The sequence below is a fragment of the Dreissena polymorpha genome, chromosome 14, assembly GCF_020536995.1.
Source record: "Dreissena polymorpha isolate Duluth1 chromosome 14, UMN_Dpol_1.0, whole genome shotgun sequence".
Taxonomy (NCBI): Eukaryota; Metazoa; Mollusca; class Bivalvia; order Myida; family Dreissenidae; genus Dreissena; species Dreissena polymorpha.
Window position 1 is genome coordinate 14,435,628 of NC_068368.1, and position 72,089 is coordinate 14,507,716.

The 72,089-nt window shown below is 35.6% G+C and overlaps 2 protein-coding genes and 2 non-coding genes across 4 annotated transcripts in view; 3 read left to right on the forward strand and 1 right to left on the reverse strand.

Moving 5' to 3' along the window:
- The window catches only part of LOC127859097 (U1 spliceosomal RNA), a 163-nt gene extending 72 nt beyond the window's left edge, over nucleotides 1-91 (forward strand). Inside the window, exon 1 of the small nuclear RNA XR_008039285.1 lies at nucleotides 1-91. This exon is cut by the window's left edge and continues 72 nt beyond it. This is a non-coding gene — a small nuclear RNA (U1 spliceosomal RNA).
- Nucleotides 92-10,982: 10,891 nt separating this feature from the next.
- LOC127859085 (U1 spliceosomal RNA) lies at nucleotides 10,983-11,145 on the forward strand. The gene has a single exon (XR_008039276.1). It is a non-coding gene; the product is annotated as a U1 spliceosomal RNA (small nuclear RNA).
- Nucleotides 11,146-21,279: 10,134 nt separating this feature from the next.
- LOC127858155 (neurotactin-like) lies at nucleotides 21,280-25,917 on the forward strand. Its single transcript, XM_052395122.1, has 4 exons — nucleotides 21,280-21,988; nucleotides 22,735-23,053; nucleotides 23,675-23,746; nucleotides 25,077-25,917. Exons 1-4 carry the CDS (start codon nucleotides 21,311-21,313, stop codon nucleotides 25,679-25,681), a joined length of 1,674 nt encoding a protein of 557 aa, XP_052251082.1. The 5' UTR covers nucleotides 21,280-21,310; the 3' UTR covers nucleotides 25,682-25,917.
- Nucleotides 25,918-53,687: 27,770 nt separating this feature from the next.
- LOC127858157 (uncharacterized) lies at nucleotides 53,688-56,635 on the reverse strand. Its single transcript, XM_052395124.1, has 2 exons — nucleotides 56,303-56,635; nucleotides 53,688-54,131 (listed from the first exon to the last, which is right to left on the reverse strand). Exons 1-2 carry the CDS (start codon nucleotides 56,368-56,370, stop codon nucleotides 53,861-53,863), a joined length of 339 nt encoding a protein of 112 aa, XP_052251084.1. The 5' UTR covers nucleotides 56,371-56,635; the 3' UTR covers nucleotides 53,688-53,860.
- Nucleotides 56,636-72,089: the final 15,454 nt, after the last annotated feature.

The window sequence follows — 72,089 nt, forward strand, 5'->3', positions numbered from 1 at the left end:
TCGGTTGGGCTGACGCCTGCGATAGCCCCAAATGTGGGTTACTCGGGTACGCAATTTATTTGTGTGGGGTCTGCGTTCGCGCTAACCCTGAAAATTATCAGAAATGAGTTATTAAATTGTGAAATGTCACAAAAACAATATATAAATGTTATTAAGTAGTGCAAGGGCATGATTTTTTTTCAGACGCCAAATATAGTCTAAATTGTATATACATAGCGCTTCTACGTTTTTTATAACGGCAGTTGGTCATTATGAACACTTAATTGCGGATCTGTGGCTGCAGAGACTAAATGATTTCAACAATAACATTGTGTTAAAGGTTTGAAAGTTTTGTCACCGAAATGTTTGTAACGTTTTTCTGTGAAATGATATTTTAGAAGCATTTTTTGGTTCTCATAAGTATAACTTTGATAACAAGATGATGTTTTTGTCAACAAGCAAATATGTATTTACGCTCTAGAAGTGATATTGTAGTAAAATCTTCATTAAACTTGATCTGAACATTTTTTCGAATACTGTTTCAGTTGAGTTCAACAATCGTTGTGATTCCTCGAAAACCATTGTCACCAAGGAGCGGGGCAATTAAATTGGAAAGGCTATTGTGATACCTTGTACACTCCTTAGAAGTCACATTTTTAGTCGTTTTTATATAATTAATAATTGTTAGAATATATTATTTCCATTATTATTTAACCATTTTAATAAAATGTCTGCAATGAGTACATCACCACCAACAACAAAGGTTTATTGTGATATACAGGCAACCGGTCCCTGACACAAGTTCTGGAACAAAATTGCATATATACACAAGCATTGGCGCACAAAACATCATCAAACATGAACTGGTTTAGAATTAGCATATTGGGCAAGGTAGTTAAAGATAAGTAGCTACCCTACAACGTAAGTAACTCATTCTGTCTAACTAAAGCAAGGTGCATATACGACGTTAGGTCCTTAATATAAGTTTCATTTTGACTTGACATTAATGTATGAAATTTCATTACATTGTGATTTATACGAAATTTACTCGGAATTAATCGTGCCTTTAAATATTTAAAAATTGGACAGATAAGAACAAAGTGATATTCCGTTTCAACTTGTTTTGGATTACAAATTTTACAAATTGTTTCTTGTTTTGGAACATTAGAATACCGACCCCTTTCTATTTCAAGTTAATGGGAACCTAATCTAAATTGCGAATAACAATGCCTGTATTTTCGCATGCATAGGATGCCAAGGTACGATGACTTTATATTTTTATACATACTCAGTTTTGGTGAATTGTTAATAGTTTCTCTTCATGATGTATTGGTCTCTAAGACGTATCGTAAATTCGTTTAAGAAAGTGCTTGAATGTGGAACATAAACTTAGTTCCAAACGCATCCAATTCAAGCCTTCTGGGGTACAATTTGTGAATTAGTGCCCTTACACGTCTTACGACATTCTGCAGCAAGACTCGATCAAGTCACATTTCAATGGTGCTTAACAAAATGAGAAAGGATGTGTGATTCGCACTGCTTTTCCGTTACTTTATGAATGCAAGTATACACGTTTGTCTTAGTTATACAGTTTTTACAAGTCAGTGCGACCTTAAATGTGCACAAAACAAGTTGTTCTCCAATACTTTACATGTAAGAAAACAGCACAACATCTTTGGACCAAAACTTTTAATAGTAAACCCATTCTTATCCAGAGTACAGTGGAATCCCGATATGTCAAAGAACAAAACAAGATACCGGTAGATACTTCGAGATAACAGATATTCGAGTCATCCGATTTAGTACATGAGCATTTCTTCAATGAAAGCTCCTTTAGAAGCATTTAGCAATGGTATCAGCCCGTATTAAGCAGTTGTTAAACTTTGAAATTATACTCATGGCTTTATATTTAGAAATAGTATGGATTTCAAATGTTAGAAGGGGCTTAATCTGTATTTCGAGATATTCAATAGTTCGACGAATCCGACTTTGAAATAACGGGAGTCAAATGTATGCTTTACATGATATATTTGCTTTCGTTACATTTGCACAGACACACTTGTTGATTCCAGGAAGTAGCACAGAATGGTGGACATCCTGACCCGGCCCCTTGTGGACATTTACTGGCAGCATCGCAGTGGCTGAAAATAAAACGAGGTAACTTTATCATGAAGGTTCTACACAAAGAGATCACTTAAAGAGGTGTCATGGGTACCGTCTGATGCAGGACGGCATTTCGTCCGTCTAGCCAGGAAAGGAAGTAAACCCAGCTTGTGGTAATTTTGAGTACTGTTTGAACAAAAGGACAATATGTCACTTAGATTATTTTCAGTTTCTGTAAGATAGAATCTCGTAACCACCCACCAAGAAGAATAATACCACAATAAATTTCAGAATACTTTATAATCTCAAACAAAACAGTAGAGCGATAACGCACGTTAACGATAACCTATTCAGAGCTTTTTTTTTAAATAAAGGTTTCCGTCTGCTAAGGTTTATAAAGGGAAGTAACGTAACCTTGTGCCAAACGACACCATTTGGACTGTCCTAAATTGAAAGATTTCGCAGACGACAGATAATTAACAGAATATGGTAACACATATGGTAGGGTAGAAATCATTGTGATAAAAAGAGAACGTGCTCATCTTGACTCATCCATTTTAGAAACGCATCATCTGACTGTATTTCAAAGTCATCTACTTTATGCCGTGTTTTGGATTCATTAAACCATGATGTCTTTAGGAACAGTAACTTCATTTGTTGATTCACTGAATTCCTATTACAATAAATATCCTTATCCGGTACGAAACAAGTCCTGGCTTTTACATATCATCAAAAAGAACACTCGAAAAGGAAATTGCTCTTAATGAGCGATTTCTCCTTCTTCCTACAATTGATATTGGCCTACATGAGAAATCCGTTTTCAATTTAACCAAAATGTTATGTTTTCGCAATTCGTAAGCAAATTCGTATTCAATCTAACGATCATTGTTTAAGTTTCAAGGTTCTAGTGATAATAGTGAAGGAGGAGATAGTGGCCAGGACGACAAAAAGGCAATTTTGGGTGGGTGCGGCCTATGTGGACGTGGCTCTGGGGTGGGTAATGTGGCTTGGATTTCAAATATGCTGAAATAGCTCGGGATCTTGACCACCAAACTGGCTTAGATTTTAATTAGGCTGAAATAGCTCAGAATCTTGACCACCAAACTGGCTTGGATTTTAATAAGGCTGAACCACTTGGGGTGTTGACCACAAAACTGGCTTAGATTTTAATTATGCTGAAAAAGCTCGGTATCTTGAACACCATACTGGCTTGGGTTTTAATGATGCTGAAATAGCTTGGGATCTTGATCACCAAACTGGCATGTATTTTGAAAATGCTGAAATAGCCCGGGGTCTTGACCGCCGAAATGGCTTGGATTTTAATTATACCGAAATAGCTCGGGGTCTTGACCACCAAACTGGTTTAGATTTGCTGAAAAACTCTGGATCGTGACCACTAAACTGGCTTTGACTCTAATTATGCTGAAATAGCTCGGGGACTTGACCGCCAATCTGGCTTGGATTCAATTATGCTAAAATAGCTCATGATCTTGACTTCCAATCTGGTTTGGATTTGCTGAAAAAGCTCTGGATCTTGGCCACTGAACTGGCTTGGATTTTAATAAGCCTGAAATAGCTTGGGGTCTTTACCACAAAAATGGCTTAGATTTTAATTATGCTGAAATAGCCTGGGGTCTTGACTGCCAAAATGACTTGGGTTTTAATACTACTGAAATAGCTTGGGATCTTGACCACCAAACTGGCTTGGATTTAAATTATGCTGAAATAGCTTGGGGTCTTGGCCGCCAATCTGGTTTGGATTTTAATTATGCTGAAATGCATGTAGCTCGGGGTCTTGACCGCCAATCTGGCTTGGATTTTAATTATGCCGGAAAATCTCGGTGTCTTGACATCCAAAATGGCTTGGGTTTTAATAATGCTGAAATAGATTGGGATCTTGACCACCAAACTGGCTTGGATTTTAATTATGTTGAAAAAGCTTGGGGTCTTGTCTGCCAATCTGGCTTGTATTTTAATTATGAATTAGCTCTGGGTCTTGACCGCCAATCTGGATGTGAAGATAATTATGCCGGAATAGCTCGGGATCTTGACCATGAGATGTTCAGTATTAATTTGAAGTGAATAAATGAAGAATTTATGTTAAAACACAATCTTGGGTGGGCGTGGTCTATGTGGGCGGGGCGCCCCAGCGTTGGTAATGGGGCTAAGCATAGTTGAGATTGACCGTATTGTCCTAAGAGATGTTCAGTATCAATTTGAAGTAAATCGGTGTAGAAATGAAGAAGTTATTGTAAAATAACCTAAACAAGATTGTTAACAAGGTTTTACTATAGCCATGCAAGGAAAACTGCCCCTATAGCCATATAAGAAAAACTGCCCCGCCCCCATAACTTTTGATCCAGGGGTCAGATCAAAATTCCAAATGCAGGGTCGCACATATGCTCATAGCTACCATGTGTGTAAGTTTCAAGGGTCTAGTGCTTATAGTGTAGGAGGAGATAGTGGCCAGGACGGACGGACAGACGCCAGAGATAACCACAATATCTTTTTTGAAAAGCGTGGGGATAATTATACGAACGTTTTGAAATCGTTTGTGTCTTGTTCCCTGCCGCTCCATTAAGTCAGCCAATAAACAGGTTTTATGAGAACAAAAGCGCGAACAGATTAAACATATAAATAATTTACAGGTAGATGATGCATAAGACTTTCTGCAAACAAACACATTCAGATAGTGTCGGCTTCATTAAAAAAGGATATAACTTCAGATTGGAACAAATAACAGACAGTTACTTCCTTTTTAATGAAATCGACGACATACGCATACGGCCTATTGTTTTGTTTTTCCATTTGTAACTCACGTGTATGACAGGAGCAGGCGGAGTTTATGCACTGTTCATGGTATCCGTCCGTACATTTGTCCGAACATTCTGAGGTATCTGCACAACCCTGACACACCGTAAAATAAGTAACATATCGTACGTATCGATCGAAAAGGACGTACCTCCAACTTGGTAAAGCTGGATGTACGTCCTTTTCGATCGAGGTGGACGATACGTTCCTCTACTTCATGTGGTTATTTAAGAGTTTTTAAAATGGAAAGCAGATGATGAAAAATGACAATTATCTAGTAGAAAACATTGAAACAAAGAGAGCAATTGCTTATTACAGGCAATAACATCCTTTACGATTTCTTAAGTCGTTTACTACTGATATTCTAAACCATGTTCACAAGTAGTATTGGGCAAAAGGGCAGGTTTATTTGATGCAATTTGGTTCATTTTAACGTCATTTTTAATATAATTCAGCTACAGTGGAGTCTCGATATGTCTCGATATGTCGGAGTTCATAAACCATACACAACACTAACAGGCGTAAAGTGTAACACACCAACATGAAATTAAAACTAGTAGAACACAATCAATTTTCAATTCTTCCATGGCGTTGGTAAGTCGGTCACAGACTTGTCTGTGTCAGAAAATCTCATGATATCTTGCAGTGTTCTGTGTATGGTACACATGATATCTTGTAGTGTTCTGTGTATGGTACACGTGATATCTTGTACTGTGTATGGTACAAGTGATATCTTGTAGTGTTCTGTGTATGGTACACGTGATATCTTGTAGTGTTCTGTGTATGGTACACATGATATATTGTAGCGATCTGTGTATGGTATACGTAATATCATGTAGTGTTCTGTGTATGATACACATGATATCGTGTAGTGTTCTGTGTTTGATACACATGATATCTTGTAGTGTTCTGTGTTTGGTACACATGATATCTTGTAGTGGTCTGTGTTTGGTACACATGATATCTTGTAGTGTTCTGTGTATGATACACATGGTATATTGTAGTGTTCTGTGTATGATACACATGATATCTTGTAGTGTTCTGTGTATGATACACATAATATCTTGTAGTGTTCTGTGTATGGTACACATGATATCTTGTAGTGTTCTGTGTAAAGTACACATGACATCTTGTAGTGTTCTGTGTATGGTACACATGATATCTTGTAGTGTTCTGTGTATGGTACACGTCATAGCTTGTAGTGTTCTGTGTATGGTACACATGATATCTTGTAGTGTTCTGTGTATGGTACACATGACATCTTGTAGCGTTCTGTGTATGGTACACATGATATCTTGTAGTGTTCTGTGTATGGTACACGTGATATCTTGCTGTGTTCTGTATATGGTACACACCATATCTTGTAGTGTTCTGTGTATGGTACACATCATATCTTGTTGTGTTCTGTGTATGGTACACGTGATATCTTGTCGTATTCTGTGTATGGTACACATGATATATTGTAGTGTTCTGTGTATGGTAAACATGATATCTTGTAGTGCTCTGTGTATGGTACACATCATATCTTGTTGTGTTCTGTGTATGATACACATCATATCTTGTAGTGTTCTTTGTATGATACACATGATATCGTGTAGTGTTCTGTGTATGGTACACATAATATCTTGTAGTGTTCTGTGTATGGTACACTTCATATCTTGTAGTGTTCAGTGTATGATACACGTCATATCTTGTAGTATTCTGTGTATGGTATACGTCATATCTTGTAGTGTTCTGTGTATGGTACACATGATATCTTGTAGTGTTCTGTGTATGGTACACATGATATCTTGTAGTGTTCTGTGTATGGTACACGTCATATCTTGTAGTGTTCTGTGTATGGTACACGTCATATCTTGTAGTGTTCTGTGTATTGTACACGTGATATCTTGTAGTGTTCTGTGCATGGTACACATCATATCTTGTAGTGTTCTGTGTATGATACACATCATATCTTGTAGTGTTTTGTGTATGATACACATGATATCGTGTAGTGTTCTGTGTATGGTACACATGATATCTTGTAGTGTTCTGTGTATGGTACACTTCATATCTTGTAGTGTTCTGTGTATGGTACACGTCATATCTTGTAGTGTTCTGTGTATGGTACACGTCATATCTTGTAGTGTTCTGTGTATGGTACACATCATATCTTGTAGTGTTCTGTGTATGGTACACATGATATCTTGTAGTGTTCTGTATATGGTACATGTCATATCTTGTAGTGTTCTGTGTATGGTACACGTGATATTTTGTAGTGTTCTGTGTTTGGTACACGTCATATTTTGTAGTGTTCTGTGTATGGTACACATGATATATTGTAGTGTTCTGTGTATGGTACACATGATATCTTGTAATGTTATGTGTATGGTACACGTGATATCTTGTAGTGGTCTGTGTATGGTACACGTCATATCTTGTAGTGTTCTGTGTATGGTACACATCATATCTTGTAGTGTTCTGTGTATGGTACACATGATATCTTGTAGTGTTCTGTGTATGGTACACGTGATATCTTGTAGTGTTCTGTGTATGGTACACGTGATATCTTGTAGTGTTCTGTGTATGGTACACATCATATATTGTAGTGTTCTGTGTATGGTACACATGATATCTTGTAGTGTTCTGTGTATGATACACGTCATATCTTGAAGTGTTTTGTGTATGGTACACGTGATATCTTGTAGTGTTCTGTGTATGGTACACGTGATATCTTGTAGTGTTCTGTGTATGGTACACATAATATTTTGTAGTGTTCTGTGTATGGTATACATGATATCTTGTAGTGTTCTGTGTATGGTACACATGCTATATTGTAGTGTTTTGTGTATGGTACACATGATATATTGTAGTGTTCTGTGTATGGTACACAGAGATAAGTTGCTATTTCGTCTGGTTCGTTAAGTGCTGTCCATGATCGGCCTTTGCATGTCGACGTCATGGAGACAATGTCGTATCGCTCGATTCCTGAAAGTATGTTATGACCGAATTACTCTATTCCACAATAAGTGGGTTATGGAGGGACATTGTTAACTCCCGTGAAAAGCATTAATGTCATACCACGCTTGTTAAAAAAGACAATGCAACATAAGTCAATCTTGTGTTATATGACCGTCTTCAATACATTTAAATGTGTTCTATAAGACAAATGACAGCTTAATACAGGGTGCTAGTCATGTGGAACGCTCCGGTTAAACCTTCACCTGGTTTCAGAGGTATTCATGTTTTGCTTCCGAGTGGTCGTTTTATACAAGATCGACTGTACTGTGTACTATTAGTTGCTAAAGATCTACAGATGAAGCTTTGATTTCGATATCCCCTATTTGTGGATAACGAAATCAGATCTCTTTGTGCAGATGAATAATTGTACGCCCTTTCCCTCCATCCATGAACCGCACATGTTCTTCGTGTGGCATTTGATCCATTTACTGCTCGAACGAACACAATTTGCTGCAGACAGCACACAATTGTTTAAATAGCTTATACCAAGGTATTACAATTTGTGTGATTGGTTCATCAAAGTTAATGCAACAACATTTAAGCTAGAATTACGATAGTATCAGACTGGTTACTGCATGATAGGTAGTTTTCACGAAAGAAACTTAGCCGCGGTTGTACAAGGTCATGTGAGCAAAGGATAAATTCAACAAAAAGTTATACACAGGTGCAATAAGAAGCCACTAAACTTGAAGTCAAACCACAGGAACTTTAAATCCCATAAATACAGAACGTTTGTTTATTCATGTATAAAAATAGTTCCCCTCTCTAAACCCACCCCCATCCAAACACACAAAACAGGAATGCACCGCATAATCGAGATCTACGGCTACCCAATACAGACATTTGACTGGTACTACAGATGTTCATCGCAATTTCGTGCGTTCTAGAAGCCATTGCATGGCGTCACAGCTTGCTTTCCGGCAGTGAAGATTGAGTTTATGATACAACACGAGTAAAGGTCTATGTGACTTTAATTTCAGAAGTTTTCGGAAATCTTTACTCCATGTATAGAGCCACTCCCAAAGCAATTTATATTTCAAAATTAAATGTTCAAATTAAGCGCTAATGTTCTACATAAAAACGTCAACATACTGTTTGCGTTTTCGACAGACACGTCAACAATATTACGTCACGCAGAGCTGCATCACATAATGGGATTTCCCACCACATTTTTCTTCTTTGTTTTAAAAAGACAAAACCAACCGTCAAGCATTTTTTATTATTATCTTCAGAAAAATACTTTCTGGTGGTAATCTCATATCAGCCAATGGACTAAATGAAGTGTATTCATTCGTGGGTAGCCGCGGGCATTTTTATGAATGTAACCTTAAGGTCACCTAAGGTCAAAAGTGACGTTAAACAGCTTCGCCGAAAAATGCTGCTCGGGCAGGAATTTTGCTGGTCGAGCAGCATCTAGATACTGCTCGAGCAGCAAATATGCCTTTCGATCAGTAATTTAATGCTCGAGCAGCATTTAAAGCGGCATTTTAACGTTTGGGGAAATTGACAAAATTGAAAAATGTTGTTTCAGATTCGCAAATTTTCGTTTTAGTTGTGATATTTGTGAGGAAACAGTAATACTGAACATTTACCATGCTCTAAAATAGCCATTATATGCATCTTTTGACGATATAAAAACCTGAAAATTATAAAGCGTTGCAACGCGAAACGAATTAATAATTTGGAGAGTTCTGTTGTTGTCGTTATATTTTGTGAAATTACGAAGATTGCTTATATAAAGTATAAAATACTTTCGTCATTGTATCCGGAAGGATGGCCGAGTGGTCTAAGCAGGAAACTTTTTACTCCTGGACTCCAGGGGTCAGTGGTTCGAACCCTGCTGAGGGTTACCTTTTTTCTATTTGTAATTGTATTCTTGATTTTTTACTGGAGCTTTTTATATCCAACGTTTACAATTATCAGTATAAAGCATTTAATGACAAACTTCAAAACATGCCAAAATCTGTGAAAAGGCCCCTTTCAATGCTGCTCGAGCAGTACTTTTTTTCTGCTGCAGCAGAAGTTAAAATTCGACCCCTTTGGTGCGCCATAGTTTCGAGTAATGAGCCTGATTTCGCCGTCCGAATAGGTCTAGGGGACGAAACAAATAGCATTTTTGAACTTTAAACGGATACCTAAAAATGCCGTAGTCACAGCCTTAAATAAATATTCGATAAAATATTCAAACCTGGTTTGACTGCTCGATAAAATACGAAAGTCTTTAATGAAGGATCGATGCAATAATCAAACCTTGATTGAGCTTCTATAAAATACGCAATCATTGATTGAAGCCTCGATAAAATAAAACAAACAAACATTGACTGAAACCCCGATAAAGTAAGAAAACCTTGATTAAAGCCTCGATAGAATTCGCAAAACTTGATTGACGACTTGATAAAATACGCCAACATCGATTGCCCCTTCGATAGAATACGCCAATCTTTATTGGAGACTCGATACAATAAATACGCAAACATGTATCGAAGGTTCAATAAAATACACAAACCTTGTTTGACGCCCGATAAAATACGCAACTATTGATTGATAATCGTCGATGTCGATGAAATTAATAAAAATTACAAGACAGTTCTAAGTGTTTATATGTTTGTTTTTGCATATGGTTCAAATCTGGCTAGAGTGAGTATTCTCTTTAAACAACGATGAATTATTACATTGGTTTTAATTGGTTTTCTTGGAGTTGTTAAGGGGCGAGATAGCGTACAATTGAAATGCCTTACGTTCTCAACTATAAATAGAACTACATGGTTGACTCAATCTCTTAAGCTATTTTTGGATTGCCTTATAAGGCTTTGTTAGTAGCATATGCTATTTATAAAATAATGTTCACTTCCGCTATGTATAAATTCAATATTCTGTAATCAAACATGTTAAAACAAATAAGTAAGTTATATTAAAATATAAATTATAGTTCAGGAATATTTTTCTACCTCACAAAAATTGATTTAAATGTAACATTTTATGAATAATTATATTTCAGACAAGCTTAGATAATTTCATTACTTTTGTCAATTTAACATGATTGCGAATATAGTGAACGACAATAAATAATAATTTGACTTTAACAAATCATACTTACCTGGTACAGGGAACACCTTGATCAAAAAGGAGGTTTCCCCAGGAAGAGGCCCTTCCATTGCACTTCGGTTGGGCTGACGCCTGCGATAGCCCCAAATGTGGGTTACTCGGGTACGCAATTTATTTGTGTGGGGTCTGCGTTCGCGCTAACCCTGAAAATTATCAAAGAAATGAGTTAATAAATTGTGAAATGTCACATTAACAATATATAAATGTTATTATGTAGTGCAAGGGCATGATTTTTTTTCAGAAGCCAAATATAGTCTTAATTGTATATACATAGCGCTTTTACGTTTTTTATAACGGCAGTTGGTCATTATAAACACTTAATTGCGGATCTGTGGCTGCAGAGACTAAATGATTTCAACAATTACATTGTGTTAAAGGTTTGAAAGTTTTGTCACCGAAATGTTTGTAACGTTTTTCTGTGAAATGATATTTTAGAAGCATTTTTTGGTTCTCATTAGTATAACTTTGATAACAAGATGATGTTTTTGTCAACAAGCAAATATGTATTTACGCTCTAGAAGTGATATTGTAGTAAAATCTTCATTAAACTTGATCTGAACATTTTTTCGAATAATGTTTCAGTTGAGTTCAACAATCGTTGTGATTCCACGAAAACCATTGTCACCAAGGAGCGGGGCAATTAAATTGGAAAGGCTATTGTGATACCTTGTACACTCCTTAGAAGTCACATTTTTAGTCGTTTTTATATAATTAATAATTGTTAGAATATATTATTTCCATTATTATTTAACCATTTTAATAAAATGTCTGCAATGAGTACATCACCACCAACAACAAAGGTTTATTGTGATATACAGGCAACCGGTCCCTGACACAAGTTCTGGAACAAAATTGCATATATACACAAGCATTGGCGCACAAAACATCATCAAACATGAACTGGTTTAGAATTAGCATATTGGGCAAGGTAGTTAAAGATAAGTAGCTACCCTACAACGTAAGTAACTCATTCTGTCTAACTAAAGCAAGGTGCATATACGACGCTAGGTCCTTAATATAAGTTTCATTTTGAGTTGACATTAATGTATGAAATTTCATTACATTGTGATTTATACGAAATTTACTCGGAATTAATCGTGCCTTTAAATATTTAAAAATTGGACAGATAAGAACAAAGTGATATTCCGTTTCAACTTGTTTTGGATTACAAACTTTACAAATTGTTTCTTGTTTTGGAATATTAGAATACCGGCCCCTTTCTATTTCAAGTTCATGGTAACCTAATCTAAATTGCGAATAACAATGCCTGTATTTTCGCATGCATAGGATGCCAAGGTACGTACCTTTTATGACTGTACGATGACTTTATATTTTTATACATACTCAGTTTTGGTGAATTGTTAATAGTTTCTCTTCATGATTGGATGTATTGGTCTCTAAGACGTATCGTAAATTCGTTTAAGAAAGTGCTTGAATGTGGAACATAAACGTTGTTCCAATCGTATCCAATTCAAGCCTTCTGAGGTACAATTTGTGAATTAGTGCCCTTACACGTCTAACGACATTTTGCAGCAAGACTCGATCAAGTCACATTTCAACGGTGCTTTACAAAATGAGAAAGGATGTGTGATTCGCACTGCTTTTCCGTTACTTTATGAATGCAAGTATACACGTTTGTCTTAGTAATACAGTTTTTACAAGTCAGTGCGACCTTAAATGTGCACAAAACAAGTTGTTCTCCAATACTTTACATGTAAGAAAACAACACAACATCTTTGGACCAAACTTTTAATAGTAAACCCATTCTTATCCAGAGTACAGTGGAATCTCGATGTGTCGAAGAACAAAACAAGATACCGGTAAATACTTCGAGATAACAGATATTCGAGTCATCCAATTTAGTACATGAGCATTTCTTCAATGAAAGCTCCTTTAGAAGCATTGAGCATGGGTTTCAGCCCGTATTAAGCAGTTGTTAAACTTTGAAATTATACTCATGGCTTTATATTTAGAAATAGTATGGATTTCAAATGTTAGAAGGGGCTTAATCTGTATTTCGAGATATTCAATAGTTCGACGAATCTGACTTTGAAATCCCGGGAGTCAAATGTATGCTTTACATGATATATTTGCTTTCGTTACATTTGCACAGACACACTTGTTGATTCCAGGAAGTAGCACAGAATGGTGGACATCCTGACCCGGCCCCTTGTGGACATTTACTGGCAGCATCGCAGTGGCTGAAAATAAAACGAGGTAACTTTATCATGAAGGTTCTACACAAAGAGATCACTTAAAGAGGTGTCATGGGTACCGTCTGATGCAGGACGGCATTTCGTCCGTCTAGCCAGGAAAGGAAGTAAACCCAGCTTGTGGTAAATTTGAGTACTGTTTGAACAAGAGGAAAATATGTCACTTAGATTATTTTCAGTTTCTGTCAGATAGAATCTCGTAACCACCAAGAAGAATAATACCACAATAAATTTCAGAATACTTTATAAACTCAAACAAAACAGTAGAGCGATAACGCACGTTTCACGATAACCCATTCAGAGCTTATCTATTTTGAATAAAGGTTTCCGTCTGCTTAGGTTTATAAAGGGGAGTAACGTAACCTTGTGCCAAACGACACAATTTGGACTGTCCTAAATTGAAAGAGGTCGCAGACGACAGATAATTAACAGAATATGGTAACACATATGGTAGGGTAGAAATCATTGTGATAAAAAGAAAACGTGCTCATCTTGACTCATCCATTTTAGAAACGCATCATCTCACTGTATTTCAAAGTCATCTACTTTATGCCGTGTTTTGGATTCATTAAACCATGATGTCTTTAGGAACAGTAACTTCATTTGTTGATTCACTGAATTCCTATTACAATAAATATCCTTATCCGGTACGAAACAAGTCCTGGCTTTTACATATCTTCGAAAAGAACACTCTAAAAGAAAATTACTCTTAATGAGCGATTTTTCCTTCTTCCTACAATTGATATTGGCCTACATGAGAAATCCGTTTTCAATTTAACCAAAATGTTATGTTTTCGCAATTCGTAAGCAAATTCGTATTCAATCTAACGATCATTGTTGCCCAGCCCTACCTTCAACTAGAAATGGCGCGGCAGAGGCCGACGCGTATCCCCACGCCGCAAGCTACCATGTGTTTAAGTTTCAAGGTTCTAGTGATAATAGTGAAGGAGAAGATAGTGGCCAGGACGACAAAAAGGCAATTTTGGGTGGGTGCGGCCTATGTGGGCGTGGCTCTGGGGTGGGTAATGTGGCTTGGATTTCAAGTATGCTGAAATTGCTCGGGATCTTGACCACCAAACTGGCTTAGATTTTAATTAGGCTGAAATAGCTCAGAATCTTGACCACTAAACTGGCTTGGATTTTAATAAGGCTGAACCACTTGGGGTGTTGACCAAAAAACTGGCTTAGATTTTAATTATGCTGAAAAAGCTCGGTATCTTGAACACCATACTGGCTTGGGTTTTAATGATGCTGAAATAGCTTGGGATCTTGATCATCAAACTGGCATGTATTTTGAAAATGCTGAAATAGCCCGGGGTCTTGACCGCCGCAATGGCTTGGATTTTAATTATACCGAAAAAGCTCGGGGTCTTGACCACTAAACTGGTTTAGATTTGCTGAAAAGCTCTGGATCGTGACCACTAAACTGGCTTTGATTCTAATTATGCTGAAATAGCTCGGGGACTTGACCGCCAATCTGGCTTGGATTTAATTATGCTAAAATAGCTCATGATCTTGACTTCCAATCTGGTTTGGATTTGCTGAAAAAGCTCTGAATCTTGACCACTGAACTGGCTTGGATTTTAATAAGCCTGAAATAGCTTGGGGTCTTTACCACAAAAATGGCTTAGATTTTAATTATGCTGAAATAGCCTGGGGTCTTGACTGCCAAAATGGCTTGGGTTTTAATACTACTGAAATAGCTTGGGATCTTGACTACCCAACTGGCTTGGATTTAAATTATGCTGAAATAGTTGGGGTCTTGGCCGCCAATCTGGTTTGGATTTTAATTATGCTGAAATGCATGTAGCTCGTGGTCTTGACCGCCAATCTGGCTTGGATTTTAATTATGCCGGAATAACTCGGTGTTTTGACATCCAAAATGGCTTGGGTTTTAATAATGCTGAAATAGATTGGGATCTTGACCACCAAACTGGCTTGGATTTTAATTATGCTGAAATAGCTTGGGGTCTTGTCTGCCAATCTGGCTTGTATTTTTAATTATGAATTAGCTCTGGGTTTTGACCGCCAATCTGGATGTGAAGATAATTATGCCGAAATAGCTCGGGATCTTGACCATGAGATGTACAGTATTAATTTGAAGTGAATAAATGAAGAATTTATGTTAAAACACAATTTTGGGTGGGCGTGTTCTATGTGGGCGGGGCGCCCCAGGGTTGGTAATGGGGCTAAGCATAGTTGAGATTGACCGTATTGTCATAAGAGATGTTCAGTATCAATTTGAAGTAAATCGGTGTAGAAATGAAGAAGTTATTGTAAAATAACCTAAACTGGATTGTTAACAAGGTTTTTCTAAAGCCATACAAGGAAAACTGCCCCTATAGCCATATAAGAAAAACTGCCCCGCCCCCATAACTTTTGATCCAGGGGTCAGATCAAAAATCCAAATGTAGGGTCGCACATATGCTCATAGCTACCATGTGTGTAAGTTTCAAGGGTCTAGTGCTTATAGTGTAGGAGGAGATAGTGGCCAGGACGGACGGACAGACGCCGGAGATAACCACAATATCTTTTTTGAAAAGCGTGGGGATAATTATACGAACGTTTTGAAATCGTTTGTGTCTTGTTCCCTGCCGCTCCATTAAGTCAGCCAATAAACAGGTTTCGTGAGAACAAAAGCGCGAACAGATTAAACATATAAATAATTTACAGGTAGATGATGGATAAGACTTTCTGCAAACACAACAAACACACTCAGATATTGTCGGCTTCATTTAAAAAGGATATAACTTCAGATTGGAACAAATAACAGACAGTTACCTCCTTTTTAATGAAATCGACGACATACGCATACGGCCTATTGTTTTTTTTTCCATTTGTAACTCACGTGTATGACAGGAGCAGGCGGAGTTTATGCACTGTTCATGGTATCGGTCCGTACATTTGTCCGAACATTATGAGGTATCTGCACAACCCTGACACACTGAAAAACAAGTAACATATCGTTCGTATCGATCGAAAAGGACGTACCTCCAACTTGGTAAAGCTGGATGTACGTCCTTTTCGATCGAGGTGGACGATACGTTCCTCTACTTCAAGTGGTTATTTAAGAGTTTTTAAAATGGAAAGCAGATGATGAAAAATGACAATTATCTAGTAGAAAACATTGAAACAAAGAGAGCCATTGCTTATTACAGGCAATAACATCCTTTACGATTTCTTAAGTCGTTTACTACTGATATTATAAACCATGTTCACAAGTAGTCATGGGCAAAAGGGCAGGTTTATTTGATGCTATTTGGTTCATTTTAACGTCATTTTTAACATAATTCAGCTAAATTGGAGTCTCGATATGTCTCGATATGTCGGAGTTCATAAACCATACACAAAACTTTTTAATAACAGGCGTAAAGTGTAACACACCAACATGAAATTAGAACTAGTAGAACACAGACAATTTTCAATTCCTCCATGCTGTTGGTAAGTAAGCCACATACTTGTCTGTGTCAGAAAATCTCATGATATCTTGTAGTGTTCTGTGTATGGTATACGTGATATCTTGTAGTGTTCTGTGTATGGTACACGTGCTATCTTGTAGTGTTCTGTGTATGGTACACGTGATATCTTGTAGTGTTCTGTGTATGGTACACGTGATATCTTGTAGTGTTCTGTGTTTGGTACACATGATATCTTGTAGTGTTCTGTGTATGGTACACATGATATCTTGTAGTGTTCTGTGTATGGTACACATGATATCTTGTAGTGATCTGTGTATGGTACACATGATATCTTGTAGTGTTCTGTGCATGATACACATGATATCTTGTAGTGTTCTGTGCATGATACACATGATATCGTGTAGTGTTCTGTGTATGGTACACATGATATCTTGTTGTGTTCTGTGTTTGATACACATGATATCTTGTAGTGTTCTGTGTATGGTACACAAGATATCTTGTAGTGTTCTGTGTATGGTACACATGATATCTTGTAGTGTTCTGTGTATGATACACATGATATCTTGTAGTGTTCTGTGTATGATACACATGATATCCTGTAGTGTTCTGTGTATGATACACATGATATCATGTAGTGTTATGTGTATGGTACACATGATATCTTGTAGTGTTCTGTGTATGGTACACATGACATCTTGTAGTGTTCTGTGTATGGTACACATCATATCTTGTAGTGTTCTGTGTATGGTACACGTCATATCTTGTAGTGTTCTGTGTATGGTACACGTGATATCTTGTAGTGATCTGTGTATGGTACACATCATATCTTGCAGTGTTCTGTGTATGGTACACATCATATCTTGTAGTGTTCTGTGTATGGTACACATCATAGCTTGTAGTGTTCTGTGTATGGAACACATCATATATTGTAGTGTTCTGTGTATGGTTACATCATATCTTGTAGTGTTCTGTGTATGGTACACATCATATCTTGTAGTGTTCTGTGTATGGTACACGTCATATCTTGTAGTGTTCTGTGTATGGTACACGTCATATCTTGTAGTGTTCTGTGTATGGTACACGTCATATCTTGTAGTGTTCTGTGTATGGTACACGTCATATCTTGTAGTGTTCTGTGTATGGTACACATCATATCTTGTAGTGTTCTGTGTATGGTACACATGATATCTTGTAGTGTTCTTTGTATGGTACACATGACATCTTGTAGTGTTCTGTGTATGGTACACGTGATATCTTGTAGTGTTCAGTGTATGGTACACGTGGTATCTTGTAGTGTTCTGTGTATGGTACACATCATATCTTGTAGTGTTCTGTGTATGGTACACATGATATATTGTAGTGTTCTGTGTATGGTACACATGATATATTGTAGTGTTTTGTGTATGGTACTCATGATATATTGTAGTGTTCTGTGTATGATACACACAGATAAGTTGCTATTTCGTCTGGTTCGTTAAGTGCTGTCCATGATCGGCATTTGCATGTCGACGTCATGGAGACAATGTCGTATCGCTCGATTCCCGAAAGTATGTTATGACCGAATTACTCTTTTCCACAATAATTGGGTTATGGAGGGACATTGTTAACTCCCGTGAAAAGCATTGATGTCATACCACGCTCGTTAAAAAAGACAATGCAACATAAGTCAATTTTGTATTATATGACCATCTTCAATACATTTAAATGTGTTATAAAAGACAAATGACAGCTTAATACAGGGTGCTAGTCATGTGGAACGCTCCGGTTAAACCTTCACCTGGTTTCAGAGTTATTCATGTTTTGCTTCGGAATGGTCGTTTAATACAAGATCGACTGTACTGTGTACTATTAGTTGCTAAAGATCTACAGATGAAGCTTTGATTTCGATATCTCCTATTTGTGGATAACGAAATCAGATCTCTTTGTGCAGATGTATAATTGTACGCCCTTTCCCTCCATCCATGAACCGCACATGTTCTTCGTGTGGCATTTGATCCATTTACTGCTCGAACGAACACAATTTGCTGCAGACAGCACACAATTGTTTAAATAGCTTATACCAAGGTATTACAGTTTGTGTGATTGGTTCATCAAAGTTAATGCAACAACATTTAAGCTAGAATTACGATAGTATGAGACTGGTTACTGCATGATAGGTAGTTTTCACGAAAGAAACTTAGCCGCGGTTGTACAAGGTCATGTGAGAAAAGGATAAATTCAACAAAAAGTTATACACAGGTGCAATAAGAAGCCACTCAACTTGAAGTCAAACCACACGAACTTTAAATCACATAAATACAGAACGTTTGTTTATTAATGTATAAAAGTAGTTCCCCTCTCTAAACCCACCCCCATCCAAACACACAAAACAGAAATGCACCGCATATTCGAGATCTACGGCTACCCAATACAGACATTTGACTGGTACTACAGATGTTCATCGCAATTTCGTGCGTTCTAGAAGCCATTGCATGGCGTCACAGCTTGCTTTCTGGCAGTGAAGATTGAGTTTATGATACAACACGAGCAAAGGTCTATGTGACTTTAATTTCAGAAGTTTTCGGAAATCTTTACTCCATGTATAGAACCACTCCCAAAGCAAATTATATTTCAAAATTAAATGTTCAAATTAAGCGCTAATGTTCTACATAAAACGTCAACATACTGATTGCGTTTTCGACAGACACGTCAACAATATTACGTCACGCAGAGCTGCATCCCAAAATGGGATTTCCTACCACATTTTTCTTCTTTGTTTTAAAAAGACAAAACCAACCGTCAAGCATTTTTTATTATTATCTTCAGAAAAATACTTAGCATCAAGTTAAGAAAGGTCATACTTATAGTTGTATTCACTGTTAAATGGAGGTTGTTACGTCATGCGATGGCTTCTCGAACTCGCGAAATTCCGACGAAAGTCGGTTGTTAAAATCAAGTATCTGCCACGAATGGGTGCATATTTACTATATTTACAATGTGTCGATGGTTGTCCAACATATGCTGCAAAGGCATCCGAAGACTTTGATATTAAGGCAACGTTACAATGTCAGTGTCAGGAATCCTAAGAAATCCTTGTCTTTTGACGTCAGCAAGACTATGAAACATTCAATGTAAACCGATCTAATGGTATCAAAACGTGTATGAGTGGCATTAAAGGGAGGTTCTCAAGCTTTTTTTCAACAATTGGCCGAAACAAATAAATGTCATTTATTTCTTTATATTTTGATGTCTCTTTGTTATCAAGAATGAATACTTATCAAACAAATACACAAAAACCACTGATGTAGATTATTTTCGAGTATTTTTTCTTACCTGGTGTATATATGTTTAGTGCAACCTATGTCATAGGGTAGAAAACAACCTTTTAAGCAGATTTTTGGCATGTTTTATTTGGTGAATTAAGTTCACATGTGACCAATGACTTTATATAGGCTAGATATCTTGGAAAAATCTTGAGAGAGCCTCCCTATAAACCTTTCTCTATTGACACCTTCAAAATAATTTAAAGAAAATGAAAACTTATCCGTCTAGAGCACATTTTCCGTTTTTCCTTCATGCCTTTATTACTAGTATATCGTCGGCCTCGATTGAAAAGGACGTAAGTGCAGCTTGTGACAAGCTGAACGTACGTCCTTTTCGATCGAGGTCGATGATATTGTCTTTTTGGTGGGTTTGTTTTAAAAGCATCATCTGTATACACTATAAAACAGGAAATGATGTCCAGATTACCCACAATTATGTGTCCTTTCAAACTAGACTCCGTGCATATTAATCCGACTACCAGTCATTCTTGTAGAGTGCTTCAATATATTCTCTTATTTAAATGAGGCGATCAGGAGTATTCTGATTGAGAGCTAAATAAATTACACACATTGATCCGTAATAGGAGACATTTTGAACTCTCGATTGTATCCGTGGGGCCTCCTTGGCAGAGAGAAAGTGACACGAAACCATATGACTTCTTTAAAGTTGAATTCAAATCCCGGCTTGTCCTGTTTGATTTTCATCAGGTGAAGAGTCTGAGCTTCTTAGGTAAGGTCGATTTTGTATGTTTCGCAAGTGTTAGGTCTGGGAAGAGGACAATTACAACGAGCGAGGCATGGTAAAGGGGAGATAACCCTGTGTTATGGTTAGATAAGGGTTAGGGGTCGGGTTAGAGTTAAGGTATGGGTTAAGGCTAACCCTAACCCAAACCCGACCCCTAACCCTAACCTTAACCCTCTAACCCCCCATGCGCAATACAATACCATGCCTCGCTCGTTGTCGTTGTCCGCTTCCCGTTTGGTCTTGACCTGAATGCCAGTTAAGTACCTGCGGGTTTCCTTTTACACCATTGATTGAGCCGATACTTGCAAAATAAATGGACATCTGTTGACGCGATGTGAGAAACTATATATCAAGATGAGGAAATCTTAATGTAATCACGGAAGCTCGAATCAGTGTCTGGAATGAATGTTCATAACGATCATACTGAACAATTTGCTTAAACATTGCAGTCTGATTCCTTCATAAAGCGCGCAATATCGTTGGTGCGCTTCTAAAACGGTCGGCTAGCTTCGAGTCTCATACACACTAACACCGACAGAAAGATCAGGGGCTATCTTTCTCTTATATTGACCTTGTATCTTATCACTTGTAGACCACAAACCTGGAACAGAGTTGAACCAAACCGTCTGCACAATGGTTGGAATTTCGACGATTACATGTTTCTTTGTCTTCCTTTTAAAAGATATTGGCGAATGTTTTATTCTCTTTGACGGTTCCGGGAACGGAAACGCAAATGCGTCTGTATCCGTAGACGTTTCTTGTGGCCGAATTACCGGACAATGGAGTTATAAGGACCACGGATATTCTTTCCTTGGAATTCCGTACGCGGAGCCACCAGTTGGTCGGTTGAGATGGAGACCACCCGTGGCCTTGGATGTCTCTAATGGTAACTGTTGGAGTGGCGAAATTGACGCCAGGGTACCAGGAAACGTCTGCTTCCAACCGGATAATAGAAATATTTCCAAACTTGTGGGTGACGAGGACTGTCTCTATTTGAACGTTTGGACGCCAAGTCTTGATGTCAATGCATCACTTCCGGTAATGGTCTGGATCCATGGCGGTTATCTTTTGTACGGAAGCGGAAACGACGCGGATATTGGGTATGCCCCTTCCGCCAGACTCGCACATGATCTGAACGTGGTGTTTGTCAGTATGAATTACAGGCTGAATGCCTTCGGGTTTATGGCATTGGAGCTGCTAGTGACTGGCTCACCGACTGGCACTTCCGGGAATTATGGTCTGATGGACCAAATTGAAGTTCTAAAGTGGGTCAAAATGAACGTGAGAAAGTTTGGGGGTGATCCGAATCAGGTTAGTTTCATTTTCTCGTGGACCAGGTTTTGCATACTAACGCAAAGCACATAATAGCACGTCCAAAATAATTTCTATCGTCAGTCTCAATCGAAAATAACGTAACTTAAACTGATAACAAGCAGCAGTTACGTCATTTTCAATAGAGCTGACAGGAATGGTGAATCTCAATATATAAACTTATATCTTGAAAAGGTAAAATATTTACTGTTGAATAGTTTGTTGTAACCTTAAATATCGAATGTTGGCTACGCTTAAATGTGATTTCTGATTGTACTTGTGGGTCCAAAATATTATATTATACTAAGTCATATATCGTCAGTCTCGATCAAAAAGGACGCTACGTAATCTGGCGACAAACTGACAAATTCTGTTTCTTTTGGAAAGAATCCAACAATGATGGTTCCATGATGAAACCAAAAGACCTACACAGTAATCGGCATAATATTATGGACATTGACCATCGTATAATTAACCATGAGCATCATATAATGGATATTGAGCATCTTATAATGGGCATTGAGCACCATATAATGTACAGTGAGCATCATATAATGAACAGTGAATATCATATAATGGTAAATTATCATTATATAATGCCAACGTAACATCATATAATGTAAAATCAAGATCATATAATGGTAAATAAAGTCACGTAATTCACATTGCCATGTTAAGGCAGCTATGGCGTTCCATATTTTAGGCTTAGTTTGTGTTAAATATTGCGTATCTGTTCGTATTCTCAGGTTACAGTGTTTGGCCAGAGTTCTGGAGGCACTTCCATCTTCGCTTTGCAAGCGTCTCCACTTACCGAGAACCTGTTCCATAAAGCATGGCTACAAAGCGCTTCACCGGTCATGAACAAAACCGCGGCACAAGCATTCAAAGACAATGAGCCGTTTTTGAAGAACACCGGATGTTCCGATGTCGACTGCCTCTACAACTTGACCCAAGTTGACGTGCTGAGAAGCATACCATGGAACGAGTACCCCTATTGGTTGATGGATGACCTATTGTCTTTGCCGACAGCCGGACTGTTTGACGGGGCCTTGCCCATAGTCGATGGTTAGTAGCGCTAAACTAAAAAGAGTTTCTCAGAGATAAGGCAGAGTTGCTGAGTCTATACAAGTCAGTTACACGTACTCCCTCTTTTTTCAAATCCTTGGTTGTTGGTACTCCATGGAATCGTTTCATCGAGACGATTTTAATGTATGCATTCAACATACTGAATTGATCAAAATGAAGAAAGCTAGCATTTGAAATACCGTTCTTTATTCCATTAAATCAAATAACGCGGGAATCTTTGTGACAGAATTTGTTATCGAAATCTCTCTTATTGTTCAATAAAAAGTGAAGCAATGTGTCAAAATGAGTATTTTCAAGTAGTAAGCAAACTCAATGTGTGTTCAATTGTTTTCAAATGTTAGCTGCAGATTACCGTTTGCACCCCAAACAAACACAAATATATTTTGTTCACTGAAATAACCAATTTTGTAATTTTACTGTTTAAAGTACATGTATCCAACAACAATCAATCTTGAAAGGGTTATTTTTAATACGCCCTGTCAAAATATTACACACTATTTCGTCACTATCGATGCATGATGTATAATTAGTATAATAAGCTGAAGGTCCGATCGCCATTCTATGATAAAACATTCAACTCTATATCTTCATTAATTTTAGGCTATGTACTTAAAGAGGCGCCATTTGAAGCCTGGGTACACGGACACGGTCGGGATGTGCCGACGATCATAGGTAGGTTCATCTGGCCAATGAACTCTTCATCAAGCGACTCATTTTGGAATGTCCCAGATAAAATTTTAAACGGGCATTGGTAGCGCAGAAATAATTGTGGAAAAAGAAATATTGCTCATTTTGACAGTTTATAGAGTAGTCTGCAACACACTCGTTTAATCTCGTTCTTTCTGGTAATGGGTTTATGAATCAAATTTGTATCATTTGCTTCATTTGATTCTCTTTACAAGGATTCCCTTATTTTTTACCTTCATACTTAGCCAATTGCAGACTGGGACACAAGATGGCCGCCTAGAAATGTCCGATTGCATAAACTTAAAAAAAAGTCAATTTTGACATCAGTTTAAAAAAAAATAAAGTGCTGGAGACAAACCTGCTGGAGCAAAGATCAGGTCCCGCATATGTTGGACCTGATATTGGCTCCAGTCTGTTTGCAAATTTTTAAAAGTACTGATATATCAGTATACCGTCTTTAATGGATTTGTTAAGTATTTGAATGAAGTTTTGAATTTTGCACAGCTTGCGTTCTTATCCGTTTCACCAATTTATAATTGCAGTCATAACATTTATCTGTAAAATCAATGGATTTGATTGGTTTAAACAGATCACATGATCAGAAACGTAGTTCCTTCATATCACAATTAAGAAAATTCCTTTGTATGCCATTCTAAATATCTCATTTTCTCTGAATTTGAGGCAATTTTATTGGATAAATGTATGTTATGTTGAATGTATTGTTCCAATGAATGCAAAAGAACATACATTAATCCCTTTAATGTATGTTATTTTTTCTATGTATTTGGCCATTATTGATGAACACATATGTTTAATCTAACTCATATGATGCTTATACATCAGAATTGCTGTTTGTTCTAGTGAAATGATTAATCAAATTTTCTTCCATTTCATATTGTCTACTACAGACTCTTAAACACTAGGGTTTGCTCAGTAAAAGGCAAATTATCAAAAGTTTTTTGTCTGTTAATGGTAAAATGTTAAAACAGTGATGGAATTCTCTACTGAACCCATTACTCCATATACAAGCCTTAAACACCTCTAAGAACTATTTAGTCAACCCTTTCCATAATATATACGCATCATAACGCCCTTTTCAGCAGCATATATTTGAACACACCGAGACAAAGAAAGATTTGCTCAAGATGAGCTAATTTTCAATTTCGATTTGAAAAACAAAACAATTTTTCATAAACATGTTGCGTTTTTGTTGAGATGTTTTTAAAGTTGCCTGCTGCATATTTCTTAACTCAGAGAAAATTTATACCCAATCACGTGATCATGCTTATATTACATACTGTGTTGATTTTCACAGGTTCTACGGCGCAGGAAGCAAACGAAGAACAACATATACCCGAAAACCGAGCACTTACACCGTCCGACAACTACGAAAAATATGTCCGCCAAACTCTCGGCACATTTGATGACGTCATTTCCGAGACTGCTCTAAACTTGTATCCCTCCACTGTGATTTCCCCCGACTATCAGATAAATACAATGATATCGGACTTACGGACGATCTGCCCAACTGACTACATGACGTTAATAGCGTCGAGCGCGTTCACGTCAAACGTCTACCGTTACGTAGCCACGTTTGCGACGTCACAACCATCGAGTCCGTTCGGAAGCTCGTTCAAATCTCATTATGCCTTCCACGGTGTGGACAGCTTTGCATTCTTTGGGACTTTCGATAAACTAGTCAATCCGCCATCGAAGACAGAAATCCGGTTCCAGAATACTTTTCGAGAAGAGATCATGTCGTTCGTGAAAAATGGACGTCCGAAAAGCAGCGATTGGAAGCCGTATCCAGCATCAACCGCCCTGGTATCAGAGGTCACGAACGTAACCAGTGGTTACCATACAGCAGAATGTAACTTTTGGTTAAGGAACGGGTTTTTCTCATATGCGTGGATAAACTAATTAATAAATCGTCGATCTCGGAGGAGACGAAAGTAACTCCAGCCTCCGAGAAGCTGGACCTAAGTTCTTTTCGAAAGAGACCGACGACGTATGTAAATCCTGATCAGAGCAAACCATTGTGCTTTTGTTAAAATAAATAACCTTCATTTAGTCTGACATACCTTGAATTTTCACCTGCCTTGGACTGAAGCCGGCGATAGTGCTTATAGCAAGAAAGATAACTTGTGTTAAGTCGATTCCGCTTTATTTAATCCAGTTACTGTTCTTTGTCTATTTACTACATCATCTTTTTTTCGGCTTGCAAAAGGCCATGTATCAAACATTTTCCTTTAATCAAAAGCTTTTTAATGCCTTTGCAGCAAACGATATTTCAAATTAAGAGAGACATTGATAATTTGCTCAAGATAAGCAAATTATTGTGCCCCCTTTGATTATTCAAAATTCACGAAAATAGAAAGTTTTGCAAAACCAGTTTTTCACTTTGAACATCTTGTCATCTGCTGCAGATTTTGTGAAACTATGGAAGGATTACACGCTCTTGTGATCACAAGGAAAATGAATGTATATAAGATGGGTACGATAAATAAAAAACTTAAGTGTACCAAAATTTGACGTAACGTACATTACAACCTCATACAAAATCTTACACATTTAAAGCTTACCCAAAAGGCAAAAAAACACAACACTTTTGACATCAGCATTTAGAAGAAACCACTTATTATAGAAAATACTCCGTTCATGTTCAAAGTTATCTTTTTAAATGTATTTTTGTTTCAATTCAATACCATGCTAAGTCAGTGTGCCTTGCCCAAGGATTCACTACCATTATCAACGAAGCCGGGACAAGATCCTTTGTACCCTTTTTAATTTATATTTTCCGTAGGGTAATAACTATGTCATACATTATTAAAATATCGTACAAATTCGTCAACATTATTTTATATATTTGCACGAAGTGAGTAAGTCGACATCGTCTCCATGACGTAGTCATGGAGACGATGTCGTATTACTCGATTCGTGGATTACCGACTACCGAACATTTTCGTATAACGCCATTCCCAAATGGACGAATTGCGTTAAACACTAGGCTACGGCTACTCTTCGGATTCTAAAATGAATACACACCGAGGGTCTAGACTGAATTTCTTTCGTCGATAACAAGTAGTACTTGACTCTTTCCCCAAAAGAAACGCATTATGACAGATTTGGAATAGAAAATATGGAGACGAAAGAAGATTTTGCTTTTCTTACTTTTTACACGCACGCTTTCGTCAACGTTAAAAATGCAATCGTTATCACCCAATGCTAAAAATACATTTTAATCCGCCATCCGAGGCAGATATCCGATTCAAGAATTCAATCCGAGAAGAAGTCATGTCGTTTGTGAAGACCGGATGTCCAAAAAGCAGCAATTGGAAGCAGTATCTAGCATCAACCCTGTAATCAGAGATCTCGAACGTAAACAGTGGTTACCATACAACAGACTGTAACGTTTGGTTAAGGAATTGACATGACGCCGCATGTCAATCAAGTTCTTATCTAAGAACAGATCTACCAATCAGCGATCGATTAATCGGGCGCGTTAGTTAGCAACGAACTGTCCGCCATTTTCTAGACAAGCTATGTATAGGTTCACTTTTACTTTAGCGAGTTTCTTTTGTTTTCCTCTTAAAAAAAGTAGATTAAAAATGGTTAAACGGTGTCGATGGGGACTATGTAACTCGGAAAATCGATATCCTGAAAGATTAGTTGGTAACATTTAATTTATATCGTTTCCAAAGCCGAAAAGAGATCTTGAGAAGTGTAAGAGATGTATAAATGCATGCGGTCGTCACCACGAACAACTGAACGTCAATACTGCCAAAGACAATTATAATATATTTTATCGGATATACTAGCAGATTTAAATAGTTTATGTTATCGATCTGATTATCACATAATATTTCACGTTTAAAAAGAATAGTTTTATCAGTTACTAGGTCATTAATATACAGAAGCGAGGTTCATCTGCATTACTTAAAGAGAAATTAAACCCAGCATGAAGCCTTATTTGTGCTGTGTTTTATTACTTTGATAGTAATGCACTTTATTGCCATTATACATGTTATTAGAAGGTGACACGTGATATATTATATTAATAACGGTATCTACACATGTGCAGACATGTGATGTCACCAATGAACGCATTTAATCCACCTTTGAGATCGAATGCCTAGATCTCATTTTTTTCAACGAGTTTCGTTTGATTTGTTCGAAAAAAAAGCGGTAATGATATAAGGCAAAAACGTTGTGAATAGGTTTTATGTAACTCTGACATTCGGTATCCATAAGTAAGATTAATTTAATATATACCATTTCAAACGCGGAAATGCGGTCTTCACAAGAGCAAGTGGAAGCTTCAATGTATAGAATTACCGAGATCACCCTTATGGAGCATTTATTTATTTAAAAAACTGGAAATGTTATGTTAGAAATAACTACGCATTATTAAGTATGAATTATATCACGTGTGCTTGTAGAATAATAGAGAAGATTGGTACCAACTTTGCGTAACTTAACGAAATCCCCGTTATAAATCGAGTTTTGTGTGTGTCAGAAACAAGTTAAAACGATTATATGTTTCTATTTTAATAGAAACGAATCGATAAATGCCACATAATAAGCTTTATTATTACTGATATAACCAATAAATGCCGAACTTGGGAGAAGTCGGTACCTGCGCCAGCGTCTGATACAGGTAGCTTTACTGAATTCCCCTTCATACAGTGCTACTTTATATATGACAATGACCAAACTTATCGTGCTGTCTTGCACTTTCAATTATAGTGATTGATAAATGTCCCATAAGCAATGTTTAATATTATTAATATCACTTTTATACGTAATAACATGTGGGATTTTGGTACACTCGGTGTCAGAAAGCGTGTAAAACTTCACCGAAATCCCAGTTTAAAGCGTTAATTTCGTGTCAAATACACGATTGGAAATGTTTCGTAAGTAACATGGGCAAATGCCGTTGAAGAAGTCTTAATTTATTGCTAATACCAACATCACACGTAATAACAGGTTCGATTTCGGTCAGCGCGCAAGCGTTTGAGAGCGTTATTCATGTACCGAAAAACCCGTTATAATTCGCTGATGTTCTCTATAAACGTATATTTTTTGCATTCGCAGAATAATTAAATGACACAAACCCCTTATACAAGTGGCATATGTTGTCAAAAAATCCATAAAAATAATCCGGAATATCGCGTTAATCTACATGCAGTATATAGGCAATGAAGCCATTTTGGCGTTAGCTTGTCTAGGTTTGCTACCCGCTGAGCGACGTGATTAAGTGGGCGAAGCGATCATAGATAAGGCGTCATATCAATTGGACAAGGTGGACTTACGTTCTTTTCTAAAGAGACCGACGATATATCTATGTTAATCCCTATCAGAGCAAAATATTGTCGGTTTTGTGAAAAATGAACGCAAATTTGGTCTGGTCAATTGCCCCCTCCTTTGGTTAAAACCGGCGATATTGCTTTATAGCTATGGAAGGGAAAGACCGCCAATATTATTTATCAACAGAAATGTTGCACTAGTTGATTATTCAGCTGATATTTTCCATGTTGCAATTATAGATTATACATACATGTCAAATAATATATGTTCAAATAAACAAGGTTTGATATTTTATGTTCATCTTTTTCATGGTCCAATTAAAACTGTTCAATGACTACAAAGTTAAATGTTAAACATGTAAAATATACATTTACTTTTATTTTTAAATCGCATAAACAACGCACAAAACTTTGCCACAACTCTCACGCTTCTTTACAAAGGTGAATGCTAAAGTATACAAATTTGCAACAGTAACTTTAACGAACTGCCGATTTCCACTCTGAGCATGTAAACACGTCTAAATTAGTCATCGCATATCTTTACATCTTGCAATGTTACAAGTTGACATTTGCACAGTTGTAAAGTCTGTAATCTGTAAATGTAAACAATGATTCTTCTGGTACACAGGTGTTGAACGTGTGGCAAAGTCATTTTAACACTATCAATATGTTATAAAAAACATTTTTCATCATATTGACAAAACAAGTTTTATCTAATATAATATATATAACGTTCATCGCCAATTTTCACAAGAGTAAAAGTATAGGAGTTTATCAACTAACAACACAGATTTGTCTTTTTGTCCACACCAAACACTAATATAATCATTATGTTTGAATATTTATTTAAATCGTATACGATAAACCGTCCTTGACCTTACGCTATTTATCCAACTATTGGTTCTGCGCCTCAAAGTTACCGAATTCCTGAAACCGAGAACCGTATTTACCTTGAGCGTCTGATCGACTTGGAGCTGGACTCGAAATTGCCGATTAATTCCCGATTTACAACGCAAACAAAAGGACAAATCTGTGTTTTAAGTTGATAAACGCGTATTTGTTTATTGTACTAATGTGGATTATGTTAGGTAGCTGGGATATTTCGATAGTTTTACTCTTGTAAAAATCGGCACTGAAGGTTTGGTCAGACGAGAGCCGACCTAGCATTTCTATGAGTTCGAGAAGTGTTTTCTTGTAGTTTATGTTAACAAGTAGCCGTTCGTGGTCATTTTTCGTCACGAGGCAACCTTTCCCAACAAAATGGTTCATAGTTTACGAAAATCGATTGTCATTTAGTCACCTAATGGCTTAAAATGTTGATATAGGTGATTTTCCTGTGTCAAGAGATACCTACCTTGTATATATATATATTATATCAGATTTGTGTTTTGTCAAAATGATGATTAATGTTGTTTTATGACATATTGATAGAGTTTAAGTGACTTGGCCACGGGCCCAATACCTGTGGCTACTACTAATGACAATTTGTACCCTAACACCGATTGACTTGAAAATGCGTTGAAAAATGTTGAATTGTGATTCGTCAACTTGTATTCTGTACAATTGAACAGTGTACACTTGTTAGATGCTGATTTGTAGCAGATTACTCAAACCGATCGTACAACTTAGAAAATATTCAACATGCTAATGTAGTTTGTCATCAACTTACTTTCAGATGGATCCATTATCTTTTAGTTATTATTATGACTACACTATAAGGTATATGAAGATGGAGACTTAATATATGCATTCTTCATTTTCAGATCTGTAGTTTAAGAAGTTACATGTTATTACATGTCATTATTAATGACACCTGCACAAAGCAATTAATATTGATGCAAATGTGTTAAGTTGCACAAATATTCAAAATTCTTTTAAACAAAGTTTTCACTGATGTTAACAAAACACAACAAAATGTATGTAGCTGAAAGCATGATTTGAATACTTAAATCAACCAACATTCACACATTCGAATATGACCTCCAATATTAACAATTTTCAATAACAAATAACTCATATATTGATTTCTTGCCATGAAACAAACATACAATAAAATGTAGAAAAGTCAAATTTGGGATTGATAACATCTCAAAAGGTACATAAACACACTGAAAAAATACAAAACTTCACAACACCCTTAACCAATGCACACATTAAGGAATGATCATCACCATTGTAAATTTAAAACAACATAAAGTTTAGAATATTTTAAAAGAATTTCTCAACTATCAAAAACAAACCAAGAGACTATACTTTTAACTCATACTTAGAAATAAAATGTCTAAAGAAATAATGTCAAAGATTTGTTGATATGTACTAATTTTCCAAACAAAATCAACATGTTTGTTTAACCGTTAAAACAAAACCTCAATACTGTATTAGAATTTCATATAAGCTTATATTTCTGATGAACAACTAATTGGTAATTCGATAAAGCGTATAAGCTCTAATGGAAATGTACGACAACAATGACACGTTTGATGTCACGATTAAAACAAATAATTTATGCAAAAACTTTATAATTGTCAAACTATTACAACACTAACAATATTTATAATTTTACTACTATTTAAAGGAAATAAAAGAAGTCAATACCACAAATTAACTACAGCATGTGGATTCTAATTTGTAATTTAACCTTAAGGCAAATGAATGAAATCTAGCGGTCACGAGAACATATTACAAAACTATTATTAACTGAATAGAACTGAACATTATTTACAAAATTGAACTTCGCTACAAACGTTTTTGAAATACTTACAGAAAATTATCATGTTAAAAATTAATAAAATATTCTAAAAGACTGCACAAATATCGAACTGAAATAAAAAAACGTGTTTGCGTACGTATTGTTTACATTTGTTACCAAAGGAACTATTTGTGTGCACATACGCACACGTAATAAGTAGTGCGCCATAAATATTAAAATAAAAAAGTTGATATAATAGGCTTACATGGTCAGTCCAATCGAACATGTTTAAGGAAACAAACTAACATTAACACATCCACAATCATAACGTCCACAAGGAACAGTTAACAAAATGTCTAGTGACGAAATTCACAATTTAAAAGTACAAAAGTCACATAGTGTAAACAAAACGTCACATAAAATCTGAAATACACGCGGAATTCTCTTACGAGAAAGTGTATAATTAATACACAATTCAGCTGTCTTTGCCGAATGTACTGGAGGTTCTGCCGAAACGGTCATATGAGCTGGACGGAAGTTAAGGCGCCTCTTAGGGGTTGTTTGGGACTCCCGAATCCAACACCCCTCCGACAGCGTGGGCCCGCCCTGAACGAACGTGGTTCCAACCGCGCAGCCCTCCGGAAACCTGGTCCAGCCGCCAACCTGGTCCTTCCGTCGCACGTCTTGCTCCACGTTGGGCGCCATTTGTAGTGGGTGTGGAAGAGGGGGCACATCATTCAATCAAAGCCGTGGAGGTTTAGTTGTATTTATTGACGCTGACCAATATAGCCATGACGGAAAAGACCTAAACAAAACAATGACAATATTTTACTAACAGAACAAAACAATCGATACTACGTACGAAATATGAATGAAATGAATGAATATACATGAAATGAATATCACAATAATTACACTAATTAACACACATTTCATAATCACGCTGGGTATGCGGATACTTTGATAACAGATGGCACTTCGATACCAGATAACAACGCGAGAGGTAAGTTCATCGGTTGTTATATCATAAAGATTAGTTTTTTAGACATGGCGCATGGTCGAGTTTATAAATGGTGTATTATTTTCTATTGCAAAGAAAAACATCACGGAAGAATGGTAGATTTTTCGTCCAAAAATAGAAAATTCGATCGGAAAACAGCATAAACTGGATGAACAGTAAACATTTCAACAAAATAAAACTACTTAGAAATATTGCAAGAAAGTATTTGATATTCCAGCATGTAGAGTAATCACTGTGCTTCAAATACTGAAATTTTGATAGTATTCAATGAAATATAAACGAAGAAAGAGCATGTTTTAATAATTGGTATTCATGAAGTTGCGGATACTTTGATTCCCGATATAGGGCACTTCGGATAACAGAGACATTCAACAAATTGGGCACTCTGATAACCGAGTTTTATCTTTTTCCTGAAATGCATTTATGTATATTATGGCTATTCTTACCAAACATTTTGAAGTACGAATCAATTTGCATTATCAAGCCCGACACATTTGGAATCTATTCATAACGTTATTGCATACGCATGTAAAATTACTATTAATTTATATAATTAAAATTATAAGTGCAAATTTTAAATAAAATTCAAATGCTTATTTCTGACGTAACATATTTCAAGTGACGACGAAGTCTTGATAATAAACTTGTTTTTAGTGGCAAATTGAGATCAAGAGAATTGATAATTCAACGGATCATGTGGATCAACACGACTGTGTTCAATTGCAGGAGCAAGGGGTCTTAAGGCGGCCAATACACCTCATAAAATCTTTTGTCATTGGTGCTCATTAGAATCGCATCTTGAAGACGATACTAATGCGTAGCCACAAAATTTAAATAGATTTGAAAAATTCCTTTTATATTGAGCTTTACATTTCTATTTCCGTTTAATTTTCATATTCCAAAGGGATAAGAACATGTTTCGGTAATTCGTTTTGAATTTACGTCAGTACATACATTTTTATTTATTGCCTGCTTACTACAGCAGTATTCAACAGCGAATTCTGCATTTCTGATTCACTAAATAGAGTGTTATATCTAGTAAAAAGTGTCGAGTTATCTGGAATCGAAGTGCCATTGTCTTTGAGATGATCGGTAAAAGAAGTGTCCATGAAAATTTGTCATCCGACTCTTAAAACATTTGAATTTCCTCAAATACGTTATTCAACTTAAATTTAACATGTTGTAACATTAATGGACATATTGATCTTTTATTTCGATTAGTTGGCACGTTCTTGATTCATGTCCAAGTATTTTTATATTGTTGAAATACGTACTGATCATCGAATTTATGACAATTATCGATGAAATTTTATCTCCTTTTTTATAATCCACTGTTTTTGTTTCACGACTTTCTTGCTCCGCAATACGAAGTACTATACCATTAATCGACCAAACAATGTTATGTGTCTGAAAACCAAATGAACAGAACATAAATGCAAAAAAGCTGAAGAACTCAACTCTTGCGCGTGGCTTTTGTTGTTATCTGGTATCGTATTGCCATCTGTCATCAAAGTATCCGCATACCCGGCGTGATAATACAACAATGTTTAATAAAGGAAAGCAGTTGAATAACTCACCAGGTTGGAATGAAATGATAGCCACGTGGACTTGCGTCCACGAGACGGTCTTGGCAAATGCGAGCGGTCAGTAATTTCATAATGAAATCAACAGTTACATTTGAATGACCAATGGACATCTGGCATCGTATCAATTCATTATTATGATTGGACATAACAACTATTGCATCAGCCTGCATGGGTGAACGAACACTAGAGAGGCCAGAATTTCCACAAAGAAGTAAATGTATGTTATATGAAAAGGGAGATAACAAATTGACCTGTACTACACCCGTAAAATCCCGTTATCGTTTGGTAATGGGTTAATTGATCAGCTGCATATATGTAACAAGTAAGAATGAGTCAGCACACTTTACCGACCGCATAACTCGACATAATGCATTAAGAATGAGTCAGCAGACTGTGCCGACCGCATAACTCGACTTAATGCATTAAGAATGAGTCAGCACGCTGTGCCGACCGCATAAATCGACTTAATGCATTACGCATAAGTCAGCACACTGTTCCTATCGCATAACTCGACTTAATGCATTAATAATGAGTCAGCACACTATGCCGACCGAATAACTTCACTTAATGCATTAGGAATGAGTTAGCACACTGTGCTGACCGCATAAATCGAAGTAATGCATTAAGAATGAGTTAGCACACTGTACCGACCGCATATTTCGACTTAATGCATTAAGTATGAGTTAGCAAACTGTAACGACCGCATAACTCGACTTAATGCATTAAGAATGAATAAGCACACTGTGCCGACCACATAACTCGACTTTATGCATTAAGAATGAGTTAGCACACTGTGCCGACAGCATAACTCGACTTAATGAATTAAGGATGAATAAGCACACTTTGCCGACCGCAAAACTCGACTTAATGCATTAAGAATGAATAATCACACTGTACCGACTACATAACTCGCCTTAGGGCATTTGTAGAAGACGACTTTGTAAACAAAACGGATGAAAAGAAGAAGAAAATTGTTGGAAATGCACAATGGCACAGTTTTTCCCACTTTACCCTTCTAGAAGACTATTAAAAGCGTGTTACCATTTATGTTAATATATTGATGAATAGTATACAAAGGTCACGCAATTGTTGCAACATCAGTATTAACCATTTACCGAACAATAACGATATTTTTTTAATTTGCCTAAAACGAATCTATAAAATATTGCGGGAAAATGAAAACTTGATTAGGATGAGTAATTTGTCCTTATTCCACAATAATTTCTACGCCATAAAAGCATTTTTTATATTCTATTACAATTTTAAATTGTCGTCTGTAACCTCTTTCAGTTTCGGAGAGTCGAAAATGTGTCGTTTGGTAAAGAGTTAACCGATACAAACGTACACCTTACTCGATTGAAAAGAATGTAAACAAAACATAACGTAGACATTAAGGCCGTGTGATGACCGACTCATTTAAGACGGAGTAGATCCCCAAATTATTAACTATCCACTATGGCAATAGGGCACTATCAAACAACTGGGTAGAACCGTCGTCCTTCCGCAAGCTGAGACGATTCCACCTATGGAAAACCGGATCAGGCAAGCCAGGCATCGAACCCACGCGGAGAGGGGTCTAGTGACATATTGAAATAGACCAAATTAGTGATTCGTCATGTTCATCTAAGCAGAGGTGTTCATTTAATCCTACTTATAAATCCTTACAAGTAAACAATAGTTTAGCATTTTAGCATTAATAAACAGGATAAAAGACAATGAATATTGAATTAAAGATGATGATGCCATTGTATTTGGCTAATCAATATATGATTTCATATTTTATTTAAGAAATTATTTTTGTTTGGGTTCATGCAGGTATGAACCAAAAACAAACTTATCACAATGTTTTTTTTTGGTTCATACCTGTATGAACCCAAACAGCAAAGGTAAGAGTAAATAACCCTGTTTTTCGTCGATTCCAGGCAGTAAATTCCTTAAAAATGTCAGTGAAATAACGCCCTATATTTTACGGCGCTTCAAATGACATCATCAATTTAGCGCGTGTATCACGTAACTGCGATTTTTTGGTTCATGGAGCTATGAACTGAATAATTCAGCCTATCAAAACGTGCCATTGTTAATGAAAATAGTTAATATATAATTTGAACGCAACACACGTGTTATTTTCTTTTATCTTTAATCCTTTACATGATATAAATACGTTCGTTAGTCGTCAAGGAGAATCTTTTTTTTTAACTCGTTTCGTATGCCACGTAACCAACGAATGTTTCCTCATTTAGTAATGCTGCGGTTTCCTTAACATTGAACTTCCTCTCCTACCGATATGTTAAGATGTTACGGGTTTCAAGTGTCATTGTAACATAAATGGCGAGAGACACTTAGCATCAACTACACAACATCATGAGACACTTAGTACAACTACACAACATCATCCGAACAAGGGACTCTCATCCGGGAGACCAGGGTTCGATTCGGTCGCCGGTCATGGTGGAGTATCCTTAGGCAAGGCACTTGTCCCTAGATAGTACTGGTTTACATGCCAGTGACCATGAATAAGTGAGCTGTCGCCGCGAAATAACTGAGAAATTGTTGAAAACGGCGTAAAACCTGAAACAAACCGAACAAGGGAGAGTATTCCCTCGAGAATATTGAGAAATAAACTATGTTAGAGTGATCTCACATTAACACACACGCCTGCACCTGTGATTTCTTTCTTTTTTCGGATCAAGTCCAAATGTTTCATGAACAATTTGATTCTTATCGATTAGACGATTATACTGAGTACCAACAAGAACGGATTTTAAGTGGCATGTGCCTCAACAATGTATTACATATAGAAAGCATTTTGGTGTGAACGTATCTACCACTGAACTAGAACGATGTAATTATATACTCGTTAACCCTTAACCAAACGACACATTTTGGCGTGTGCCAAATTGAAAGAGGTTGCAGACGACAATTAAAATTGTAATATCATGTAAATAATTTGCCTTGGTGTGGTAGAAATCATTGGGAGACAAGGAGAAATATACTCGTACTCTATTTAACAGCGAATGTTCTGGGTTTGGCAAGGTTATAAATAGGTGATTAAACATAGAAATGATTAATGTTTTTATAACAACAATTTTTCCTTTAGGGTTAAATTTGGTCTTTTCCATCGTTTTAAAATTGATTCCATTTTTTAAATGTTATCATTACTATTTTATCACAGTCTACATTAAAGTGAATGCCTGACAAGTTAAACTTATCTACGTTCCAGATGAATTTCCCTTTTGTTTTTATGATATTTGTGCTACATTAAGACCAGACATTTCAGAAAAGGAAGTAAGTGTGTCGAGAGATTCATTAAGGGAGATATCAGAGCCATCAAAAATGACTGTCGTGTCGTCTGCAAATTGTGAAAGTTTATGCTCACAATTATTTATCGGACTGTTATCTTTAATATTCAAACGACACTTTGTGGACTGTGCCAAACAGAAATAGTCTGCAGACAAGGTGTAGACTGTGCCAAACTAAAATAGTCTGCAGATACAGTGTGGACTGTCCGAAACAGAAATAGTCTCCAGACACAGTGTGGACTGTCCCAAACTAAAAACGTCTGCAGACACAGTGTGGACTATCCCAAACTAAAATAGTCTGCAGACACAGTGTGGACTGTCCCAAACAGAAATAGTTTGCAGACACAGTGTGGGCTGTCCCAAACTAAAATATTCTGCAGGCACAGTGTGGACTATCCCAAACTAAAATATTCTGCAGACACAGCGTAGACTGTCCCAAACTAAAATAGTCTGCAGACACAGTGTGGACTGTCCCAAACAGAAATAGTCTGCAGACACATTGTGGACTGTCCGAAACAGAAATAGTCAGCAGACACAGCGTGGACTGTCCCAAACAGAAATAGTCTGCAGACACAGCGTGGACTGTTCCAAACAGAAATAGTCTGCAGACACAGTGTGGACTGTCCGAAACAGAAATAGTCTGCATACACAGTGTGGACTGTCCCAAAATGAAATAGTCTGCATACACAGTGTGGGCTGTCCCAAACAGAAATAGTCAGCAGACACTGTTTGGACTGTCCCAAACAGAAATAGTCTGCAGACACAGTGTGGACTGTCCCAAACAGAAATAGTCTGCAGACACAGTGTGGACCGTCCCAAACAGAAATGATATGCAGACACAGCGTGGACCGTCCCAAAAAGAAATAGTCTGCAGACACAAAGTGGACTGTCCCAAACTAAAATAGTCTGCAGACACAGCGTGGACTGTCCCAAACTAAAATAGTCTGCAGACACAGCGTGGACCGTCCCAAAAAGAAATAGTTGCAGACACAGCGTGGACTCTCCCAAACTAAAATAGTCTGCAGACACAGCGTGGACTGTTCCAAACAGAAATAGTCTGCAGACACAGCGTGGACTGTTCCAAACAGAAATAGTCTGCAGACACAGTGTGGACTGTCCCAAACAGAAATAGTCTGCAGACAATGTTTGGACCGTCCCAAACAGAAATGGTCTGCAGACACATCGTGGACTGTCCCAAACAGAACTAGTCTGCAGACGACGATTACAATTTTAAATGAATATGAAGAAATTGTTTAGGTAAGGTAGAACCTAAATGTAGATTAACTGCAAGTCTTCAGAGCACAGACAGTACATACATTAAGCATGTGTTCTTGCAATAAGTAGTGGATTAAAACACAGGTGGTGTGAATGTACCATGATTTGAAGCTACATGATATTTGTATAGTAAATTGTAATTTGTCAGCAAATTTGTTCCTGGAAGGCAAGCATTAATGTCGTTTAGTTAGACTTATACTCCCAATAAAAGAATGCTCAGCACTTTTGAAGGTAACAAGCGCTTTTTCTAAAAACTGTATTTTATACAAGAGCACCACATAGCGGGTACCAACGCTCGGCTGTGGGTGGAGTTTTGAATAAATGAAAGCTTGTCAGAAGAAAAAGAAGACAGGTCACAGTGACCTTGACCTTTGACCTAGTGACCCAATAATGGTTGTGGCATGTAGAAATCATCATGTAGGTGGAAGCACTTTGATTTTAGAGCCAATGTTAAGGTTTTAGCACATGCCGACGGCGGACGACGAGCTGGCTATGACAATAACTCGGGTTTTCTCCCAAAACAGCCGGGCTAATACGACGTCATGTTCAATGTCTATATTTGAATATCTTGTTTCAAATGGAATTCAGACTGAATGTTGTATGAAGTACTTTTTTGCTTGACATGCGATAAATGAGATGTCCATAAGAAACAGTTTATAAACTCTCGGTTTCAAATCAATTTAGTCTACTGGACTGATGATTACAATGTTAGGGCACTCTTATTATGGCAGTCCATGTCTATGTATCACACCTCCTAGAAGTCATCCTCAGATGATTCATGGTAAAATTGATAGTATGTCCATAATACAGTCTTTATAGTACTTGCTTGATCTTGAACTTTAAATCAACAAAGTTGATTTTCCTGAACGGTGAACACAGGACATTTGGCATGCCTTGACACAATCGTCCGATCGTTTTAGAAAATGGTGGCAAGTCCCTCAAAGAATTGGATATCACTTCACTAGCCTTTAATCTGGATGGAGTTTGATGCCTACTTGAAACTTTCCTTACTGCTGTGGAAATCTCTATTTTATCAAAATGTCCAACACAGTGTCTGCAGCTATGCAACGTCTTTGAATTGATTTGTCTTACTAATTTGCACCCAAGGCTGATTAAATCCTTTAGGTCTCTTACACAAATTTCTTGTACCAAATAACTTTCAATATTTCCTGCAGCTCCACCTCTCAGGTTTACAAATGCACCTTCCAATGTCCTAATTTTTTGCATAGGGTTCACACTTCAATACATAGTCTAAACACATATTTTAATGGTTTGGAGGTTGAGAAGAAAAAATGGGCACAGACCATAAGGCAAGAGATTATTCTGGCCACATCTCCTTCTTTAACAATGTTCCAAACATCATCAGGTGCATATACAAGTGACAGAGATTGCTTCAGTAATAATACACAGTATCATCTGTATCATTGGACACCGCATCATTTATCTCATGTACATAGTCTAGATAGCCAAAGTGGTCGAGGAACTGTCTTAATGAATTTAACAGTAATTCATAGTTGTCCGATTTTTACTTTACCAGATGAATATTATTTCGGTTGTAACTGGATTCAGGGCTCTCTATGCCAAAGAATCCATCAAGTGCTCCTTCACCACATGTTTACCTAAAAGCGACAGGAAATCATTAAATGAGCCCTTAACCTTTCCATTTACATCGCTCCTTTGCAACTTGCACTTGTAATGGTAAAGGGTTCCAGTTTGTCTCAGAGTTTTGTAGCTGAACAGCTCTTTAAAGCATTTCTGAAACGAAAGAAACATGACAATGCAACATATTTTATACTTGAATTACCAGTCAGAAATTGTATAAAAGTTTCCACATATTGAAAATATTAATGAAAATTCACTGAACATTTACTTCAGAAAGCATTGTTCTAGTATCAACTAGGAGTATTAAAAAAGAATATTTTTTTTTTTCCCTCAACTATGAGTATGCTCCACTTGTCTCGGTGTTTGTTATCGTTGTAATAGCTATTAATTTGATAAAGCTATTTTTGACATTTTCTATACTTGTGAATAAAAACAACCAAACAATAGGATAAATTAAAAAAGGGTGCACAACTAAGCCAATATTAAATGAAGAGTTAACTGCCTTAGTGGAATGGGTTCTCCTTGTATTTTAAACATGTACACTAATTGTGAACCAAATATTTCGGACAGGTTCTGAGAAACAGATTGCTCTATATCGCTCACCCAACATATGCTATTCTTCAGGTTTAAAAAAATCAACAGCGGTTTATTTATAATATGTTTCAATTTAGGTTGCCTTGGAAATCAGAGTTATGCATGGAATGCAATCCTTTACAAAACTTTGAAAGAGCTGAATTGAAGGGACTTTCCTCCTAAGTTAACGCAAGGTTTGGCCAGCAGTTAACTGGATAATGTTGAAGTGAAAATGTTGATCATGGTGATCAAAGACCTACACATTTTGGTTAACCCTTTCCCTCTCAGAAGAAATGTGAAAATTGCTATGTGCAAACAGCATTAAACCAGAACAGCCTGCGATTAACTCGCAGTCTGAGTCTGTTAAGGTTTTATGCTGTTTGCTGCTCATCAGTATCTAAGGGTTAGAATTGAAGCCTTTACAACTTGAATCTAATAAGAAAGGTCATTGATAAAATTAACTTTCTATTGGACTACAAATGCGTAAAAATATGTATCTAAGTGGTAAAGGATAGCTCACCATGAGCACCTTGTACTTAGATAAGCTGAACGATTTACCAGCAACAAGGGTTGATTTGTATCTCCAAGAAGTCCTGTTTGATGTGCCATAGCTCTATTATGAATAGGTAGGGGATCTTCAAACCGCTTTTATGGTGAGGTAGCCAAGGAACGAAGGTGTTTTGCTTCCACTAGACGCACCCGAGTTAGTTGATCACCACCAATAGGGACTTTATATGACCGAAGACGGTCAGTGAAGCCTGTCTAAAGGAAAGTTTGTGATACTTGACCCTGAATTTTATTTTTGTTAACGTGTAAATATTTGTTTAATAATCAATAATTTAAATGTAAAATGTTTTAAATTACTGATCTCTATTAAAAACCTAATTGAAATTGAGTTTTTAAAATTAAAACCATGACATTATTTGTCATTGATGAAAACCCGAATACCATACACAATTATTAATAATAATAAGCTGATTGTATTAATTGTCTGTCGTTTATTGCAGTAAATAAGAATCTATCAAAGTGGGAAATAATACCTGTAATACCTGTTTGTACAAAGGAATCAATTCTCTTTTTTCTTCGGCGTACACATTGTTTGCCGTTGATACAGAAAGACACCATTATTGTATCATATGGCTCGGCTATCATCACGTGGTTGCTTATGAAGGCATGGATTTGATTCAGCTATGCTGGTTCCCGTCAAATCTCTGCGCGGAGATTTGATTCAGCTATGCTGGTTCCCGTCAAATCTCTGCGCGGAGATTTGATTCAGCTATGCTGGTTCCCGTCAAATCTCTGCGCGGAGGTTGAGTCGATACTGAAAGTAAAAACAAGATGGCTGATACGACAACGGCGGAAAGAACGCTGAGAAAATATTATCAAATAACATCATCAAAAAGTGGTTAAAATGAACCCTACTGTGCTGTTATGTAGATAAGTATAAATTGCGTTGAACAATAGTAACATTTAACAACAAAATCATCCATAACTTTGGAAACGAGCGTAACATAGTAAAAGAAAATTGCATGGAAAACTAAGATACATTAAAAGCTTAAATGGGAGTGGAAATACAACTTCATTATTATAACAACTGGCAAACATATGCATTAAGTAGGTTGTTTCGTGACTATTAAGAAACGACTACATAATTTTTGTGGTTCATCCAGTCCAAACCAACAAAAGTAAGTATGAAAGACTCAACAACAGAGTTTCAACTCAAGTCAATACAAAATAAGTGATTTGTATAATGTTAAATTTAATAATGCTTATTTGAGTTCCCACTCTCAACATATTTGAGTTTCCACTTTCAACATTATTGTCCCTGTAAATAGAACAAACAATGACATTGGGCCAGTGCAACATATGTATCATATGATGTTAATTGTCAGTCAATTATTGACTTTGTATGTGTGCCTGTTGAAATATTTGACTGCGTAAGGAATTGTATTGTTATGGATGATGATTGTATGAACGTTTTCAGACACAGACCTGGCATTTGATTGATCGATGTACTCACTCGTAAAACTGATGCATGTGATAATACGAAAATGTCTGTTAATTGGCGTAAATGCAATGACGCTCACTTTAATTATTATAATAAATTATTAATGTATAATTGTGATATTTACGATTTAGAACACTGTAACCTGAAACAAAAACAAACTATAGAGAGAGAATTCTTTATTTGTACATAAAGGCCTCCGGCCCAAAATACATGTCATTTATACAGTTATAAGAGTTTAAATTGTGTCAAACTTCAATGTTCATGAGATATCAATAACATCAAGTGGTTTACATAAAGAGAGATTTTCCTAACAATATCAGCATCCTAAGAAGACATCAGTACATAGAAATCTTGTGGATCAGTACCATGTGTATACCAGTTAAACAAATATGAATTTATAACATCATCATATTTATGACATTTAAAAAAGGCATGCAATTCACAATCAATAACTAACGTGTTTAAATTTTGTAGGCAATAACTACATATACGGTTTTCTTTCAATATACAACTATGTCTACCGAGTTCAATATTTAATTTATGATTTGATAATCTAAATCTGGACATGGCTGCACGGTATTTGAAATTAATATCTAATGACAAGTATTTCTCAACATTTAAAAGACTTTTAAAGTGCCTATAATGATAATATCTACTCGAATTTTCAACAGAAGCGTGCCAGTCTTGCGTACAGAAGTCGATAGCACGCTGTCTAAATATTCTAATAAAGCTATTTATGTTTCCGACATCTTGACTTATCCATATGAACCCAAAGCCGTATTTGTATAAGAGAGTTTTAACATTGGTTACCCAACATTTTCTGCCTACATCGTCAAGCGATTATAGCATATTGTAACATTGTTTTGGATATCTGTGTGATGGCATGGTTAATAAAGTACACCAGTATCGAATACAATTGATAAAGTATGTCGTACATAAAGGTAATCTACCACAGTCCCCTAGAACCATACACGTGTTTGTGGTTTTTGGAACATGTATATTTTTGCAATATTTGTTTTGAACAGTTTCAATAGCATCAACGTATTCATAGCCCCAAATTTGGGACGCATAACAAAGAATTGGCTTCACCATAGAGTCACATTTTTTAAATGAGTCTGGAGTTGAAAAATAGCCAAAAGGTTTTTGAAATGTTTTGATCGAAAATAGAGCTCTTTGAGCTTGTGATACTCGTTTCGAGTGGGCAGACGACCATGAGAGACCTGATGTTAGCAATATACCTAAATAGTTATAAACAGAAGATACTTTGATTTTATTTCCACGATTAAACCAGTGTTTGTATTTACGCAGAGGACCGCCATTTCGAAAAACGGTTATCCAAATTAATTTCCATACCAAATTCATAACAAAATTGGTCAATAATATTAATTTGCTGTTGAAGTTTTGCCGCAGTTTCAGCACATCCGGCCATATCGTCTGCAAACATCAAGCAAAGAATGTCTGGGATATCGTCAGTAATAAATATACCAGTACTACACCTGTTGCGTAAAAGGGCAGATAATTCATCAATGAATAGATTAAAGATGGTCGAACTTGATTTGTCACCTTGACGCGTTCCGATGTTACACGGGAAAACATCAGTGATATGGTTTTGAATTTTGATACATGACTTGAGTTTTGCATAGAGAGCTTTAAGGATTCGAAGAAAGTTACCATGCACGCCTTTCTTCTCTTAGGAGATAAATAACTTGCTATGATTGATTTTATCAAATGCCTTACGAAATTCCACGTAGATGCAGTAGAAACGACCACCTCTCTTAGAAAGGTATTTTTGTACCATTGCATGTAAACAGAAAATATTATCGACAGTTGAATAGCCCTTTCGAAAACCAGATTATGATTCATCTATCTTGTTGTTATCTTCAGCCCAATTTGACAATCGATTATTTATAATGCCAGAAAATATTTTGTATAATGTGGTAGAAATAGATATACCTCTGTAATTGTCAGGAATGTTTGTCGGACCAGATTTGTGAATAGGAGGTATGACACTAGAACCCCAAGATAAAGGGATACTACCGGTTTCTAATATCTGATTAAATAGAACTATCAAGATAGGAGATATGTCATCCGTGGTATATTTGAAAAATTCTGCTGGTATACCATCAATACCGTTACTTTTCCCAAAAGATAAGGTAGAAATAGACCTTTGAATCTCCTCAATTGTGATTGGTTCATTTAAGACAATGGCTGTAGGATCAGCGAGATTATGTGAATTATCAGTACATGGGTCTTCATTTTATAGTAGCATTTTCATCATACAAAAGTCTGAAAAAGTACTGATACCATTCAGACGGTGAAATGCTATCATCTAAAGTCGCAATTGTTTTACCTTTTTTAAGAACTTTCCAGAAGGAGCAGGGATCGTTTCTGGTGTCAAATAATAATTTTCTGTTGGATTCCTTAAATTTATTAACTGAGGATCGGCAATAATTTTTGAAATCATTTCGCTTATCTTTGTATGTCCGTAAGTCAAGAGGAGAATTTGTTTCTCGAAATTTTCGTAATGCTTTATATTTTGTCTGCTTGAGGGTATCACATATCGAATTCCACCACGGGGCTTGGAAAAGGTGTATTTACTAAAATGTTTGACCAGCATACACTGAGCTGCGTTATAGTACAAAGAGGTTATGGTTTCAACTGCTGAATTAACATCCTGAGCAATGCATTTTCGCAGTAAGTCATATATGGTTGGCAGTAAGTGTTTAAAATAATCCTTAAATTGTGTAAGTTTATCCTGTTTCCATTTAAATCTTTGAATAGGTAAAAGATTCCCTGTCATAATATTAACAGGTGTTGGGTTAGGTAGTTAGTTAAGCTTATACAAACATGAGATTGGGAAATGGTCAGATTCATTTCGATCGATCACACAAAAATCCTTTATGTAATAAAATAAACCGGAAGACGCTAACATGTAATCCACCACACTGGCGCCATCATTTGAGATACAGGTAAAATTACCATCAATATCACTAGAAAATCGCCCATTTAGAAAGTGAACATCAAAAATACAACAAAGGTTGACTAAAGACTTGCCAAAGTTATTTGCACGGAGATTATCTCTGTTAGAACGAGGTAAATCAAAATAGCTACCTTCGTATTCAACATTACCAAAAATATGAAACAATGTATCATCAGGTATAAAATCTAGGTAATCTTTACATCTGCTATTCATATCTCCTGCAATAAAAAGTGGAGTGTCAAAATATTCTGTTCTAATACATTCTAAGTGTGAGAGCATATTTATAATACCATCCTTTTGTTCCTTATCATTGTAATAGCATGATCCTTCTGGTGAAATATAGGCAAAATACATAATAATATCTTCACACTTAAAAAAGGATGAAAATTCACAGTATAAAACAATGCAATTATCAAATGTATCAAATATACGGCGAAAATTGATCCGTTTAGCAAGAAAGCTTTTAATGTACACGCTCAAACCTCCACTATTCCTTATAGATGTATTTTTCATATTCTTACAAAATCAAAGTGGATGTAAGACTCTAAAAATTCGTTAAATTCTCCGTTAAATTTACTCCATGTTTCATTTAGTGCAATTATATTATAATTGTAGAGAAATGCTTTCACTTCACAATTGTCAACAAACTTGTGTAAACCGTTTACGTTCCACGAGAGGATATTTATATCTTCAAAGGGCGTGCTCTCATAGGTTTTGCTTAAAACACATACAGGGTCTGCCACATAACACTGCAACTAACTTTACTTTATGTGCAATCCATGCCGTGCCTATGGAGACAATAGTTGATTACAGAAAGCTGGTTTTTCTTGGACAACTCTGCAACCTGCCAAATACATACATGGCAAAACATTTGTTTAATAGCAGACTCATATATTTTGAAAACTTTGACAAACAGCACCATGGTTTCATTCCTGACATACGTGCGATATTGTGCAAGTGCGAACTTTACCACATCATGGATCAATACATTGCAGAAGGCCTGTTCCCGGTCAAAAGTGCGTGGAAAGCCATGCTTCGCCGACACGTTACACAAAAAGAAATATAAATCTGTTTCAAGAGTGTTCAGAGAAGTACCCGTTTCTTTGCTCAACAATATTACGGTCCGACGGAGAGTGTGGTTTATGGACTATCGCCAGAAATAATCATGAACTCTCCTCTCTCTGTAGTAAGACAATGCGAGTAATAGGGCGACTTATTATGCCAGCATATATAAATACATGTGCACTTTGTAATGGAGTGAATTAGAATATAGTGCACCATCGTATACTATTCTATAATGTGAACTCTAACACTCGTGAACAGTTATGGAATACCATTAAAGACACAAATGGACTTAGTGCTTTCAACCAGATGTGTCGCTATAGTCTTTCTTAGCATGTGGAGCTGGCCATTCACTCTGTTTATATAAGAAGATATTAATTATCGCCATGTGAAATGTCGATACATTATACTAAATACACATTCAGTACTCAAATGATTTTTATCTTAAGACTGTTCTTATCAAACGTTAGTGAATCTTATTCAACCTTTATTAATTATATGTTCATTTGTAAGCCTTCAATATTAGAGAGTTGGCGGATTTTATGTGTTAGCTGCTTAACGCTGTGTTAACAGTTAGAGGAGGTATTCGCTGCGAGTAGTTTGATTTCACCTGACCATTTCATAACATCCGATTCTTAATTTAAAGTTTCCTTTAATAAACTTACGACATAGAACACAGAATTCTACCTTCTACCGCGTGAGTGCCTAAAAATTGATTGAAAGCATATAAAAACACCATCTTTTAATTTTTAATTTGTTTTATGCATATTTTAATCGTATCAAATTCTTAATAAAATTATACATGCGTTTGCAAAATCATCTTAAAACGGTACTTCTTTCCGCGTTTAAGATTGTATAATTCTTTTACAGATTGATCACGCGTCTATGAATTATCGTGCCGCACTGTTTTATATACATGTCATTCCTTCGCAACAAAACGAATACTTTGTTTCTGTTTTCTTTGAGTGTTTGTAAGCTTCACCCATAAGGCTCGATACAGATAACATCTTGACATCAAACTGAACAACTTAAACAATCTCTACTCACTTGAAACGGAACTTCTTTTTTGAAGTACGAACAAGCGAACATATTATAATCTGACCCAGTGTGAGTGTTCTTAAATTGTGTTGGTTATTTAATAACTACCCGTTTAGTCTGCAAATGTGTAGCTACTACTGTCACTTGAGGCAGAAATTATAGTTTTTTAACCTTTTCTACCATTCTGTCAGTGTGTTGTGGCAAAAGTAACATATTGTTTTCTTTCAAGAGTTATCTATTTAATTCTAGCAACTTCTGCCGCATCACGACGTTTCAAACCAACATTGATATGAAAGCAAACTTTCCTTTTTAATCAAATAAGGTAAAATACTTACGTGAGCAAAGAAGCCGCGCTTTAAAGAGATCTGATCCTAGTTATTGAAGCATAAATTAACATTTAGTTAACCCTTACATTTTGTGTCATGTCATTTTAATATTCAGGGTTGCTCATGCGTTGGCGATAAGTTATTTAACCACGATTTAAAGTGGTTTCGGAAATTTATCTGTATATCTTACAGAAATATAGATTTGTTATGAGTTTTCACATAATTAAATCTTCAAAGCATGCTGCAATATAAAGTCTACCAGGATCATTTTTTGTTCTATTTCATACGCGTGAAAAATAATGCATGGGTTATAATTCACGTATTATAAAGTCGTTACCATGCGCTTTTAATAGAAATATTAACTAATTAATTTACAAAATCCGAGTTTTTTTAGAACGTACAATACTAGTTGTACAAAGAAATTTAAAAAAAATAACACTAAACGTTAGCCTAGCTATGTTTTGAACTTATAAGAAATACATACATTTACCACAATATAGTGTGTACTTGTTTAAGTAATACATGCTTATTACTGCTGACAGGCAATTATTTTCTTTTTGTTCAATCAAAGTTATGACCGATTTTAGCCCCTTCGACAGCTTCGTAATTTATATTCGTGAGTTATTCATAGAAGCCAAACAAACTACTTTTTTCGTTATATGATTATAACATTCAGATTATAACACAACGTGATGAAAATGTGATAACAGTGAATTTAGTTCTAGATTGGTGGCTGTCGATATAAGTATTGTTAATTTAACCTGATTAATCTAAACAATTGTGAAAAAATATTATTAATATTTTAAAGTGACATTAACAACAACAACAATAACACAGGATATAAACCAGTTGAACGTTTAAACGTACAGTGTATATGTTGCCATGGCGGTCATCAGTCAAACAGATATGTTTTATCACTCCTTTGATTTTATGACTTGAAAAGCATATCTGACGGGGGGTGGGGCGGATGGTTCTAGTTTGTTTTGCAATGACATCTCTTGTCAATTTGTTTCGGAAATTTCCGAATATTTTGCATAGGATACAAATGTATATTGCCATTAACGTAAACCGTCACTAGATTGTAATAAACTTTGAAATACAAAAACGAAGTTAAATGTAATTAACGCATATTTTAATCAGTGTGTGTAATTTAAATAAAAAAGTGTATTAAATATTCATAATCGTAAAAATTGCTTGTAGCATTTATTAATATTTGCATTATGAGTATGAAGTACATGACTTTCTCGAATAGGCGTGGTAATCATGTTAGCACATTTCACAAAATTAAAGTGGAACATAAGCTTTACTCGAGAAATATACATGTAATCATGTTATACTCGAGAAAACTGAGTTCTTTGACAAATTCTATTCGAAGAATCCACGTTTATTGTTTCAATATTATAATTTCAAATCATCCCAGTTCTGACGCTTCAATAACATCCGGCTATTAGCAACAAATCTTTGAGTGGATGTTAGGCTTTTATTTTAATGAGCTTGGGGCTGGTAACGGAAAATTAAATTCATTGACAGTAAACGAATTAATTTATACTTCAATAAACTAGGATGTAAAATATTTCATTTATTTTTGATGACAGTCATCACATTAAAGTTCCGTGCATTTGATGTTTGGTAATGACGCCTTTAAATCAATATGTGCATTTGTAAAACAATATTTAATAGTTATTTTAATGTTTTCGACTCACCTGAAACGTATGGAAAATGTGCGCATTACACGTTTTAGCCTGGTAAAATATTTTTTTCTATTAATGGTTAAAATCCTTCAAGCATTTTAAAAAGCAGAGTATTATAAGTTCATTATATTGCATACAATACGCAATGAACAGTAAGAGCTTAGGCAATCCATTTGTGTCACCTTTGATGTAATGACTAAACATTGACAGACTCTATCTGGTAGTTTGAGCGACAGACATTCTAAAATAGGTTTATATTTGCTTAAATTCACTGTGAAACCTTAGTACGGAAAACTCCACCAACCGGCCTATAGAAAGAACGCGCGGATGAAAAAATCATTGTTACAAATTGACCCCTAAACCTTCCTATTATTTTGAACTAGGAACACCGTCGATACTAAATATGTTCTTAAATTACTATGAACAGATTAATTAAAAAGAAACGCAAAACATTATTTCATTAATATGATGTTTCACATGATTTCCTACAACTATGCAATCATACACAGATTTTGGCTTTATATGTTTGTTTGATAGAGACATTGAGCTTAAGCTCGACATCAATACAAACGTTACGCTGACACTGTATACAAGTACATCATCACCAAATTGTCTTCAAGCATATAAGGAGATTGTGATACCTAGCTCGTACTCCAGTTTAAGGTATCATAGAAAATGATTTTTAACTTCATACTTTAAAAAAACATTTAATCAGAAAAAATAAAATAAATATTAAAACACCAGAAATTGTCGAGATTTAAATTGATGTTGGAATTTCATTACAGCACAGGGTATAGGTTGATTGGCTGCTTGTTTTTTTTATACAGGATATACATGTAGGCGTAGGCTAAAAGATTAAAAACTACTGTAAAAACGATTAACAAACCGCTTTTACAGTTGTTTTTAATCTCTAACCAAGCGTGTTAATAGTGAGTTGTTTGTGTGTTTGCATGGTTTAAACGGAAAATGCGGTGTTCACGTTGGTGAACGACATTAACTTATTGAAGTCAATGAAATCAATGAGAATTGTGGTGACTTATGTCGCGGATGTATTTTTTATACATGGAAGCTGAATCCCGCCCATATCCGTTCGGGGTGTTTAGCCAGATTTTAATATTTATTGATCAATATTATATATTAATGATGATTTATCTATGGCTAAAACGCGCAAATACTATGTGAAAAATGCAATAAAAACACTGGGTTACCGCAATATCAAGAATCAACCATACATATTTTAAATATGTATACGCGCGCGTTCTTTACATACATGTTTGAGTTGTTTGCCGTACTATTTGACTGGTGTATATATTATTTATAGTATCGTTAATCAATTTAACTATGATAACTACATTCGTAAAGTTTATTGAATATGTGTTATTAAATAAACCAAACATGATATCTATCATGTTAATGGTCTAAACACGTTCAGAATCTAGTAAAGTGAACATGTCTTATCTAAATGATGTACCCTTTTGTGTATTAAATGTTAGCATTCGCCGAACGATGTTTCTTGTATCGCTTGAGCATTATGCCATAGCTTTGTAAGGGCGATTTCCTGACACTCTGACCGCGCACTGGGCTTGATACCATGCGATATGGCGTGTATCGCTTTTTAAGGTAGCGCACCTCTAATGGGCACATATCCAAATATGATCTAATTAATTATTTTCTTAATCAGCATCATTTCACTGAACTACATGCAAATTTGTAGGTAGGCTTTCCATGCTTTTTAAAAAAATATACCGATTTTTTCAAAACACCCCCACGCTCGGCTTTTGTCCAGTTTATTTTCACCCCTGGGGTATATAAAAGTTCCATAATTCATTCAAATTTCCAAATATGGGCATGCAGTTGGTGTGTACAGATGCTGTTAAGGTGTTTAAAGTTTAAACAAGATGAAATAAGTATTCTTTTACAGACATTTATTTTTTACAAATTTTTATCTATGGAAGAGCGCCATGAAATGTAAGTGATTTCAGCCAAGTAAAAATTGGGTCGGTTAAAAACAAAGTGTCATAAAATTCAAAATAGTATCATTTAAGTCATATTTTAAACTTAGTTTTTATAGAAACACTATATACAGCAAAAATACCAAGAACTAGACAGATTTACCGTTTACTTTTTGAAATAGAAATAAAAATGCAACATGCATGGTTCGTATTTTCAACAGTAAATCACCCAATTTCGCCATAACGTTGTTTTAATTTTAATAATTGAAGAATGTGCATAAAAATTGCAACATATTTAACAATAAATATAGCTTATATGCCATATTAAATCAAATTACGTTAGAAAATAAATAAAACGCGTCGCAAAAAAAGTATACGTCGTCGGCAGGATTCGAACCTGCGCGGGAATATCCCAAAAGATTTCTAGTCTATCGCCTTAACCACTAGGCTACGGCACCTAATAGTAGGCTCTTCAACCTTCGAAGAAATCGCGGGAAATCATTAGAGGTGCGCTACCTTAAGTGACTCTACGATTAAGTGAGAAGACTGTAAAAGCACGTGAGTTTTGTTGGTGGACACCATACTGGGCTGGTAGGGTTTCCTTAGGGTACTCAAAATTTAAAATCTTTCAGTAACAACAAAATAGCTGTAAATTACAGCTATAATTCAAAATACAGTCCTAATTTCGTTAGTCTGGTAAATTAATTATGTAATAGTGCTGCGACACAATCTGGGTTCATACATAACACAGTCTAAGGCGCGGTAGAACCACATAAACTGCGAAATACACACACGCGTTATCGTATAAGTGGCTGACGGAACCCAGTACTTTTAAGTGTTCAAATAATAATAGTTTGTTTCTTTTTTAAATACCCTAATGAAAGCATTAGTTAGTCTTCTTATGAAAAACAGGGGTGCAATTTCCTCACCGTGAACATTTCCTCCCTTTCAGATGCAGAACATTTGTCTATGCTTTTGAACTATTAAAACAAACTAAACTTTATATTTTCAGTCGCAATAAGGTTGTGTGTGAATCTTGAAAAACTATGAGAGATTGTAAATGTATTTGTTCTCCATTGAGGTGTTTGCTAAGTTTCATCCTCGAAGAAGCAAAATCTAGCCCTTGTAGAAGCAACAATCTTGCCCATGTAAACAATTAAAGTGAAATTATATTTATGTTGTTTTTTCATAGCAGTTTGGTTTGAATAAAATAAAAGGGTAAACACAAGTAAAAAAGTCGTAAATCGTGTCGAAGACATGGCTTTAAAATCGCAAACTCGACGACATTCAGATTATTATAATTACATAAGCATGTTATTTAATGTATCAACTATATTTGATAGTGACGGCCAAATAATCCAATTCCAGTGCAAGGCAAGAATTTATTGCATAAACAGTTAGTAATGTTGAAGGAAATTAAATATGATCGAAATGGATAAGTACATAATCAACCGAGAATACAACAAGAAGGTATATAGCATCACATTGATTATTAGTATAGGGAAAAATTACACACATAGTTCTCAATATCTCGATAGTAAATATAAAGTTTGCCATATTATATAGGTTGGTAATGGAAACTGATGTTAGAAGCAACTTGAATGTACTTAGAGAAGGCCAGAGCCAGTTGTAAGATTTAAAGTAAAATCAATTTGAGTCTATCTTGTTATCTTCTACACGGAATAATACTTTTAACAGTGTTGTCCGCAGGCGATCTCATTGTGACCAAAGCCTTCGCCGCACGAAGCCGCCTTGTAATGGTGGATGATTTTTTTACCATTGGTCAGCGCGTTGCATTCTTCCACGTTGTGACAGCTCCAGTCCTTCACTGCCTTGTCGCAAATGTTTGGGCAGTTGATCATGCGACGACAGCGGGTCCACAACCAGCCTCTTTGTGTATCTACGACACCCAGGTCCTTAATAATTCTTCTGTCGCCTGGCAAAGCCACGTGGCAGAAACACCTAAAATAAGTTAAAAGAACATCAACTAGGAACTTTCCGTCTCATTATTTTGCCTTCATCAATCAAAATCATAACACTGTTATCATCCTCATAACTGAAAGATAACCAAATTATAATTCCAACAGGTCTGACGATTCACTCTCATAAAAGAATATGTTCCCAGAATTTCGTATTAAACCAAATGGAATTAAATATGTTCATTCCCGGATTTGAACAAGGGCCCTCAAGTAGCAGAAGCCAGTGCGATACAACTTCGTCACGCTGATTGTAACGCTATAAACGCTCTGTTAAAGGCCTATAAAGGTGACGATCCGTAATTATTTACCGATTTTTAATATTTTTTTTTTCATATTTTTTTAATAAAGGTTATCAAAAACAATATATAGTTATGCTATTGGACATTACAATAAAATAATGAGCAAAACAACTTGTTTTGAGATCAAAATACAGTGTCCTCCAAGTCTATTGTGTTTACAAACAATCAGATTATTTACATCGCTGTTTACTTGGGATTGTAAAAGTGAAAGTGACTCAGGTCACCAAAAATATATCGTTGATTTTCAACGTTTTCCGGTATCACTCACAGAGTAGGTCTCTTCTAAATGGTTAAAACGTTTGTAGTGATCTAATAAGTTACTTTCTGCTGGTAAAAAATTGATTAAAATAGAATAAAAATTGAATTTTCTTTCGGCTATTTTTAGCATACGTCACCGCTTTGAGGCTACACACCACGTTAGTTGCAAAATTGTAAACATTTCTTCCAATTATGAAACGGGTATATCTTCCATAATTCTTGACAACGTTGCACATAAGCTGTGTCATTAGCATGTTTTATGCAAGAGTAACTGAAATCCGGTAAAAATTAGACCAGTTTATAAGCATAATAATTGGATTTGTCACCTTTATAGGGCCTTTAAAACTTCACATATTTTCCAAATGAAAAACATTACAAACTGTTTATAATTTTATTATAACTTTATTATACTTTTATTTTTCCGATTTCTCATAACGAGAATACATTAATGTTCCAATAGTTTTTATTTTTGTTGTCATGAATATTATTTTCCTGGGTTAGAAATAATGTATGCATTATTTTTTTCTCTATGACATTTTTTAAATTCGACGTTTTTTTTTAAAACTATGAACAAGTACATAAACAACAATGAAAGAAGTCAAGTATGGGTAATTCTGCAATAATAAGAAGCACGGCCTTATGCTTAAGATGTAGTTTTGCAGAATTCTCAGTTTGATCCGAAATAGAAACAAATTTATATACTGATTGTACTCAATAAATATATTGTTTTTTGAAACAAAGAAATGATCAAGCATGTTGCATTAACATTAACACAATACATGCTTATATTATTGGAATTCTTTGTTTGGAAAAGTGCTGCTTAAAAGTGAATGATTTTTGTCGGTAATGATAGATTGGCGTAACTATGAAGCCCACGAGAATCTATTTCTTGCTTTAAATATGAGCGGAGTATAGAACAATACAGGTCTATACAGTTCTGCTTAAAATACATTACAATACAAGGGTCTTTATATAAAAATAATTAAACTATGGTAATATATTGTGGAATGACGCAAGGTTGTAACTGTTTTCTCAAGGGACTTGTTCACAATTTAGAAAAATGACAATTACAAACAAACTCATTTAGATTCAACAAAGAATTTTGGGGATTGTACTTCAATAATCACAATCGCACTCCTGACTAACACAAATGTTAGAAACATCGGCTCTTTTATTGAAACACGTCAACAAAAGTTGGCAAACAGATACGGCCTTTGAAAGTTTATCGTCGACGTTTTGCAAAATATAGTACATACACTTCTAAACTAACGCGTTAAAATATCAGTCATTGTAAATGTGTAGCACAGTGGTAGGAAGTCTTCTTTTGCTGCTAGAGATCCCGGGTTCGAAACCGGGGGATGGAATACGTTTTATACTTTTTTTAAACCATTGCAAATATAAAAGTTTTGTAAGTAAATGTACTTGATGACAAAAATATGTGAACAAGTCTCTTCTTAAATAATTAATCTTAATTATGATAGCAATATGTTATTTCTTAAAATATATTTTAATAAGAATGCTATTTTATGTTGCTTTTTTACAACAGCAAAGGCAGCATTTAATTGAATTGAAAATATTAAATTGCTTTTGTACTCACTTCTTATCTGCAACGACATTTGCAAATAATGCAAAGAACGCAAGTCCGAATGACAAAATTGGCTTCATGTCGTCAAATCACGTTGATAACGCTTTTGTAGACTTCTATTAGTTGCAAAACACCGCGTTTATATTGCCGTTAATACGCACGTAATTGTTCTATGCAAAAATGAACATTTGTCCGGATTTCTGACGAATAACATTTCACGAAATTGTCGAAGCTGAAATACTCGAACATTATTGGTAAACGGTGAATATTTTGTAATGTAAAATAATTGTATACATCCTGCTTCACATCCGTCTTTACCATATATGGCCGTTTTCCGAAGTGAACATCCGGACGGTGCACACTAGTGACAAATCGACTACGAAATCCTCCAGCAAGATAGATATATGTCGCGGATTCGTCTTGGCTTGATACACCCTGTTAACGACGCGCGTTGACTAAGCATGGATTGCACAACGTTTTGCGATGTTAACGATAAATACTTGTTCACTTTGAGGAAGAGCATCGAACAAAAACGATTGAGTGCATACTATATATATATATATATATATATAAATATATATATATATATTTATATATATATATATATATATATATATATATATATATATATATATATATATATATATATATATATCTCCCTGTTAATGCACAAATATATTCATGATTTCACTGTATCTTCTTGATCCAACGGATTTCCGCGGTGTCTCTCACATAGTGTGAGGGTAGTTTAGAATCCTTATCGGATCTTGCCCTAATACAACTATGGTTTCATGTTTGTAAATAAGTGTCTATGTATGTAACATTGTCCATTCTGCGTATGTAAAAATTGTTCCCACGTCGAGATGTGTTGCGGTATAAGTGCGAGATATAAAACTGTGAATGAACCATCCTTTTTATGGGGATGGGGATTTCATAGTATGTATGTCTCGTTCTGCACCGTAGCTAGGCGCACACGCCGAAGTCTCAAATGGGAATATGTATGTCTGTCTGTGTATCTGGTTGTTCACACACCTTTCTCCCTATATATATATATATATATATATATATATATATATATATATATATATATATATATATATATATATATATATACCAATATATAGTGCCAGTTACGCGGTCTCGGTAGTTTTCAGACTGTACTTACGAGGTCAATATAAAAAACGGGGTCTATATACAACCCCGCATTCTAGGCTCCTTTAATTACTATGAGGGGGGTGTAGGGGAGGTAATGCAATCAAATCTCACAATAAGGTCTTAAATCGAAAACCACAATCAGGTCTGAAATTGAAATTGTATATACCTCGCAAATAAGTTCGCTATATATTTCCTTGTATAAGACGTTAAATAAATGACGTATTTATATACAATAATAATAGTAGGTACCCCTATATACCTTAATTCGTGTTTATATCGGATAAAAAAGGGTATGGAGATACATGTATTTAAAGTGGGAACCCCATAACCTATTTCTAAATCAGAGACCCCGTAACTGGCCATATGTGTGAATATATATATATATATATATATATATATATATATATATATATATATACTTGTCCTTTAATATGAGTTGAATGTTTCAATGTACAGATGTCCTCAATAATGTAAGATTGATGGGAATCAGGTCATCTTCTTAATGATACCTAATGTGTCCAATACTACTAATAAAAAGAGAAAACACTATTAATGAGAAACTGCAGTTTATAAACACGCTGGATTGAGATAAATCTGGCCGATTCAGCATGCTTTTCAATTGACTATAAAGGCCTCTAGTTTAATATTTAATTGACTATAAAGGCTTCTAGTTTAATAAAGATATTATGTATGTAATAATGATGAACAACAATAAATCTTTAAAAAAAATGATTTTTGCAAATACGGACTGTTACAAGATCATACTGTTTTAAGTCTCTCACTCTTCTGTGTTTAACAATCAATACTTAATGATGTAAAATAAGGATTATTAGTTGTTTTACTTATATTACAAGTAGATATCTCATATGTTTGATCAAATTTCAATCAATTTTTCCATGTTGTGAAATGTGACCACTCCCCGTATGTTATATGACTTATACGGACTCAAGTTCGGGGGTGGAACAGAAAAGTACGGACGTAGGAAAGATAAAATATTATGTGAGTCTTATTGTGTGTGAGCTTTTTAGAAATGTCATATGACTTTAATATGTGGTTTATTTCACCCCGTTTGCATCTACCAGTACATAAACTAGTTTTCGACATAAAGGCGAATTACGCTCGTCTCAAGGACCTATTAAATTATATCATATATTTTTGCTGTACAATTTATAAAAGCGAACGAAGCCGTTTATAATTGCAGATTGAAGGCATTATTTTCAATTAATTGTCATTTTATGAAATCTGTGAAATGCACCTGGTTAAATGGCTATAGAATAAAGCTAACACTTTCTGAATTTATGCTCGCCCGAAATTATTAATACTGCAACATGTCTCCACAGGCTAATCTGGGACGACACTTTACGCACATGCATTAAACCCCTTTTTCACAGAGCAAGGCTCATATATATAGGCAACACCTTGATATAAGGAATCCATGTTTCCTTACAATCGCTTAATTATTGTTTCCATTTTATTGAGTACAAACACTTAAGCGCAACTTTAAACAGATTTTAATAAAGATCGTGATTCCCGATTACCATAAAATGCGTTGTTAATAACTCCCAAGCTCCCTTGTTAATTTCAAGGTCACGAGAGTGTGATGGCACGAATTTAAGTTTCAGCTCTTAATTTTTCTAATGTCGGGTAAGATTTAAATTATTTAGATAATTGTTCTAAATGACTTGGTGATGTTGTGACTATAACTTCTATGATCTTCGGTGAAAGTTCAAGGCAACAATTAGAGTTCAGAGGACAATAACTGTCGTGACTGGTCTTGGTTTTGTTGAGTCTGCATGGGGAACGCTCGATATAGAAGTCACAATATCCGAGTGTCGGTGCGTGTGAATGACCACTATGGACGAACTATAATAAACGCTTTAGATAACAAAATCAAGGTTCAGCGCTCTTTCTTTCCCTGTCTTAAAGCCACACCACTTATTTGGCATAGTAATTTTAAGTATAAATAAGAAACATATTTTTTCTATGTCAATTAGAATATATATAGTGATTACAATGTAGAAATCCGTCTTTTTGCGCTTTAAAACTTAAAAATAATCGCGTTTGTCGAAATGAACGTATACGTCTAGAAATCCTACTTTCGGTTTTAAAAGCGTTACAGTTTGAAAAATAACAAATTACTTGCTAACTTTGCTTTAGATTTAATTTTATCTATGCCGATTATATTATATCTGTTGGTTACAAGGTAGAAATACGTCTTTTTGCGCTTTAAAAATTAGAAATAATCGGGTTGTCGAGATGAACGCATACGTATAGAAATCCTACTTTCGATTTTAAAAGCGGTACCGTTTGAAAAATAATAAATTACTTGCTAACGAGGCTATAGATTTAATGACAATTTTGCACACTTTCAAATTGCATCAATATGTATTGATTTACATGTATTTCATTTTAATGTGTGTGGCTTTAAGCTGTAACCAGATTCCGACTACGCGATAAAGTGCAAGCGCGCATATACATGTTACACACTTCTCCTTATCTGTGGAAGATGCAAAAAGTGAGAAATGATTCCACCTAATGTCCCAACAGTGGTCCCCTAACAAAGAGTACGCGTATATAAAGTGTATATACTGTTTTATTTAAATTTTACTGCCACATTTTAGATTTCATATGTAGGTACATATATGATAATATATTAGGTAGAGCATGTCAGCGGGGCAAGTGGCGCGCACCTGGCGAATTTCCATCCCGCTCGCGCGCATAGGCCCTAATGGCATGGCCGACATAATATTACATAAAAAGAATGGCGGTGGTTTTCTCTTGTCTACCGCATGCTCTCTCGTATTTTTCATATTATTTGGTTAACAGTGCATGTAATTTGTTATATGTCGACGAGTAAGCAGTATAATTAAAGAAAGAAGCTGTATACCTACCCTTCCATTTTCTCTCAAAAGACATAAAGCGAGACTACTTTGATATCATTACATGTCTGAATATAAGAGGTGCAATGCCCCTATACAATTATATGATTGTATTCTTTGTTTTGTATCCATGTTCGAGTGTTGCATTATATTTACGGATATGGTTATTAGTTTTTGTGTGAATTGGTTTAACTTATACTGTAAATGCTAACTTAACTGACTAACATGTCTTCTACGAGGACCGTTAAACGCACGGGTGCAATGTATCGGTGCTCTGCACCGGGCACTTAAAAAAGCCAGAGTCGCCTCTCGAATCGGAGCGTTTCCTGTATCCCGCTTGAACCCCCACGAACACCTCTCTTGGGGCGGAGAGCACAGTAAATGCACACATAATTTAATAAACAAGCTATAAACAATCACTCATAAAAAATAATTATAGTGGTGTTAATAATGATAATAATATTGATAATAATTATAATAATAATGATGACGATGATGATGATAATAATAATAATTATACTACTACTACTACTACTACTGCTACTACTACTACTACTACTACTACTACTACTACTAATAATAATAATAATAATAATGATAATAATAATAATAATAATAATAATAATTATAATAATAATAATAATAATAATAATAATAATAATAATAATAATAATAATAATAATAATAATAGTGATAATAATAATAATAATAATAATAATAATAATAATAATAATAATAATAATAATAATAATAATAATAATAATAATAATAAAACACGACAAAATTGACTTTCACGACGGACTTACGAGAATAGTTGAACTACTCACTCCTTTTCCGCTCTCGACAAAAACACAATCACCTTTTTATAATACAAGTGAATATTAAGGTATCATCGGCCACAGTGCACTGGTTTATTCGCATTAAAAAATAGTTTTGTTTCTTCGGCGAAAACCAATCAGCCGATGTTAATTTGACCTACTTTAGCTGAAAATTAAATACGTTTCTTGGAAATGTCACAGGGGCAGGTCATCACATAGGGCAGTCGTAAAGGCTCGTCGATGACCTGAATATAAACTCTGACATGCGCATACTGAACAGTCTGTCATTCGCGACCAACAATCGTGTGGAAAGGACGTGCCGGGAAATTGGATTATTTGGATTTCGATTTGTTTGGATTATTTTGGATTTTTTAGTTTGTTTTACAAAACGGATTTAATTAAGTAAAATAATGTTGAGCTTGTTCTTTGGAGTCAATCGGTGAAAATAGTACTCAATCAGGAAATTACTCCTGTGATAATAGCCATAAATTAAGGAACAAATCTAAAAAATTGGGCTTTTTAATTATTAATTTAATAATTTATTTTTAAATAAGAGTTCATTTAATCAATTTTTTTTTTTACAGAACATCTGTGGGAGGTAATGAACTAAGGTATCCAAATCTCAAGAAAATAAAATCTATAGGGTAACCATATCGAATTTAATCTTAATATAGAATATAGTTAATATTTTTCTGAATATTTTGTGATGTAATTATTTGAATATCGAACCAAATAGAAGGGCGCGTCTATAGTAAAGTAGTTAGTTCATCAAAATGTTAGTAGCTACTAACAACTAAGATCATCCCTATCCCACCAATTAGTTGATTAAAGTCTATAAAGTAGCCCCACCCCTCTCCAAATTCCATTTATTATGTTTTTGCAAATCATTATTGTTAATATTGCCTGAAGTTTATAATTTGCAAAATAATTTTGCTTTGTTAAATTGCCCCTATTGTATATTTTGTATAGTTGGGGGAAATAAACGATACGTATTGTTCTGTGCAGATCTTGAGTTTTGATCCCAGCACGGCCAATTAGCATGCATGATCATTGTTCAATAAATACATACAACGGCTTTATTCCGCAAACCTCGTATTTAAGTATCAAATTGTCGGTTAATTGCAGAAAAGTATCTGTTCTTTAATGATTAAACCACTTATGTTGGCAACGCTTGCCCAGTAAATACATAAACTGACCATCTTGATGTTACTTCTTAATGCGCTTGTTTATTTTCCAAAACGTGTGTTTATTTAAACATTTAATATTTCTGGTATCTTTGTCAGCAGTTGCATGTTTAATCCACTAATCAAATGAACATTTGATGCATTTGGATTGTTGATTGCATATCATTTTACAGATCACTTGAAACATCGGATGAATTTATTAAAATGGGTGTAAGTGTATCATACCGATCACCTAAAGGGTGATCCGCAAAATTGTTTTACTTTTTGTTTACAGGTCAACTTAAAGCCCCTTGCAATTCGTAAATTGATTGCATATTAATTATACCGTTCACCTGAAAAGTTGTGCGACATTTAAAAATAATTGTTTTTAGTTTTGACATGGAGGAGTTTATTCAACATGTCTATGTTTGCCCTGTGTGAAGACTGGCATTTTCGCCACCTCCTGTTCATTGCGTACGACATTGGCAATGATTCAATTTCGTTTGGAAGAATGCAAAAGTGTCGATTTGATAGACAATTAATTGACAAGGTACCCACGTTTTTGTCATTGACAGCAACCGTCAGTTGTCGTGGCGATTTAATTGGATTGATATTTGCTCGTTAATGTTCTTTATTAGCTGACTTAGGAAAGAAATGTATACATAAAACGTATTGGCTGCGACCGTATATGCAAAAACGCATTGCACTAATGAATGCACACAAGCACTAACAGTAAGAAAATAAATAGCTTCTTTTTCATTTCTTGGTTTTAAAGTTATATTATATAAGTAATGTTGTTCATTAGATTAAAGCTCTTATATATCGTGATATACGTCATTATGAATGACCTCTTTTTTGTAGTGTAATTGTAATACACATTTCGTACTTGTACAATTAAGAAATCAATATTTAAAAACTATGTAAGTATGTTATGCAGATGTTCAAAATTTTTAACTGTATTCATCGTACAGCGAAAATAATGATTTGTTGACATGTTTATAACATAGTATCGTTATGTTTTATATCTCTGTTGCAATGTAATTTATTGACATCATCTTTGTTGTAATTATCAAATATATCATATTTTTTATTTCGGAAGGGCTTACTAATCGGTAATACTAGTATATTTTGATAGTTTCTGTTAATGTTCCTTTACATAGCAACATCGTACAGAGAACATCATGATTTGTTTATATGTTTAAAATATGTGTATCGTTATGTTTTATATCTCTGTTGCTATGTTATTGACTGACATCCTCTTTGTTCTTATTACAGAATAAGTTATATTTCTCGTTTCGATACGGCTTACTAATCGTTATCTTCACTTGGAGAGTTTTCTAACGCAACTCTTTTCAAACTTGAATATCTCTGTAATGAGTTAAGATTTTGATTTAAAATTGCACATGTGATCATTTGGCTATATTCTGTGCAAAATAACGATACAATCTTTCATCCGAGACAATCGGGCGTATCTGCACGTTGGGGAGGTGTGGTTGAACGTGAAAATGGTGGAACGCGATATGATTCTACTTTTATTTCAATTTCTTCATTTTATGTGGGTTGATACACCAGGAAAACATGAAATTAATTTAAAAATCAATATGTCTCGTATAAAATTTCAGGACAGCAACAGCGCAATCGGCATGTTGCAGGCACAGGCACTCGGCATTAGTTACTAACCCACTCCCTCAGCTGCTATCTCCTCGAAAAACTCTCAAAATTGTCCATTTGTTATACAAAATAATAAGACAAAAAAAGTTAGTCGAACATTTTTTAGATGATAAGGACATATCTCCAAACACGACAGTTCTGATATTGTTATATAAATCACATACAAGTGGAAAATTTTCTAATCCTCTACGGACGCTAGATCACAAAACCTACATGTTCGAATATCAACTGGTTCATCAGCGTATCTTCCTGTCTCTATTCTCAATGGCAATATTCCCGCTCTATACTGACATAGTATTGGTTTAAACTTATTTATTACGACATAGTAACATATTCACAAATTACATGACATTGACATAGGATTGGGCTGAAAGGCGAACCTTATTGGAGCCCTCTCCCGATAAATAATATATTTACGCATGACATTATGTCATGACGTCGTAGTAAATTGACAATACAAGATGCAAAATGCAACTCCAAAAAAAAATAATGCAGAATGCAACGTATATACAAGTCCACTAACATTGATGGAAAGAAACACAAGCAATTTTACAGGGGAAAAGACATAGAAATTGAGGGGGGAAAAGGAAACATAAACAGGAAAATAGTATTGATTTCGAGGTTGTAAACGGTCATGCAGAAATTTATGGAGAAGAAGAGTGGCAGAGAAGAAAATGAATCGCGGCTAGAATCTCTTGGTTGATTTTATGAAGCGCTGAACAGGGTCAAATATGATACAATTTTCATCGGCAGAAAGCGAAGGATCACCAAACAGAAAAACATATAGTGATGGAGAACATATCTGCGATACACTATTTATAAGCTGAGCTCGTTCTACACTGAACTTAGCACAATGAAGGAAAAAGTGGTTGCAGTCTTCAGTTTCGTCATAAGAATTGCAGTTAGGCGAGTCATTATTGTTTTTTTTCTAAAAAGATGGGCAGCAAGAGAACTACAATTGGTGCGAAGACGTGTATGTAAAATTTAAAGATTTCGCGGCCAATGGTAAAAATGTTTTGGACTACTGGAAGGTTCAGTGTAAGTACTCAACATATTTTTAAATGCGGCAATAGATGGTGCATTTTGAATATGACTTGGCAAGGAATTGAAACTGGCGATGGTTGAGGGTAGACATGTGTTCTTATAGAATGATGTTCGGAAGTTGACGTTTTGAATGTCACTTCTATTTCTTAAAGAGTACGGGACAGACTGACCTACTGTAAGCGGGACAAGGTTAGCAAGGTAATCAGGAACATGCGAATTTTTCATTTTGTAAAACATAATGAGTTTGTGTTTATTTCGCCTAGATTCTAAAGATTCCCAACCGATTTCTGATTGAAGTATTTCAATAGATACTAGTTTTGTTGTGCCAGTAGCAATTCTTGCTGCTTCGTGTTGAATTTTTTCGAGCTCATAATTTTCGGCCTGTGTGCAATTGTCGAATAGGATGTCACCGTATTCGAGAATTGGACGAATAAACGAGATGTATATAGTTTCCAGGGATTGTCTATCAAGTTTGAATTAAAGTTTTCTCATTACGTTAATTCGTTTCCAACACTTTTTTTAAATATAATTTATATGGGTTGACCAATTTAAATTTTCTGTCAGAATTACACCTAAGTGTTTGTGAGAAGAAACTTCTTTAATTGGAGTGTTATTCATAATGAGTGTAGGGTGGGCATGGTCATGTGTGCTTCTAGATATAAGCAAAGATTCTGTTTTGTTCGGATTGAAATTTACAAGCCATTTAGACGCTCAGACGGATATTTTTTGTAGATCATCGTTCAGAGTGTTTGCGGCAAGAATTGGATTTTGGACAATGATTGAGAGTGAGGTATCATCAGCAAATAATCTAATGTTTGCACAAATGTCATTAACAATGTCATTGATGTAGATAAGGAATAACAAGGGACCTAGTATAGAGCCCTGGGGGACACCGGCAGGTACGACATTCCACTGAGAACAAGTACATGGTTGTCTACGGTTTGAAAGAAACGATTTAAACCAAGTAAGCATAATGTTAGATATTCCAATTTCGTTTAATTTAAAAATTAGGCCGTCATGCCACAGTCTATCAAAAGCTTTTGATTTGTCGCAAAAGACTACTCTGACCTCTTTCCCCGAATCAACAGCTTTGGCAAACATATTATAAAGATACGTTAATTGGTTTGTTGTGGAATCGCCAGGTAAAAAGCCCGATTTGTACGGCGTTAGAATATTGTAGCCATGCAAGTAATTGAACGTATGCTTGAAAACTATTTTTTCGAAGGCTTTTCCAATTGTATTTGGTAATGATATTGGACGGTAGTTATTTACAAGACTCGGGTCGCCGGATTTAAAAATTGGACAAACATTTGCGTCTTTCCAAATTGACGGGAAGGATCCCGTGCGAAGGGAATAGTTGAAGAGCGTACTCAAAGGACCAGACAATGCTAAGGACAATTCAAGGAGCAATCGATTATTAAGTCCAACAGGACCAGAAGCTTTTCCTAGAGGCAATCCCTTAAGAACTAGCTCTACTTCATATGGTTCAAGAATAAGTTGACTGAGGCTTGATTGGGTTCTGTTTGTGACTGTCGGTAATGTTGGTATTTGGCAGTGGTCAATATTTGACTGGGATGTAAAAAAAAATGTTTAAAATATTTGCTTTGTCGAATGCATCATCAATTATTTTGTTGCCATATTGGATTGGTGGTATTTCGGAGTTTCCCGAGGATTTTATAAAAAATTTCAATGTGGCCCACCAATGTTTAGAACTTTCGCTGCTTGATTTTAATGTTTCGGTAAGTTTGTTAAAATAATTTCCTTTCGAGTATTTTATAAATTCTGTCGTTTTGTTTCTAATTGTTCTAAATTTTTGCCACAAAAATGGTGTATTCATATTTTTTGCTTTACGATAAGCGCGTTTTCTTTTCCGAATATAACACCGTATATTATTGTCTAGCCAGGGTGGGTCATTATTACGAATGAGGACATCTCTGTTAGGTATACATTGACTGGATAATTTAATTATGTTGTCACTTATGTTTTTTGCATAGATGTCAATATTTTCGTTTTGTAATGAGTCCCAATCAAAATTGGAAATATCATGACGCAGTTTAGAAAAATCGCCCTTGTCAAAGAGCCAGACGTGCCTTGAGTAAGTACGTTGTCGATTTTTATGAAGTTTTAATAGAGCATAAATAAGACAATGATATCTTGTTGTTTGACTTAGAAATGGGTCAGCAACACCACTAGAAAGAAGGATGTTTGGGTTTGATGTTAATATTAGATCAATTAAGCTTGCCGAAGATTCTGTAAAGTGCGTATTTTCAGAAATTACTTGTGTAAGTGTGAACTGATCACATACGGACTTAAGCTTAGATGCTGATGTCGTGACATTGGCATTCAGGTTAAAATCGCCAGTTATAATAACGTCTTGGATACCGGTATCGAAAGCTAGATGTATTGAGTCTGTGAGAGCGGAATGTTGTTGGGGTGTGGTATTTGGGGGTCTGTAGAAGGCTCCAAACAGCAGAGGCCGGTTCGAGACAGTAATTTCAATCCAAATACATTCAACACCAATTATTTCTAAGTCATCTCGCCGCCTATGGAAAAGGTTTTCTTTGATATAAACCGCTATACCCCCATGTCTATCCTGACGGTCTTTGCGTTCGGGAACTTTGAAAGAGTTCATCAGAAGTTCTGTACTCGGAATATCATCATTAATCCACGTTTAAGTGAAGGCAAGGATGTCAAAATCGTTCAATTCAGTATAAAGGATATCCAGCTTGGGAAGTAGGCTCTGAACATTGTAATGGACAAATGAGAAATAGTGTTTAAGGTCAATGTCGGAATCGACAGAGGAAGTGACGGAGGAGATCGACGATGTTTGAGACGTCGATAGTGGGCCTGGATTTGGATGGACATCGCCTGATAGCATCAGGATAAGAAGAACAACCAGTGAGTTTGTAAGCAAGCATGTACAAATCAACCGCTTGGTAAACATAGTGTTTTGCAGCTGGGCTTCACTTGGTGGGAATCGGGATCGCCTGGAATTTGTCTGAAACTTGATATGGGCATTTTGCGTAGCAACAATATATAGAGAAGGCAGACCGGTGATCTTGATGACATTAAATGGCGATCATAAAAAATGTTAAAAATCTGAAGTTAAATTTCGGGATACTCAAGCTGGCTTTGACTTTTCTTAGTTTAATGTTACTCCACTGGGGATGAGCCAGCATGAGTATGATGTTATCGAAAAGAGACAAGAAATAGTGAGCCGCCATTATACGAGAGAAGAAAGGAAGGAAGTAAATGAAGTAAATGATGATTGATAATATTTGAAAAAAACATTAGGAGTGTACAATACATGTATATACATGTATTTAACACAAGCGCATGCAGTCGTTAATTATTTGAGTTGCTTCAAAGTAATGTTGTTTTCATAAGGGCATGTTTTGGAAACGTAAATGAATAGGATGCTCACAAAGTACAAAAATGCTAGCTTATGGCTTATACAATAACAATTGGAAGGACACAAAGTATTAGTACAAAAAGGATTGCTGATATAATACATGTTTAGTAAGAAATTAATGTTTTTAATTTAAGAAGATATGGTAAAATTTTTTGACACGGCAGTTAATTTCGTTGTAAGAGAGCCAATTAATACTTGTTCAATAACTAGGACACAAAGTATATTAAATATAAAAATGTTGGCATGTGCAATACTTAAACAGGAAGGACACAAAGTATTAGTACAAAGTGGGTTGCTTATACAATACTTGTTCAGTGAGAAAGACACAAAGTATAAGTACACAAATGCTAGCTTATAGCTTATTCAATACTTGTTCAACAGGAAGGACACAAAGTATTAGTACACAAAGGATTGCTGATATAATACATGTTTAGTGAGAAGGACACAAAGTATCAGTTCAAAAAAGCTAGCTTATGCAATACGGGTAATATATTTATCGCATACTAACGATATATACGCATAAGTGGGCACGCACAAAGTATAAGTACAAAAAGGTTAGCTTATACAATACTTGTTCAGTGAGAGGGACACAAAGTATAAGTAAAACAGGTTAGCTTATGCAATACGGGTAACATATTTATCGCATACTAACGATGTCTACGCATAAGTGGGCACGCACAGAGTATAAGTACAAAAAGGTTAGCTTATACAATACTTATTCAGTGAGAGGGACACAAAGTATAAGTACAGGAAGGTTAGCTTATGCAACATATTTATCGCATACTAACGATGTCTACGCATAATTGGGCACGCAGGCACAACACACAATCGCACAGTTAATCGGAAACAGAAATGTAAATGCCACACACTTTTGAAATCAAATGTGTTTAAAGGAAGACCCATCGTGGTAACTAATTATCACTTAAACGCAGGGCATAGTATTGAGCGTTCATGTTTTGAATTTTGCGTATGTTCTGAGTTTTGGCATGTTTAACACGTCGTGTGATCATTTGGCTATATAATGTTGAGAAATTAAAGAATCTGCTGCATCAAGGTCGATACATGATCCCTAACGTTGATAGTATCTGCTAAACGTCGCTTGACCAATTATTCACACATTTGGTATAAGCAAAATTAAACACTTTTTGGTGAGTCTATTGGCACCCATTTTAATTAGTCTATTCCAGAACCTGAGGACACCCATCTTACTATACAAAGTCGGTTGCCAGCCATAGTCTCCAAAAAGCGCCGGTAGTGAGGTAAATCTATGCAAGCCTATGAAATATCTTAATGCAAGGTTGTGTACATTGTCAAGTGATTGATATGTCTTAGCGCCCCACACCGGGGCACTATATTCCAGAACTGTTGTAATACATGCGGTGTATAGTTTTTCATACGACCGGAACCGGATGTGTTTCATGTTATTAATCTTGCTAATTAAGCTTCCAAGCGCCCGACCTGCACCCTTTGCCAACACCTCGCTGTTCGCACTGTAGTCGTTCCGTTTATCGACAATTACTCCAAGGTATCGGTACTGCGCTACAGTTTCAATGATGTTTTCACCAACTCGGAATATCTTATCAGTCCGTGATGTTCTGTCTCGCCGGAAGTGAACGGTTTTCGACTTGTTGGTGTTCATTTTCACGCGTCAACGTTTGCACCAGTCGTTGAGGGTATAAAGCATGCTTTGTAACTTTTCCTCGTTGTCTGAGACTAGAACAATATCGTCCGCATACATAAGAATGGACACGTTTGCATCTCCCATTGAAATACCAAAGTCAAGGTCATTGATTTCTTTTACAAGATCATAAGCAAAGATGGCAAACGAAATCGGCGATAAACAACACCCCTGTTTGACCCCTGTATCGCAGCTGAACCAGTCTGTTAATTTATTATTTATACGTATACATGATATGGCACTTTCTGTAGATATTTCGTATGGAGTTATATACCTTTCCATCAATGTTATGCAGCAGCAATTTGTAGAGAAGCATATCGCGGTCTATGAAATCGAAGCTTTTTTTAAGTCAATAAATGAAGCAAATACCGAGTTAATGTTCCTTATGATGCTGTTCAAAGTGTAAATGTGGTCTTCACAAGATCTCCCAGCCCGGAATACATTCTGATCGTCCGCTAATATATCATCGTTATCCAGATATGTTGTAATTCTTTTGTTCAAGAAAGCACTATAAAGTTTGCTTGTGCATGTCAGTAAGCTTACTCCTCGGTAGTTAAGCGGCACACGTCTGTCAGACTTGTGGTCCTTGAGTATGGGACAAATAATGGCTTTTCTCCAGCAGGATGGAATTAAACTGCTGTCGAATATCAATTGAAAAAAGTGTTGCAATATTACTATGACCGCCGGGAACTTAAGCACTGCATATGGTATGTTATCATGACCACACGCCGAACCAGACCGTGCGTGCATACAAATAGTCGGGCGCCATGTATAAAGAGTTTTCTTAATGATTTTGTTTTTCAGTCCGATTCACTGCTCTTTTTACGTTTCGATTTTCGATTACCACGACCCATAGGGTTGATAAATGTATTTCACTCACGAATCTCCGATATAACCATTCACGGCATGTCCATGTTGCGTAGAACTATGTTTCGTATAAAGTGCGCCGCACTAGAGCGTGACGATTTTTCAATCATGTGTGGTCTTCTAACACTGTCCTGAGCGAAAAAATCTAAATGGCCGAAGGACGTATTTTAGTATGGACTCTTATCTATACAGTGGTGTAAAATGTCAATATAGCATATTATAATATGGTAAACAAAAATAAAAAAAATCGTAAATCGGTTCGAAGACAAGGCTTTAGAATCGCCAACTCGATTACATTCTGCTGAATTGATTATAATAATTACATAAGCATGTTATTAAATGTATTGACTATTATTGATAATGACGGCCAAATAATCCAATTCCAGTGCAAGTCAAGAATTTATTGCATAAACAGTAAGTAATGTTGAAGGACATTAAATATGATCGATATGGTTAAGTACATAGTCAACTGAGAATACAACAAGAAGGAATATAGCATCACATTGATTATTAGTATAGGGAAAAATTACCCACATAGAAGTCGTTAATAAAAAGTTATGTTGATTCATAATAGTGAAAGGATAGAATATCCAGATACAATACCGTTAAACAAATTTCACGATTATTTTAGTAAATTAGCGGACGAAGGTGACGTTAATATTAATTCGTTTGACGCCGATACTTTCTTACATGAATTTGATAATAGTCTTAACACAGAACCTTCGTACCCCGAACTCGATAACCCTATATCAACAGAAGAAATTATAAGGGCAACAAAACGGTTGAAAAACGATAAAGCTCATGCGAGTGACAATATCATATATGAATATTTTACGGAAACAATCCACGTCATTGCGAGGCCGTTAGAATTATTGTTTAACTACATACTTGATAAAAATCGTTTTCCCCGCAGCTGGGCATCCGGAATTATAACACCAATTCATAAACGTGGATACATATCAGACCCAAATAACTATCGAGGAATTACTTTAATAGGTTGTTTAGCGAAATTATTTACAAGCATATTAAATGAACGTCTTAAATAATGGGCGGAAACAAATGACATTCTAACGGATGCACAATTCGGCTTTAACCCAAATGAGCACGGCCGA

Coding starts and splice junctions, on each gene's coding strand:
- LOC127858155 (XM_052395122.1), top strand. CDS start 21,311: ATGGTTGGAATTTCGACGATTACATGTTTCTTTGTCTTCCTTTTAAAA. Junction 21,989..22,734: donor TTGGGGGTGATCCGAATCAG/GTTAGTTTCATT, acceptor TCGTATTCTCAG/GTTACAGTGTTTGGCCAGAG. Junction 23,747..25,076: donor GGATGTGCCGACGATCATAG/GTAGGTTCATCT, acceptor TGATTTTCACAG/GTTCTACGGCGCAGGAAGCA.
- LOC127858157 (XM_052395124.1), bottom strand. CDS start 56,370: ATGAAGCCAATTTTGTCATTCGGACTTGCGTTCTTTGCATTATTTGCA. Junction 54,132..56,302: donor AATGTCGTTGCAGATAAGAA/GTGAGTACAAAA, acceptor AACTTATTTTAG/GTGTTTCTGCCACGTGGCTT.